The following is a 71,165-nucleotide window of genomic DNA, read 5'->3' as shown; positions in this document are numbered from 1 at the left end:
AACGTCATCACTTAAATTATTTAAAGTATTTTATTTAAAAAGCTGATAAAATTTCGATGCATTTTGTTGAGCTATTTTCTGATTTTCGTCGAAAAATAACAGAGTTATGTAGCATTGAATTATGGTTTTATTTTATTAACAAAAAATTCTAACCGAATCTAACTCAAAAAAAAAACAAATGTTAGAATCAGAAAAAAAATAAATGTGTTTTTAAAGAGTAAAAATGGATCATATTTTCAATTTTGGGTAAGATCTGAAGACTCCCGGCGCAAATTATTAGATAATAAAAAATTCCTTAACCTAAGTAACATTACTGTTTTTAATTATGTCGTTTTGATGTATTCGTAAAGTATCAATTTTGTATTTCAGTGATTCTTCAGTTCAGCACATAATATTTCACATGGAACTTCTAAGTGTGCTAGCCATTAGAAGCTTAAACAAGTGTTGGAGCTTATTACGCACGTGCATTTAAAAGCGTACTAGCAACAAATCCCACAGTAATTGACTAAGATTGTTTGTATTCGTGGGAAATTTTAGATGATATACAAATTTTATGATATGTTCTTTGCTCAGTAATTTGTGTCCACTTTCACACATGAGAGAATTTTAAAAGAGATTTCACAGTTTAGCGTTGATCAAATATACAAGAGCTGTAGGAAATACTAAAGTATAAATAATGTTTAAATTATATATATTGTAGAATATACAAACAGTTCTAGTTTGTTTTATGGAAATAGGTACTTTCATTTAAATTATTTGAGAAAAAATCAAAATAATATAGGTAATGATTAAAATGAGGTGAAAAATACCCCATCAACGGTACAAAACAGGAAAGATCTTTCTAGAGCCCAAACAAAAAATATTCAGCATCATTCTGCCCAGTTACCCACTATCTTATCACACGTGTTCGGATCGTGCCAAATAACCGACAAACAATCTGTGAGGCGCCTTTATTCACCGGGAATGATATGTGATAAAGAGAGCTTCAAGCAAATTCGATGTGGCGGCTTGTTTGGGCAGTTTGGCCGATATGTTTTGATTAGTACCTTCTAGATTGCTGACAGTATCACTTCTCGGTCAAAATGGTGGTGAGTTTTGATTTTTTTGAATATTTTTTTGTGAGACTGAATCTTATTTATAACTTCGTTCCAGTCAAATTTAAATGTCCGCCCAATATCTGAGGTATTGGAAGAAAAAGCGCGAGTCGAGTTGTCGGAAGATGAAAAGCAGATTCCCAGTGAATTGGAAACTATTCGAGCATGGCTTCAACAGTGTCAGCACATCCGGGGGCGAACCGACGATCAGTTGCTGTTGGGATTTTTGAGAGCCTGTAAACACAGTTTGGAAAAGTTTAAACAAAAAATGGACACCTACTACTCGATACGATCTGTATTACCGGAAGTTATGGCCAATAGAGATCCAATGGATCCTTTCATAAGAAAAGTCATCAAAATGGGGTAATTATCTCACCAAACCTATCTTTCAACCTGAAATAGCTCCTGATCTTTCATTTTGTGATCTAGGGTTTCAGTGCCACTACCGAAAACGGTCAATCCGAGCGATCCGAAAATTATGCTGATTCGAGCGGCTGCCTTTGACGGGGATTTCTGCGATTTTCCAGATATTCTCAAGGTCTATACTATGATAGGCGATTTGCTGTTTCGAGATGACGATCAGCTTGTCATTTGCGGAGAAGCGGCCATCATAGATCTGGGCAACTCGTCCAGTGGACACTTTTTCAACTTTAACCTATCGTTCTTGAAAAAGGCGGCAATTCTGAACCAACAAGGTTGTCCACTGAGACAGAAAGGATTCCACTTCATCAACACCCCCACAGGGTTCAATATTGTTATAAATCTGTTCAAAAGTCTCATGACCGACAAAAATCGCGAAAAAACCGTAAGTGACCCATACTAGTAAAGATGTTTCAGTGTTGTCCATTTCAGCGTGTGAATTCGAAATGTGTTGAGAATTGCTTGTTTGGCTTCGTTTTCACACTTTCAAAAGATAACGTCGAGCATGGTATTCGTGTTTTCTCGCTTTCTTTTACGTTTATTCATACATGTTTTTATCACCATCAAATGATAAAAACAGAATCGATAATTTGATATCTAATCAGCTGTGCCCTTTTTTTGCAGATCATTTCACATGGTTCCAGTCTGGAATCGTTACACAAATACTTTCCCAAGTCCATACTGCCAGAGGAATATGGAGGTGAACTTGGGCCAGTTCAACAGTACGTGAATGAATGGGAGCATAGACTGATCGATAACCGGGACTATTTGATGGAAGATCAAAGTCTCGGAGTGGATGAATCCAAGCGGAGGACAAAAAATCCCATTATGGAGGGAAACGATATGTTCGGAACGGCTGGATCGTTCCGGAAACTGGAACTAGACTGATTTTCTAGAGGATTGCGTACAACGAATTTGTGTTCATTTGATTGTAGTGTCACTAAGCTGTTGAGTATGCTTCATTAAGCAAATTGCACTTTAGATAGGTTTGATGAAGGTTTGAAGTTTTACTTAAATTTTTTTGTTTATGTTACGTCAAAGATGCATAATGTTATTATGCCGTAATTTTATACTGTTGTTACTGGATCAACAAACAATTCATGTCACGTTCAAAAATTTAATTGGACGTATGAGCAGAGTTCAAAAAATTGCACAAATAAAAAAATTCTTTATCATAAACTTGATTAGTTTTTCAATGTTGTTATCCATAGTTATAGGGTGAAATTCAACATTCTGCAGGAATACAGCAATTTTTTTAAGAGGTTTTTCACACGGTTTTTTACACGGCTTTTTTACACGGTTTTCGGGAATTAACACAGTTTTTTTTACACGGATTTCGCGAATTAACACGGTTTTTTATAGAAAATAGTCCTTTTGAACGGGAAACACTTAACCTTCCTAAGCCGTTCGCAAAATTTTGAACAAATTATTTTTCGCTTGTTTTGACTAGTAAATCGATTTCGTTTCACTGGTCATATATTTGACCGATATTTATGACTTTAGATTCATTGTTTAGGTAATTTATTCAAGATTTTAAATATATAAAACTTAAATCGATTTCACTTAGCAGATGACATGCTTTGAGAGTGCTTTGAACAGAAAACCTCCGAAAAAAGACATCATTTTAAAATTCTTATATCTGCAGTTATGTTGGTGTATTAATTTTTTTTATATGTTTTGAAATTGTGAAAAATAAATCTTTTCAAAAATATATAAAAATTTTAGGGTCCCATGAGAGTTTTGGCCACAATCTTTGAATTATCGGAAAAAATTCTTACTTTTTAAAAGAGGTAACATTTTTTCTTAGCAGCGCTGTATCTCATTTTTAATTGAACCGATTTTCAAAATTCAAATTTTAGTTTTATTTTGATAACATGATTATCATTTTCACTGACTACACATAGTATCTCAAATATAACTGTTATTCGTAATACGAGAATGAAAACAAGAAAAAAAAATCGTGATTTTCGAATCCGTCTGTTATGATGCGCACATTTCTCATTTTGTTATCGTGATTTCTTAAAACTTTTCATCAAACCTGCCTAGTTTTGATATGATGATGATAGATTTTAATCTGTAATGTAATTCTAAAAAGCTGAAAAACAATCATAATGATGAAGACAATGACTTAGCTATGAGTTATGTAAAAATATCTACACGTATCAGCACAAATCACCCTACGTAGCCATGCGGGCGATTCCTTCAGTCTGCTATAGGAAGGCAGATTTCGAGAGCACGACCGGGGCAGCCATGGATTTTGTTCGACTTAAGCTCTCCCGGGGGTGTGCTTGCTTGCTACAAAACGTTTGAAAATCTGTTCGAATTCCGACATCTTTTAGAAAATTCGGAAAACGTTGCTACAAATTTTTGAAAACCCACATAAGAAGCATATCAATCGATTTTAGAGATTAAAATCTATCATTGGGTATATAAAAAATGGGCAGGTTTCATGAAAAGTTTTAAGGAATCGCGATAACAAAATGAGAAACGCGCGCATCGTAACAGCCGGGTACGAAAACTACGATTTTTTTTCTTATTTTCATTCTCTTATTACGAATATCGGTAATATTTGAGATACTATGTGTATTCAGTGAAAATGATGTTATCAAAATGATACTAAAATTTGAATTTTGGAAATCGGTTCAGTTAAAAATGAGATACAACACTGCAAAGCAAAATTTCAAAAAAGAAGCTTTTTTCAGAAACTCCACGCTAGCGACCAAAAATTACATATGACCTTCAATTTTTCTATATGTTTAAAAAGATTTATTTTTCACAATTTCAAAACATATAAAGTAATTTCAATACGTCAAAGCAATTAGAAGATATGGGAATTCTAAGAAAACATTATTTTCGGGGGATTTTTCCATTCGGAGCAGAATCCAGACGTTCGGATAAGTTACATCTACTAAAATTTTATAGATTCAGGAATAAGAATAAATTTCCTAACTATTGAATGTGAAATCATTAAAATCGGTTAATATATATCATCAGTGGAACGCGCGCAAACTCTTGGGTCATATTGACCCGAACGGCTTATGTGTTACTTTTTTTTCGGCTTGCCAGTTGTGGCATTTCCGGTGGACACCGGAAGTTGCTTTTTCTACAGGTTATGTGTCTCGTGGTTTTAGTAATTATTCCAAATTTCATATTTTTCCGATTTTTTTTTCAAAAGAGTTATGACGATTTTGAAGTTAGCTTCGGGTCATATTGACCCGAACGGCCTGGGAAGGTTTAAGCACTGACCATACTGACTGGACAGTCGATTTCGTTTTTTGGATAATTTACGCTCTCTGGAATTGATAGTACGCAATATCGATTCCAGAGTGCGCATCGATCGATTTGAAGAATTGCTATCCCAGTTAGAAAGTGCCACCCGACTTTCGCAAAAAACAGGCAATTCAGACGGTAAAATCGTGCAAAACAGGTACATTTTTCCTACAGGGAATTTTTACCGGAAAAATTATAGGTTCGCCACCTACCGTCGGTATTGCGAACCTGCTAAATTTGACGAAAAAAATTAGCCAGAAAATGATCGAATTTTTGTTCTAAGTGATCAGTGGTTAAAGCGTGTTCTTTTTATTCATTCCGGATTTGATTCTGGATCTGTCCGAATAAAAAAACGACTTTCGATTTTCGAGTTATTCCATACGTAGGTGTGCGTGAGAACGAGCGCAATGTATCCATACAGCTGTCATTTTGTTTTTTCTTTTGGATTTCTTCACTCGGTTCTTCACATCCGGATTGTCTTTCTCGTGTCCGGATTGCACTGGACAGCAGATAGTACGATTTTGCTTGGCTGAGAGGTTCAAAATCGCGGCAATATTATTTTTTCCGTTCAATATTTCAACTGTTTTGCTTTCAGCCACAAACAGCTGTTTATTGTTTTGATAACAACATTGAGAGTATTGGTGAACTTCTCCCAAAACTGACTTTCTTCTCAGGGCGACTCCGTCCGTTTTGCGAGCGAAACTAGTTTGCCTCTAGAGCAATAAATGAGCACGATGACAGCAGTTAGAGCGAACCTAGGTTGGCTATGATGCAAAAAAAAAACACGGTATTAGAAATTTTTGAAGTTGGGAAAGTCTTAGCTCTGAGACTAAGAACGTGATGCATGAGACCAAGGACCTGATACCTGAGGCCAGAGACCTGAGGCCAGAGACCTGAGGCCAGAGACCTGAGGTTAGAGACCTGAGACATTACACCAGAGATATGAGACTTGAGATCTGAGAAATAATACCTGAGACCTGAGACCTTAGACAAGAGATATGAGTCTTGAGACCTGAGACATGACAAATAAGACATAAGACATGAGACCTGAGACATGAGACAAGAGCCATGAAACATGAGACCTGAGACCTGAGACATGAGACTTTAGACCTGAGACCTAAGACATGAGACTTGAGACCTGAGACCTGAGACCTGAGACCTGAGATCTGAGACATGAGACATAAGACATAAGACATGTGACCTGAGGCATGGGCAAGAGCCATGAAACATGAGACCTGAGACCTGAGACATGAGACTTCAGACCTAAGACCTGAGACAAGCTACTAGTGTTAGTGACGCGAGAAATTAGTTTAGCTCCTATTTCAACTTTGGACCACTCTAGTGAAATGGTTTGACTTGTAGGTGACGAAAAGTAGTGTCGCGAGTTCGCTAGTACAAGCTACTAGTGTAAGTACCGCGATAAATTAGTTTAGCTCTGATTTCAACTTTTGACCAGTCAAGTGAAAGGGTTTGACTTGTAGGTGACGAAAAATAGAATCGTGAATTCGCTAGTACAAGCTACTAGTGTTAGTACCATGAGAAATTAGTTTAGCTCCGATTTCAACTTGCAACCCCTCGAGTGAAAGGGTTTGATTTGTAGGTGACGAAAAATAGTGTCTCAAGTTACAATTCAACCTAAGCTAATTTCTCGCGGTACTAACACTAGTAGCTCGTACTAGCGAACTCGCGACGCTATTTTTTGTCACCTACAAGTGAAACCCTTTGACTTGTCAAACCCTTTCACTTGACTGGTCGACAGTTGAAATCAGAGCTAAACTAATTTCTCGCGGTACTAGCATTAGTAGCTTGTACTAGCGAACTCGCGACACTATTTTTCGTCACCTACAAGTCAAACCCTTTCACTAGAGGGGTTGCAAGGTGAAATCTGAGCTAATCTTATTTCTCGCGGTACGACACTAGTAGCTTGTCTCAGGTCTCAGGTCTAAAGTCTCATGTCTCAGGTCTCAGGTCTATCGTTTTATTTCTCAGGTCTCTACTGTCAGGTCTCTGGTCTAGTGTCCCATGCCTTAGGTCTCATGTCTCAGATCTCAGGTCTCTAGACTCAGGTCTCATGTCTCTAGACTCAGGTCTCAGGTGTCATGTCTAAAGTCTCAACCCTCAGGTCTTAGATCGCAGGTCTCATGTCTCAGGTGTCATGTCGAAAGTCTCAGGTCTCAGTTCTCAAGTCCCATATCTCAGGTCTAGATATCAGTTGTCTCAATTATCAGGTTTCAAGTCTCAGGTACCAGTTCGCAGTCTCAGATCTCAAGTCTCAAGTCTCAAGTCTCAAGTCTCAAGTCTCAAGTCTCAAGTCTCAAGTCTCAAGTCTCAAGTCTCAAGTCTCAAGTCTCAAGTCTCAAGTCTCCAGTCTCAAGTCTCAAGTCTCAAGTCTCAAGTCTCAAGTCTCAAGTCTCAAGTCTCAAGTCTCAAGTCTCAAGTCTCAAGTCTCAAGTCTCAAGTCTCAAGTCTCAAGTCTCAAGTCTCAAGTCTCAAGTCTCAAGTCTCAAATCTCAAGTCTCAAGTCTCAAATCTCATGTCTCAAGTCTCAAGTCTCAAGTTTCAAGTCTCAAGTCTCAAGGCTCAAGTCTCCGATCTGAGGTATCAGGTTTCAGGTCTCAGGTATCAGGTCTCAGGTCTTAACTGTCAGCTTACATGTCTTATTGTTTCAAGTTTCAGAGCTGCAGAATTTTAATGGTCTTTTTTTACACGGCTTTCCGCAATTAACACGGTTTTTTTACACGGTTTTTTTACACGGTTTTCGAGAATTAACACGGTATTTTTACACGGTTTCTTTAAGCGGTACGTATATCAGTGTAAAAAAACATTACTGTACTTGCTTTTTAGCAGGACCTAATTCCCGCGAAAAATCAAAGGTAAGGTAAAGAAAATGTAAAAATGCTTGAATTTAATGCAGAGAATATGAAAATTTTCATTCAAAGCTTATGTACATGCGAGAGAAATTATGAATTTTTTTTAATATTTATGCATTTTCCGGCTAATCATTTTAACAGTTCTTTAAAAAGAAGATATTCAAGAATGTAAACATATTTAAAGCTCACGGTTTAGTTCAGCTACATTTCAACTATTTGTGGGCACGTTTCAAATCATCGAGTAGAAATCACAATGATTTAACAGTTTCTTGACTAAAAAACGACATCTATGTGAATTTTCAATCAACTGTTGAAAAAGCTTATTGAAGTTTCTTTCTGGTCGAACCGATTGATAACATTATAATCATTCTTATCTAGAACTGATATCAGATAATCCAATATGTTCGCAAATGCTGACCATTGTGTGTTGTTTCGTTCGGTTGTGCAGACGTTTTTGGAAGATTTGCTGATTTTTTTGCATCTGGTGGTAATTTTTCTCATTTGATTATTTTAACCGAGTTTTTAAAACTAAATTGGTGGTTAAGTAACATATTTTCATATTATTTAAATTGAATGTATCGGTAATATCGAATCGGTAATATCAAGTAAGATTTCGTTTTTTTTTTTTTCTACTATTTTTCTTTTATAAATCGAATACAATACATCATTATTTCATCAATGAACTTCGTCCGTCTATTTTTCAAAATTATTTGATTGAAATAATTGCACTCCTCATCACAAGCACCATGCGGAATCTTCATCCAAGCGATAAGTTAAACGTTATCCTTATCGGCGTCAATAATACCAAATAAAGTAAACTGATAGATTAAGCTTCTCTGCTCTCGAATACATTAAAGGTCCGTTGCCTATTTGCGATGCCGAATATTCGACCATTGTCGCCTGAGTTGGCTAAAAAAGCCAAAGATGAGCTGCACGAGGTTCCTGAACGTCTGGACGATGACTTGGCAGCTTTACGGGCTTGGTTGGCCAAATGCCCCCACATCAGGTCCCGAACCGATGATCAATTCCTGATGATGTTCTTGCGAGGCTGCAAGCACAGCTTGGAGCGAGCCAAGGAAAAATTGGACCTGTATTACACGGTTCGAACTGCACTTCCGGAACTGATTCGGAATCGCAATCCATTCGATGGGAAACTTGGTGCCCTTATGCGGATGGGATCGGCATTTCCGCTTCCGCAAACGGCCGGTCCAGACAGTCCACGTATTATGATGATTCGGCCGGGAGTCTACGACCCTGCCAAGTACACAATTCAGGAAGTATTTAAGTTCAATTCCATGCTTGGTGATTTAATGATGATGGAAGATGACAATTTGATTATTGCTGGACAAATGGGAATACTCGATCTGTCCAACACAACTATGGCCCATTTTCTGCAATTCAACCCAACATTTGTGAAGAAAGCTACAATGTGGAGTCAGGAAGCTTCGCCACTTCGTTTGAAAGGATTCCATTACATTAACACTCCTTCAGGGTTTGAAATTGTGTACAACATGTTTAAAAATTTCCTCAACGAGAAAAACCGTTCGAGAGTAAGTTACTTGCAAACTTTTGTTTCAGAATTTAAAAAATTACCACATTTTTATCCTTCAGCTTCACGTTCACGGTAGCAACCTGGAAGAGTTGTACAAACACATCCCCAAGCGGCTGCTCCCGGAGGAATATGGAGGAGAGGCTGGACCGATTCAGGATATTGTGGACAAGTGGGTGGCGAAAATCGAGGATAACAAAGATTATTTCCTGGAGGATGAAAAGTATGGAACCGACGAGAAGAAACGTCCCGGCCGGCCGAAAAATGCCGAAAACTTGTTTGGCATTGAGGGTTCGTTCCGTAAACTGGAAGTGGATTAGGTTTTCATACAGGACAACACGGAAATATGTACAATAAATAAAAAATCATGCTTAGTTTAGATTTTTATGCATTCGAAATATCAATGACTTGCATGATTATAATTACAAAATATAAGAAATGATCGCAACCAGTAACAAAAATATTTAAAGAAAAACAATATCTTTGTTCAAAACCATTCCTATCGGTTTGATTTCGGGTATTATTATAACTTTTTACTTTTCAATCATTGTTATTGAAATTTCCGTTGGTTTATCATTTCTGAACCCTTTTCCCTCCCTATTTTGGAAAATAAAATCTATAAAAAAAACTGTAGTTGCTTAAATTGGATCTCGACTTGACAGAGTTTCTTCATTGAATTTCCACCCTTCCACCCCCACATTTCTGTCTAAGACTTGATATTCGTATTGAAACGTTTTCAACTGATCCAAAATTTTTATCATCTACTGAAGTAAATATTCTGAATTCAGCATACAATTTTCCAAATGATTATTCTCTAATTGAGGCACTTAGGATCAGAGGGGTGCAAGTGATTTTTTATCAAAACTGAGATAAACTGTTTTTTGGATAGTTAAAGTATAGATTAACATTCTGTAGAAGACACAGGTCAAAAGAAAAATTATTTAGATATTTTTAAGCTATTTATAAAAAAACGTGTCAATGAAAATCCTGCACTTGCACCCTTCTGACACCAAAGGATTACACTTTTAGGCTGATTTCATTAGAACGTATACATTTTCGTCAGTTGAAAACAACATCATCTAGCTCCGACTAGGATTTTCTACTGGTTCTGACCAGGATAATCCAAAGTCCCCAGATAGAGAAGGGATGAAAATAGATTCAGGTGTAACTTCGTCGGCATGAAAATCTCATTGTTATGTATACAAAAAATTCTAAAAAAATTTTTTTTATGGCAAATTTAGCTAATGCTAATAGGGATAAATAGCAGATACAAAATGCATTTAACAATAATTTTTTGGCAAAAAATCTTTCGGATGAAAGCTCAGAGGATTTAGAGTTTTCGACAGGCTCTGATCATGATGTCACATACTATCTCACGGAACAAAATGAAACTTCGAAACGTTCAGATGAGTCGTTGCGACAGGTAGTTTATAAAAAAATTACATTAAGTCTTTTAAGGAATATTTACATAACTTTTAAGGAAAGAGGCCTGGTATAATTAGACCAAAAAAAGATAAATTAAACATCCACGGTTCTTCTGGAGAATCAGAAGTTGCTGCTGCTGCAGTTGCTAGCGAGAATGAGTCCATTCCTGGAGAGTCAACTGGCCATTCATCAAGACCACAAAAACGCCAACGAAATCAGGCGGTCTGGAAACTCATCTTGCGAAAAAAGCTACGAAAACAAGGGGAGGAAATTAATTATCCATTAAGGAAAAAGAGGGGCTTGTGATATAGCTCAGTTGGCAAGTCTGTTGTCTCCTGAGCCGATGTCCGCGAGTTCGAGCCCAAGAGCAAACATCGAACACAGTTGTACCGGATAGTTTTTCAATAACGATCCGCCAACTGTAACGTTGATAAAGTCGCGAATGCCATAAAGATGGTAAAACGACTATAATCGAAACAAAAAAAAAAAAAATTAAGGAAAAAGAGAGAATGAAAGTTTTCAACAAATTCTGGGAATTAGGATAGTGGAACTTGCAAACCTCGTTCATTATGAGTTGCATAGAAATTTGAAGCCCGAAAAAGCAGAAAATTAAATGTGTGTACAAAAACAAAACAAATAAAACATACTCGTTACATACAGGTTCCAAAAGGATGCTATCATATTGTTTGGAGTCAGAGGGGTGCAAGAGTCATTATTGGGATCAGAACGATGCAAGTGAAAAATATCAATAAAAGTAGTTCGCCATTAACATAAATATCGCAAAAACTTTGGTTTTTCTTTCAGAATCGTTCATTTTAGACCTCATGAGACACACTCCATCGAAAATTTAGTAGAAAAATTGATTCGATAATTTTGATTTAGAAAAAAAAAATTTGAGGCCCGTTTTCTCGAAATCATTATTTCGGCACTTGCACCCCTCTGATCCTAAGCGCCTCAATTATAATAAAATCGATCTTATAGTTGAGTTGCTAATATCATTGAGCGATTTTTGTAACATGAATATGCCTATGTTTTTTTTTCAGATTCAATTAATTGAGATTTTCAACTCTTGTGTTGATTCTTCAGTTACTGAAGTTCATTTTCATATTTTTCTGAATTTTGAGAATTCAGGTTCTTTGTTCAAGGTACTAAACTCATTTGAATTCCTTATCTGACTTTTTCCACTAATAACTGATTCTGTGTTGTAAATAAACATTTAATCTTTATTGTGAATTCTTTTTCAACCGATCATTTTTGCACTTATACCCCTTTGGCTTTGAAGGCATCGAATGAAACTTTTTTTTTTTTTTTTTTAAACGAACACACACACATAGGATCTCAGTGAAACTTCTTGTTTCTTTGAAGAGATCTTCTTTCCTTAACTCCAGGCGTACATCTTTCGAAGTAATGATGGCTAGCATTTTACAAATGCTAAAACCACCATACCACGGAAAGTGTACTATGTATGCCATGACCGGGATTCGATCTCATGAACCTTTGCGTAGATGGCTTGAACTCTAACCACTACGCCAAAGCCGCTGGCTGGCTGTCATAAATGTTCATAAATATCTTATGAAAAGGTTTTTTTTGTGTTTCAAAGATATAAAATTGAAATTCTCATTTGGTACAACTTCTACTTTGGCTCTGATTGTAACTTTGAATCTCTTATTAAAAATTTAATTCATATTTTGTTCCTCAAAACTTGATTTGAAATAATGATTTAGATTTGAAACACTGAGTTTTGGTTCTGAATATAACCTGATTTAAAGTTTTGTATTCTTAAACTCCAATATCTGTACTTTATAGAATTTGATTTAATTATTTTGATTATTTTTTTATGAATTTTTTACACAATGTTTCAAATTTTCATGATACTTTCCAATGGTCATTTGGTAAATATTTCTCGATGAAGCACAAACCAGAGAATCAATGATGACATGAAAATCATATTAAATATCTACCTAATTCAGGGCCATCTGCCAAAAAAGTTGAAATTTCCAATTCATTCGATGTCCATCATAACATCGGTGATAAGGAAATATTCATATTTAATTCTGATAAGAGTACTCAGAAACCTTCTTTTTTATATTCTTAAAAACGAAAAGATTCCACCAATTACGGTCACGATTCCTGACTTCAATGATGTGAAGATTTATTTTCAGATCGGTCGAAGGAGAACTGCTCGTAAATTGGCGGAATCTTTTGAAGATTTTCAAATTTTTTTAAATTGTTTAAAAAAAATCATCAATTTTTTACATACGACACTAAAAGTGATCGTCGTTTCAAAGTTGTACTTCGTGGTCTCACCGGCGATCAGACACCGGATGAAATCACAACCGAATCGAATTTGTTAGGTTTTTCTCCGATTCAAGTAATTCAAATGAGGAAAAGAACCAACACGAATAATACCAGTAGTGTTGGTTTTGCTCCTGAGCTTTATTTGATCACTTTTAAAAAGGCTCAGGTTAAAAAGGCTCGTCTTATGTTTCATTGTCCAGTCAAATTTGAACCTTTTCGAAAATCTTCTTCTAATTTTCTTCAAAATAATACGCAATGTCGTCGTTTTCAAGCTTTTTATCATGGCACGAAAAATTGTAGAATGAATGTCTAATGCATGCTTTGCGGCTCATTCGATCATGAAAAATCTGATTTCCTTTTTGGTGGTGATAAACCACAAACAAAATTTTTCAAGTGTGCAAATTGCGCAGGTAATCATTCTTCCAATTCCATACCCAGCCAACATGAAATCGTAAAAGAAATCATCGTCGAACTCGTATACAGATGCAACTCAAATCGGAATCGTAAATATGTACACTTACCATTCGACCATATCGTTTATTCATCGTAGAAGATGCACCTTCCCAATGAAATACGACTTAGTTACGATATGTTGGATGAAGTCGTATTTATTTCCGTCGATGTCAAATGAAATCTTATAACGATCGCATAAGATTTCTTAAGAAGCATTTTATTGGTACACAAATTACTTTCGAATCGAAATCGTAAATGACTTCGAATAAATTCGTAAAGAATACAACGTAAGCATCGTCTTTCGTATCACGTTGTATGTTTACTAGAATGTCACATTAGTAGGCAAATTAACACCGTGTCTTTCCGATATAGCTACAAATATTATAACAAGTATAATTATAATCGTATAATCGGTCACTTTACCCACGATATAAATATATTTAATGCGATCAAATCAGATTCGTATTAACAGCTACTTAGCGTTCGCCCACATCTCATCATAATATTGAAACTTCATCGTGATAAATCGTGTTCAGTGGATGTGCAATTTGGCGATCGTGCTTGCAATTTTGTATAAGCATTTGAATTTTGTGAAAGTTGACGACTAAAGCAAACGGATGAAAAACATAATAAAGGTAGGTTTTGGAAAAACAACGTTGGACAGAAACCTCACATTTTCCTTTCAAAAATAACAGGATTACTCTCCCTATTTGCATGTGCATACTACGAGTATCAAGGAATGTTCACGGACAGAATTGTGGCCCCCCAAGTAACACAGATTATGCCAACTAGCATTAGGAAGTTTTATTATGGTTTAATTATGGCATTTTTTTGTGCAGCTCGTTTTATGACGTTTTATTATGGTCATGCAGAATGCTTATATTTTTTTTCGACCATATGTTTTCAGATGGTTTTGAAAACGCTAATTAAACTTTTATTAAACATACTGTTTTAGTTATTTTGAAAGAGTTATGAATGCTTTTTTTAAACTATAATAAAACACAAACTTAGAAGTTTTCTCCAAGCTTTTATTTGTATGTTCTATAATAGCACTCAGTGCCTGATTATTAAACCGCCATAAAACTTAGTGACAGTTCTCGATCAGAATGTCAAAACAGGACACGCTCAGATTAGATAGCACATATTTGAATTGGAACTCCAATTTTTACACATTTTTGGTAAGTTATGCGTGTTGGTTTTGAGTTTAAATTTAAAAAAAATACGTCTTTGAAAACTTGAAGTCACCGAAAGTGTGATGAATATCTTTACAATATAAGTATTGAGTGAAAGGGCCCAAATAGTAGGAAAAAAATGCTTGACGCCATCATTAATTCAAGATGGCGGCTTCCGCTTTTATTTTCAAAGCTGTAAATTACCAAAAATAACGTGAAACCTTCACAATATGGTTATAAGGTGAAAGTAATAAACGAGTAGAAGTCAAATTTCGTTGCCCGTCGCCATCTTAAATCCAAGATGGCGGCTACCACTCAACTTAAAAATACTGTAAATGACTGAAAATCGCATAAAACCTATATAAGTATAAGTTAAAAGAAATCAACCGGTAGAATTTGAATTACGCTATCTTACGCCACCTTGAAATCCAAGATGGCGGCTTCCGCTAAACTTTAAAATTTAGTGAATGACTTAAAATGACATGAACCCCAAATTGGTAGTGGGTGAAAGGTCTTAACGAGTAGGAGTCGAATATTGCTATCTTACGCCATCTTGAAATCCAAGATGGCAACTTTCTATAAACTTAAAAAATGCTCTAAATCATTGAATATCGCATGAAACATCCAAAATATGGGTATTTGTCAATTGGGATAAGCTATAAAAAGTTTATTTTTGCATTCTGACGCTATCTTGAAATCCAGGATGGTGGCTTCAGCTGAACTTAAAAATACTGTAAATGAATGAAAATAGCATGAAACTCCCAAATATATTGTATTGGGTACTAATGCTAAATGATAGAAGACAAATATCTCTTTTAGCGTTTCTCTAAAAATCTGTAAGAAACTGAAAATCCCACAAAAACCACCACAATACAGACCCCGCTCGTTTTTGGCAACATTCGATTTTGGCAACATCGAATTTGGCACATGTGCCAAAATCAGACGGTTAACAGAAACAACATAACCTTATAGTTTTCGCTAGAATAAGACCAATACAATTTAGACAAAATAGCATGATAGGAATAAAAGAATTACATAAATGGCAAAAAAATCGAAAACTAGAAACAAAACAAGAAAAGTTCTAAAGAATTAGAAACATAATGAAAAAATAATAAAAGTGATTAAAAATGATCTAAATTGTTTTAAAATAGTAGTTTTAATGTAGAATTACGTGAAAAAAAGTTGTGTTCAAGCGATTTTCATTGATTAACAGCATTTTAAATTCAGTGGAAGATGCAATCTTGGATTCCAAGATGGCATCGGAAAGAAAAAAATCGACATCTTCTAGCTCAGCCTTTTCATTCAATACTCTATAGTGGTGGTTTAATGCGACTTTTTGTCAGCATTAAGCATTAAAAGTTGAGCGGATGCCGCCATCTTGGATTTCAAGATGGCGTCGGATAGCGAAATTGGACTTCTACTCGTTTAGCCCTTTCACCCGATACCCATTTTGTTGGGGTTTCATGCAATTTCAAGTCATTTACACCATTTTAAAGTTCAGCGGAAGCCGCCATCTTGGATTTCAAGATGGCGTCAGACAACGAAATTTGACTTCAACTCATGATTTATTCCACGGGTCATTGAAAACCAATCCCTTTTCATTCAAAAAGTCTGTCCTCATTTACTGTACTAATGATTAACAACTCAGAAATGAGGAACTCAACCTTAGCGTGTAATTGGTTGGCTTGCGAGAGAAACGTCAAATCGTAGCTTTTTTTGGGGTCATCATTAAACCATAATAAAACTGGTTTTCTCCCGTTTCTAGTTGATATACGTGGATGGTTCAAAATGTGTTGTTTGATTTAGCTTGAAAGTGTTTTTACTGTTTTTAATGGGCAAATGGCAATAGTAATTCGGAAGTTTATGCGCAGTAATAGTTAAAAGTTTAAATAAGAATCATATGGAATTGCTTCGAAACTCGTGTCAAAGCGATAAGCCAAGTGAATATTTTTGTGGCCTTTTCTTGGGATTGTTTGATTTGGTGATTTAAGTGATGAAGATTACGTGGCAGAAGTGTAACCCAACGAGGGATTTCGATTCTTCAAAACGAAACCAGTTTGAACGTGCTTGAACATGTCTCGATCGAAGTAGGCGGTGTTGCCGTTTGTGTCAAACCCGGTGAGGAAGTTCCTTTTTGTTTCTCTTTTCTTTTGTACATTGAACGACGCTTGTGCTTTCGTCATTCAGAATGGAAATTATTCATCTAAATATATTAAAACTTAAAAATATCATCAATTCCTAAAAAAATCAATTCAATATTACAACGGTACCTTTGAAACGTTTTTTTTTTTTTAATTTCATTAATATTCAAGAGTCCTAATTGTGAACATTTGAATTGTGTTCAAATTGATTGGTTCATTGACTCCGGAGATAGTAGTAGAAATAATATTTTAGGAAGTTAATTTTTCAAAACTGCTATGTCTGTGTGAGGAGAAAAAAACTACTTTAAATCCAGCACATATAAATTTTCATAAATTTCATTCCAATATTGCCTCAACTGCTATAAATGTTTTCGATTTCAGCTTCATGAAAAAATAACAGTTACACCAAAACAATGAAACGTTTTAGATATTTACTCTTACAACTTATTCATTGTTTAATTCATACGAATATATTAATCTAGCAAAATTCCATTTCTTATCAGATAAACGAATCCGTGTGACAAATATTGTTTTCATAAGTAATCAAATATATGAGTACGCTTTCATTAAAAGTTATGAAGACAATTTTTCAAAACTTCTTCTTTTCTGTAGCTTTTTCACCGTAAAAATATACGTATCAACACATAAAAGTTTTAAGAATTTAGTATTCTATTACTCTAAAGTTACACTTTTTAACAGACGCCTTAAATTTTTACTAATTATGACTAATTGATGTTATTTTTTTTCCAAATAAAAAAAATAATGTGAACGCTAGATCAAAAACGATTTTTCATAATACTAGATGTCGATCTCTTTTTTGTAAATGTTTTGTTAGTCCAAAGTCGTTCATATTGAGTCTGCACATATCACAAATAACGGTTATGCCTACACATTTTTCAGTTGGTTCAGAAGATTTAATTATTTAAAACCATTGTTCATTTTTATTTAGTATGCATACCAAAACAGCTCTGAAGCAACACTAAAGGCTAGTGTCACTGTGAGATAGTTAGACGATAAATAGTTGTCTTCACTGCTCCGTCCCGTATCCTTTTAAATAAAATAATAATAACAGTAATATTTGTCCTTTAGGTTATTCATTTGATTATATTATATATCATATCATATATTTTCAAAATATTCCCTATATCATATTATTCCTTGCATTTCCAGATACAAATAATATTAGAAGAAATGCATCTGGGGATAACCTGAAAAAAAATATTGCAAGCGGCACGGGTAGCCGGCCATTGTAGGTTTTTGAGGGTTGGATGCCTTCCTTCGACGAACCATCGGACCGTGGAAGCCCTAGAGGAAATTCGAAGGCCAAGCCACACAGACATAGGCAGGACCTTGCTACCGATGGGGGAACCATACATACATACATACATACATCATTAAACCATAATAAAACTATGAATTGACTCACGCCATGTTGGTTGCAAAATCGAAGGGTACAAAATGACGCCATGTTGATGACTGACAATGACTAACAATGATTGGTCATGATGACGTTCCTAGGATAGGGCCAAATAGCCTGATTTAGCTTTTTATGAAGATTAATGCTATGGTCCAAACGACATTTTGCTGACCATAATAAAGCTAAAATTGTTACTTGGGCCGACAATTTCCGCTGTAAACCCGGAAGAAAGAGGCGTCAAAGATCCTGAGGGAGACATGGAGGCGGTGGCAGTTAGGAAAGTAGCGAGCGGGACAATGCCCGGCTGCGGTTTCTACGAAAATATATGTAGTGCATTTCAATGTTAGTTATGATAAAAATCAGTTAAAATCATCAATTAATTGTATTTCTTCCTAGCGTCGTATTTCAATCACAATGTTACACATAATATGCTACATAAAATGGTCCGCAAAATCGTTTTATGATACAAATCGTACATGAGTACATCCCAACTCACATAAAATATCGTTTAAAGAGTCCATCAAATGTCAAATTGCATCATATCGTACAAGCTTACAACACACATCTTATAAAATGTGACTTAAGTTGTCAATCGATGTTAAAATCTCTGATCATCGTATAAGACTGCAACACATCTCGCATAAAGGGTGACATAAACCGACATTCCATCGTCAGATTGCTTCGAGTCATACAAGAGTACACACTAAGATTGCATTTTCTCCGCTCGGGACCTTGATCCTCCGAATCACTGGGAAACTACTCAAATGTCACGAGTTTCGTTAAAAAACAAAAAATATTTCAGAAGTACAGGGAGACAGCAATCTGTATTTCGAAACACTCTAATGCTCCTGAATTTCGAAAGAACTCCTTTTCGATCGCTCAGGAACTCAAAACAGGTCTGGAAAAAAATCGCCTGTATTGACGTAACTCTCTCAACTGTCAATTTTCCCTCGTCGTATTCGCGGAAAACATCTAAAAGCTGTGCATGCATCTTTCGTGTTTTCTGTGAAAAAAAGTTTGTATCCCGTATTTGTGGTGTGAAATGGATTTTGTGAACGAGTATTTGGAAGAACACATAGAGGAGGAGGTAGCAACCCGCATAAAAAATGTTTTACGTAAGTAATTTTTATATTTCTATATTTCTAAAGCCAAAAATGCCAGAGTCCGGCGGAGAAATCGTTTGTTTTCGTTGTGGCATAAAAACTAAAGGTTATGTGAATGGCTTGCAACAACATTTGAAAGAGAAACATCCGGGCAAGCCGTTGAGCGGATTCGACTGCACTTATAAAGGGTGTAAATTACAATATGCTCACTTCTCATCTTTGAAGCGGCATATTCAACAACAACACCCAGTCCGTTCCGAGCCTCAAGAAGGTCCAACAGCTTGCACTGATTCGACTGCATACCCGTCGCATGCTAATGTTTCAACAATTCTCAATTCTCCGAATAATTCTGATAATGAAACAGTTTCGGAATTTATTACCGAAACCGGATGCCGTCAAAGGACACACCAATTGATAACCATCGACGAAATTAAGCGGACTGCATCCCTCGGAATATGCAACTTTGCTGCGGATGTCGGTTTGCCGCAAACGAAGATTTCAGATTTCATGAAAATGTGTTCAACATTGATTGATCTGGTGACCAACAGATTAAAATCAGAAACTGTTTCATTCATTAAAAAACATAAATTTGTGTGCAATGAGGAAGATAAGAATAAGTTTTTGGAAGCATTCAATTGTATAGATTATTTTAAAGAGGTTTCTACTTGTAAAAAAAGATCGATGTATATGAAAGCTATTGCCATTGACGCCCCAGAGCCTGAAGAAATAATGCTGTCATTCCGCGAAGGGTTCCGTCACATTAGCGGCGTCCAAAAGAAAATCTTTTTAAACGAAACCTTTTCCTATATATCGATAATAAGTACCCTAAAACTAATAATGAGAAACCCACAAACGCGCGAGCTATTCAATTCAGCTACTAAACCACCGATTGAGAAATATGAAACAAAGGAATATAGTTCGTTTTCAACAGGCGAAACATATTCAAGCCAACCATATTTCAGGAAATATCCTTCAGCATTGCAATTAACAATTTATCAGGATGACGTTGAGCTAGGAAATGCATTAAGCTCAAGAGCTGGTGCCAACAAAGTTTCTTGCATTTATTTTAAAATTTTGAATGCTCCAGAAAAATACAATAATACTCCGAATGCAGTATTTCCGGTTATATATACCAAAACCTCGAGTGCAAAAAAACATGGTTACAGCAAAATACTGGAGCCTTTAATATGTGACTTAAAAAAATTAGAAGAAGGAGTTGAAGTTTACTACGACACTAAAAAATTTGTTCTTCGTGCTGCACTCTGCATGGTAAGCGGTGACTCTTTAGCCGCTCATGAGGTGTTTCATCTATTGAGTCCAAGCGCCAATATGTTTTGCAGGCTCTGCACAATCACTCGGAACGATTTTAAAAATGATCCATACCAAATGTTTCCTTTGCGAACAATAAGCTGGTACAATGACTGTTTAACAGCTCTTTCGAGTGGAGTAATATCGTCCAAAGATTGTGGAATCAAGGGAGATTGCACTCTTAACCAGCTCCAAAGTTTCCATATAACAGAAAACTATTCGTTTGATATTATGCATGATCTTGCAGAGGGCATAATTCCCATGACTGTGCAGCTTGTACTAAGTTACTACGTGAAAGACAAAACGACGAACATAGACATCCAATTCATAAATCACCGAATCAACACGTTTGGATATGGCTACATAGATCGAAAAAATAAACCGTGTGGTAATTTTAAGGCTGAAATGTTAAACAAAAAATCGATAAATAAATTGAAACAAACAGCATCGCAGAATTGCTTACTTCTTCGAGCATTCCCGTTTCTATTTGGTCATCGAGTCAAACCTGAATGCCAATATATGTTGATGATTGGGCATCTTATCAACATAACGCGTATCATGCTTTCCCCGGTTATATCTGAATATCTTCTGTCCCAGCTGGATCATCACATAACGCTGTACCAGGATTTATTCTTCACATTGTTTGATCGTCGAATAAATAAAAGTCATCATCTGCAACACTACGTCGAGTGCATAAAAAAGAGTGGCAGTATGAAACTTTTCAACTGCTTTCCTTTTGAGCAAAAGAATAAGCCATGTAAGAGCCAATCTGCAACATGCCGTAATTTTAAAAATATTTGCAAGAGTTTGGCTAAACGACAGTGCACAGCTATGATCATCAACATCATTGAAAACCCATACCAAGATAAAATGATTTTAAAATCAGGAAAAACCATTCGTACTGCTGAATGTCGAAGTCAAGCTTATTTGTCCAGCATGGAAGAGACTGTTTTTGTACCCAAAACGTGTATTCTGAATGGCATTGAGTTTCGCCCAAATCTGATTGTCGGTTTGAAATTTTCCAACGATCCACTCTACCCGTTGTTCGGAATAATACTGGAGATTTTGGTTTTCACCAGCGACATTTACATACTTACCAAAAAGTGTCTTACGACTGATTATTCCGACTTCCTACAAGCGTACGAAATCAAAGTTGTTGAAGATTATAGTCTTTTCAAAATTGACGAAATTCATCAGCATGCTACTTATTCATTTTGGTCACCTTTTGAAACGGGACGTCTGTACATATCAAGACGATTTTATAATCGCGATGACTAAAGTGTAATAAAATTCGAAATAATCAAAGAAAATGTTACTTATAAATTCCTTTTATATTGCAGATCAAGAAGAGATTTCATCCCAGGAACTTTTCATGTCCTTGGATGATGCGGACTTCAAGCGATTAAACTTGACAACAAAATTGATCAAAATTATCAAACAAATCCAAAAGCACATCGACGACAACACAATTTATGTAGAGGAATATATCGATGATGAAAACGTAACATCAGCAGAATCATCGATCATTCGGTCAAACGATGACATGAAAGATTCGGAAATTGCTGACAACCAATCTGAGCAGCCAGATGCTGACCGGGATACAAATCAAAATGTAAACGTGCACCCATAGAAGAGGTTGCAAAAATCCAATGCCTATTTAGCACATCTCTGTGCCGATAATGCGCTGAAATGTGCACTGTGCCGAAGATGATATGTTTGAAAAACCGTAACCGGCATAAGGACTCGGCTCCCAACTAAAATGATGCATGACCACTACATTCAAGCGAAACAAGAAAAATATTTTATGGGATTTCCTTCCTATTGGATAATTCATCCCAGTAACAAGAAAATAAAAATATAAACCACAGCGCCCGCAGGGAGAATCGATCTCAAATCACCAACCATATGATCTTGCCAGACCGACATCTTAACCAGTGTACTATTTGAGCTTCATGCAGGAAGAGGGATATTTGTCATAGGCATTCTGCCACCGATCAATCACAAAAGAAACGCACGACAGTGGCTTCCCGGCGTTTGGCCTCCTTTCAAGGTATTCATTTGTCTTGCGATGGAAACGGGAAAGGGAACGGGAGTGAAGGCAACGGGAAACCCATTGAATGAGAACTGTGCTTTGCTTACTGCCTGCTATTACATACACACGCTACATATACACAGCTGCTAAAGCCGGGCAGCTTGGCCGGTGCTTGTTTGCCGGTGAATTGAAGGAATATATTCTTGTTGCTTTTGCTACATACACACGCACAGCTCGGCCTTGGTTGTTTGCCGGTAGATTGAAGGGATTGAATTAGAAGGATGTTTTTGTTGTTGCTTTTGCTACACACGCGTTTGCCGGCAGATTGAATTGAAGGAATATGTTTGTTGTTGCTTTTGCTACACACGCACAGTGCTCGGTTCGCTGGCTGCCTGGTGTTGCCCGGTATTTATTTCCATCCTTCTTCGTCTTGTGATGCGATAGGGAGGGACGTGAAAGCGTTTTTATTTTGTTTCTTTCAGACATACGCAATTCGGTTAACTGGGGAGATTAATGCCGGTGGGAGCAAATCGAATCAGCACCGATCGCGTTATCTTCTTGTACCAATGATGCTATGTAATTGACTACACGCCATTGGCACAGAGGCTGAATTTTGGGTGTGTATGCTGGCATCAACCTTGACCAGGTGAGAATTCTGCTGGAAAATAACGCTTTGGTAATTTGCTTGTATTCGATTGACATTTTGAAACATCCCGTGAATATCCTTGATCAAGTAATCGATTTGAACCTAAAAACCAGATTAAAATCATAAGAAGGATTTAATAACAAAGTACATATGATATTTCCTTACCTTTGTTCGAATCGTTAGTTTATGAGTAAATCCTTCTATCATGCAGTTTTGAAACATGATTTTGAGATTGACGATTCTCTATAACCAGATCTAAAATTTTTGTATAGGCTAAAGGATGATCTACGTGTTTGATTTCTAGGTGAATTTTACAATGTGCTGTCGTAGCCAGTTGTTTCAAAACTGTGATTTGAGTTGAATAAAAATAGTTGTCCGGATTTTCTCTGGGTCTCTCTCGAGAACTGTTTTCTGATTGCTTGTTGAAAAATTTTGAATCCGGGAACAAATAAGCGTATGGTTTTAAAGCAGCTAACGTTACCCGTTCCATCCTTTAAAATCGTTCCATCCAAACAGTAGTTTTTCTCCAATTGCTTACGCATACTGGAATTAGGATCTGAAACCAAACCACTGCTTAAACATAACTAACAAAAGTATTTCACAACTTACAAAATGCTAACTTACCGATTTCGACACAGTCATCCCTTGTTCAATGCAACTAAATATTCATGAATGAATTCACGGAAAATCTCAATCGAAACGATAAATGTATTCAAAACAACACTGTGACCGAATATTGAACGGTAAATCAGCTGACTAAGACCAAACCCACCGGGCGTTGCTATTTCGGTCGGTATTTTAGATGTTTTGATAGGTTGCGTTTTTATTTACTTACTAATTTTCGCACCCATTGTTGCAATCCAGGTTAGTATTATGTTGTTTATTTTCTGATAGCGACGACCGGCTGCGTTGCTACCGGGTTGCTACATAAACGCATCCTGTAACAACCTACTGCTCGAATTAAGAGTCAATAAGAGTCAATAGTACAATATTTTAACATGTCACCAGTTTCAAGAGTTTCTCTATACCTTTTCAACTGTTGTACTTAAATAAAAAATTTGATTAACAAATTTTATAGGAAATCGATGTGGATATTATTTTTTCAAAGACGAACAAAGGACGGCAGTTAATGGAATTATTGAAAGAAGCCACGAAACCAACTGACAAGCTCTTTACGCAGACAACACATATCTTATGCGATTATCTGAAGGCAGTTTATGGTTTGTAAGTTAGGAACCCTGGCATTCATTGTTCTTATTAAAATAATTTTCTACTTTTCAATTGTTCCAGGAGACCTTCGGCAAATCATAAAGATATTCTGGCAATATCATTAGTAAAATGTTATCCAATTCTAGCCTCAAGAGTGAACCCTGATTGCTTGCAGGTATTTAAATCCAATACAGATAACATATTATGTTTTTAACGAATTATCAAATCTAAACAATTACAGTCGGTTTTCTTTCACCGGAATGCTCGAGCGAATGGTGGTCACGCTGGGAAAATTCAAAACCGGATGGAAACTATGGCAAAAGCTGACTCTTCTCGCTTATTTGTCAGAAAACCCCGACAGCAATCTGAATCATCTATTGAATCCGGTTTAGCTGCTGAAAATTCTACATCCGCTGAAGAAATGCTTGCAATGGTAGTGATTGGCCTAAATTCTGTTTTATTTGTATTGTTTAATTTTATTGTCTTTATTTTAGTTAAACGAGTTAAAATTTATCGTGCCAAATTCAGACAACAAAAAACGAATTCTAGAGTTGTGGAGCTTGACATACGACCGAAGGAATCTTTGTAGGAAAAATCAGGAAATGTTCATGTTCCTTAAGGAGTATCCAGCCTCGATTTCTTTCGACGGTGAACTGGTATTTTTGCGCCTTGTTAAGTTTGAAATTGTTATGATTTAAATTTCTTCTGTATAACCAGATTTCGTACGACTACATTCGAATGTACAATATTGATGCGGCATCCATGTTTCATTCAAGCTGGCCAAACTGGATGAGCAAATCTATCAGCCGGTATCCATATCTGTACAGGGAAATTGGAAATGGTAATTCATGTTCCTAATTAGGTTAAGCAAACTGATAAAAAATTTTTTCCAAAAAATTACAGCTTTTCTTCGTGCCCTGGCTGTTATTCGACTAAAGAATCCAAACAGAGGATCCAAGCGAGCTCGACAGCTAGACGAGGCGAAAGAGAATCCGCTAAAAGGGATTATCGATTGGATACATGTAAGCATTAAAACACAAACATAGAATTCGAAAGAAAACTAAGCTAACATATTTGCAGGATGAATCTGAACTTCCAAATTGTCATGCAGTTCCGGCGCTCGTTATCCGGTCCAATTTGTTCGATAAAGGATATTGCTATCTATGTTGGAATACGTTACATGTACCGGTGGGCGAGGACATCGAATGTGCATTCATTAAACTTCTTCAATGTTTTGAAGTTTTCGGAATCAATTGCAATCCTGCAGATAAGTTATTTTTTAACTTTTTCTACGCTACTATTTTCAACACACATAAAATAACGACCACAGGTGAAAAATTTGTTATTTCTCTTTCTTAGTATTAAGATTTTTTCTAACCTTAAAAGTTAAAAGGCATTTTTGAAAACGCAAAAATAAACATAAATCTTTTAACTGTTTCTATTTAGTAGATATTACATATAGATATTATGTAGAAAATAACCGAAATCTTCTTTTTTCGGATTAAGGAAACTGTAAAATAATCATCCTTTCAATTCTTACGAAAAAATTTGAAATTTCGTATTTTTTCGGAGGATGCTATCTTTACTAAAGAAATTAGTTTTTTTCAGTTTCTTTTATTCGAAAAAATGAAGATTTCGGCAATTTTCTGCATTCACAAACATCCGAATTCCATGTAAATTTCGAAAGAAAGCCAAACCGAACCTACAGGACTGCTTCAAAACTACCTGAAAATTTCAAAAAGAAAGTGTCTGGAGTCTACAGGATAATTTCATAACTACCTGCAATCACAGGAGAAATCTGTTTCGAATGTACGGGTGAATTTGACAGTTGTTTTCCTGAGCTGTTTTTCTGTCCCGAGATCGTCCTGTAATTTCAGCTGTTGAAAATACAGGACAAAATCGATCCGACCACAGGAGAAAAGATTAAGTGTGTACAAAACATCTCGCATAAAGGGTGACTTAAATCGCCAATCCATCGACAGATTGCTTCAAGTCGTACAAGAGTTCGGCACACCTCGCATTAAGGGTGGCTTAAATCGCCAATTTATCATCATATCGCTTCAAGTCGTAAAAAGGTAAAACACACATCGCATAAAGTGTGGGTGGAACTGTCAATCCTCCCATCATCGTAAATGCGCATGAATCGAATCCTTAAATGTAACGTACAAAACGACGCCAATGCGACATAAAGTACCAAAGTATTTCTAACATCGTAAATGACATCACATATGATGTTGTCGATGTCGTAAACCAGAAAATAACGAAAACATGTACGTATATTGCCTCCACTTTTGGTAGGTATATGCTTTTTTCTAACGTCATGTACGATGATTTGTGTCGACATAGACGTACGTATATCTTTTGATATACCTACCAAATTGTTGGCTGGGTAGACTGTCCCGTTAGGGCGAAAATTGTTGCTTCAAGGAAAAATCCCAAAGTTGTCAGAAAAGTTTCTGCTCCTCCTTCCTCTTTTTCGTCTTCACACGCCAGGCTGGCAAACAATCTGCCTGTTCGCGGTCAACCTCAGCCTACTTTAGAATCACGTCTTGGTAATGCTCGAAGTGATTTTAATGTTACCTGTGCTGATTCAGCGCCACAGACTAATTGTTCAACTTTCTAAGAGGTGGTTGAAAATAAGTTGCCCTCTTCAGGTTTAACTAATAAAAATGGAAAAAAACCTCAAAAGTCTCAACGTTCATGCAAAGGCTTGTGAAAGTCCCCGAAATTCAAATTTAAATACTAGTTATTCTCCTTGATTTTCTGATCCTAACAATTTTGATGATTTGGGTGAGATTACTGAGGAGAAATTGAAATTTTTGCATCAAAATTTAATGGAATGATGCAATTTATGTTGAAAGCAAATTCAATGTTTGAAGCTTTTCAATCTTCTTTCAATTATGCTAAAAAAATTATTATGACTTTACGATTCCCTCATGGATCCAAAAAGATGATTATATATTATTAATTGGAACGCCAGATCTTTGCTGGCTAACCAAGATGAGTTCTTTTTATTTTTGAAAACCCAAAACATATATATTGCTGCCATTGTGAAACTTTTTTAAAGCCGGACCATAACTTGAAAAGCAATGTTTTCTTTAAAATTTTACGAAATGATCGACTTGATCGACATGGTGGGGGCGTAGCTATTGTCATCAATAGTCGTCTCAAATTTAGACTTCTTCCTTCTTTCAATACAAAAGTCTTAGGAACAATTGGAATTGGATTAGAAACGTCTATGGGAAAAAATATAATTATTGCCTTTTCAATGTATAGCGGTGAACAGAAAACTTTTTTGAAGGGAGAGTTACAAAATCTCGCCAGAAACAAATCTTAATTTTTTTTATTATTGGTGACTTTAATGCAAAACACCGATCTTGGAATAATATTTCATCAAATTCAAATGGGAATATTTTGTTTAATGACTGCTCTGCAGGTTATTATACTGTTGAATATCCTAATGGGCATACTTGTTTTTCTTCAATTAGAAATCCCTCCACAACTGATTTGGTTCTAACGGATTTAGGCGAGCATTGTACTCAATTGGTTACTCATGCGGACCTCGATTTAGATCACCTTCCAGTAACTTTTTCTTTATCCCAAAGTCCCATTGAAAACCCATTAAAATCAACTTTTCACTTTCAAAAAGCTGACTGGGAGCGATATAAGAATTTTATTGAACGTAATTTGGATGTAAACGTTCCACTGAATTCAATAGAAGATATTGATTTGGCTGTAGAAAATTTGACAACCTCAATAGTTATTGCTAAAGCCACTTCAATACCTAAAGTTAATCAAAAATTCAATCAAACATTCGTCGACGCCAATATCAACGTTCTAGGGATTCTTATTTGAAATTTATCTATTGCGACCTTCAAAAAGAGATCAAACGTCGTATAAATTTTATTCGTAATGAAAATTTTGCAAAAGCAGTAGAGGACAACCCTACTCAAAGCCCTTTTGGAAATTAACTAAAAAGCCCCAGAAGCCAATTCCTACTTTGAAAGATGGAGATAAACTTCTTTTAACTAACGCAGAAAGAGCTCAAAAATACGCACAACAGTTTGAGTCTGCTCATGGTTTTAATTTAAACGTTGTGAGTCCAATTAGTGCTCAAATTTCCCTTGAATTTGATGATGTTTTTTCTAAGCAAAAAGTATTTGAAAGTTCTTGTGAGACCAATATTGATGAACTTAAATTGATTTTCTAAAAATTTAAAATCATGAAAGCTCCGGGGGAAGATGGGTTTTTCTATATTCTAATTAAAAAGTTGCCTGAAAGCACTTTAGATTTTTTAGTTAAAATCTTCAATAAATGTTTTCATTTGGCTTATTTTCCCAATAAATGGAAAAACGCCAAAATAACTCCAATTTTGAAACCTGGGAAAAGTGCTTCAGAGCCTTCATGTTATCGATCAATTAGTTTGATTCCTTGTTTAAGTAAACTATTTGATAGTGTTATTTTGAATAGAACGATGATTCATATTAATCAGAATTCTTTTATCCCTAATGAACAATTTGGTTTTCATCATGGACATTCTACTACACATAAACTTTTGAGTGTAACTAATATGATTAACGCTAGCAAATCTGAAGGTTATTCAACTGGTGTTGCTCTTCTTGATATTGAAAAAGCTTTTGACAGTGTTTGGCACAAATGTTGAGTAGCTCAATTAGCTCGATTTGATTTTTCTGTATATCTCACCAAAATTATTCAAAATTACTTGACTAGCCGAACCTTACAAGTAAGCTATCAAAATTCATGCTATGAAAGGACACCCATTAGAGCTGGTGTCTCTCAGGGTAGTATACTTGGGCCAATTTTATACAGTATTTTTACTTCTGATCTTCCTGATGTACCAGAAGGAAAAGGTAGAGAATTATTTGCTGATAATACTTTGCTTTCAGCCAAAGGTCGAAATTTGCGGGTGGTACGCAGTAGATTCCAACAAAATTTAAGTTACTTTTTGAAATACTTGAAAATGTGGAAATTTTTTCCTAACGCTTCCAAAACTCAACTTATTTTATTCCCCCATAAGCCAAGAGCAAATTTTTTAAAATCTAATAAATATTATTACATTACTTTTACTTAGTCAGCATGGCTATTTGAAGACAGTAAACTGAACTCATCTCGAGTTCCTTATAAACATGGTTTTGTATTCTCTGGGATGGCATTTGAAAAAAAAAAAAGAATCATAGCGGCCCCCGAGAAAAATTTCTCCGGGCCCCCTGATGGCTTTATCCGCCCCTGGCAATAATTAAGTAGAAAAGACCCCAAAAAACTATTAGCTGTAAGTAGCCGTTCAAAGCAAACTGGCGTTCTGCGGCGCAGAAAGTGGATAAGGTGACTTCGCTTAATCTGACGGCAGGCGTCAAACGAAAGGCTAGCCAAATTGAATCACGGGAAAAACGCTGCAACACCATGTTACAGAAATGGCAAAAAATCTGTTTTAAAAAATTTGTCTAACTAATAATTCAAAATATTTTTTGAATTGTATGTGTTCAAGAAATGCAAACACTTACTTTAGACTTTTTGTATTTTTTTCTAATGCTTTTTTGTTACAGTGTTCTCAAAATTTCGAGCAGCACTGTAACCCGACCTGAGTTTCGTTGAATAATAGCCTCGAATTACGGAAACGTTATCAAAGGTAACTAGTATTGAAAATTCTTCATAATGGAATAGGTCAACATCTTCATTGACTGAACTCTATCAAACAATCAATCCTCACATTCGTACGTGTGGCAGATAACCGCTACTTATCTGCTAAGCATCAGGGTGAATTGGTTAGTTGGCTTAAGAATCGGGCATTGATTGTTGCTACAGTTCGAATTATCCGGGTGCACTCTCCAGGCAGCAATGAGTCCAATTCGTCCGATTTCCGCGGAACTCGCTAAGGTGGCCAAAGAACAACTTCACGAAGATGTTTCCCAGCTGGACAGTCATTTGCTGGTCGTGAAAAGGTGGTTGAAAGAGTTGACCTCCTTTGAAGGAACGTTGGAGGATCAAAACCTGATATCGTTTCTTCGAGGTTGCAAGTTTAGCTTGGAAAAGACCAAGGACAAGTTGCGATTGTTCTTCTGGATAAGAACAGAGTTACCAGAAGTCATTCAAAACCGGGACCCCTTGGATGACCGAGTACAGGAAATAATTCGTCTTGGGTGAGTCTGTATTAACAGTGAATTCGTTGAATTAACTTTCACCTCCACAATTTCTAGAGTAGGAACTCCTTTACCAATCACCGTGAACCCCACTGATCCGAAAATTTTCATCATTCGTGTTGCGCAATTCGACTACACTAAGTTCGTGTTTGCCGACGTGATAAAAGCGGCTACCCTCATCAATGACGTCCTAATGAGAGATGACGATCAGATGGTGATTTGTGGAATGGCGCTAATCATCGATATGGCCGATGTTACGGCAGGTCATTTGTTTCAGTTCGAGTTTAGTTTCCTGAAACAGGTGGCGATTCTGTACCAAGATGCAAGCCCACTTAGAATGCAGGGAATTCACATACTGAACCCTCCACCGGGAGTTCAATCTATGGTGGGCCTGTTCAACAGTTTGTTATCGCCGAAAAATAAAGATAGAAAGGTAAGTACTTTGTTGTAAATTTTAGATAACGAAAAATCGACAGTAAATATCTCTGCAGATTTTTGTTCATGGGACCAGTTTGGAGTCACTGCATGAATATTTCCACAAAAGCACCCTGCCACTAGAATATGGTGGAACCCTGGAACCGATTCAAACCTACGTAGATCAATGGGAGAGGAGGCTGAAAGATAACAGGGAATATCTGCTGAAGATGGCTGAATTGCGGGACCGACATTCGTATGAAAACAATCTCAAACCTCCTCAATCACCCGGTGCACCGTTATCTCCAACTAGTGGAAAGTCGCATTTTGGACTGGATGGATCCTTCAGGAAACTTGAGCTGGATTAAATAGTTTTAATTTAACCATTGATCAACTTGGTTCGTACTAAATGATAGAGGAAAGATTTTTAAAGTGGTATTTGGGGCTTAAAACTGACAAATGATATTTGATAGATGACTTTCTAAAATCAATCTTAATTCCAGTGAAACGTAGGATGTATGATGATGCTCACACATAAATATTGATAGTTCTATAGAAGTATAGCAAATAAATGATTTATTTCGTTATTTTAAAACAAATTAGTTTTCCTTAGTTTTCACCAAAAGAGCCTGCTAAAGCTGGATTTGATTAATTTGTAATCAAACAATTAAACTTGTGTAAGTTGTGTTTGTATAGCTTCATAAAGTATTAAGCGTTCAGCTCAGAAACCGCTAAATAAAAAAAATCAGTCGTATACAGCATCCCCTTATTTTATCATTCTTATTAGAATGGCCATACTTATGATTGTAATATATTGTTCAATTAATTTATGAACTACATTCGTCCATTAATTGATTTTGAGTTAGTGTTTTAAGTAGACGATCTGAAAATATAGTATACTAGCTGATTTTACCCGGCCTTGCTTGGGTTCAAATAAAATATTTATTAATCGAATCGTTTGACTTTTCGAAATTTTGTAACCTTCTTATTCGTCATTATAATAAATTTAACCATGTTTGGCCATGTAAGCTTTGTAAGTTATATTAGTCTTTTTAATGTTTTGATTGGGATAAAGTTTATCGTTTTCATATTATTGAAATACTATCAGTTATTAGGTTACTGATAGAAATTAAAAATAATTTCCCTTGAATGTTCATCTTATCACGAAAAACATTTTAAACTAAGGTTGCTATTTGTTCCGGCCTTAATCTTAAGCCTTAAGCTCTTTACAACCGCGATGAGATTCAATATCTTCCCTCCTACATTAACCAATTCTATAAATATATACTTTCCTTTTGACAAAATGTCCAGGAAAACGATTGGACTTAGTTTCAGATGCCGCACGAGCTTACGAACGGAGATATAGTGTCTTATTAACCCCTTATTACACTCTATTTTGTAAACAATTTGAAAAAAAAAACACTAATTTGGACAAGAAAATTTTGGACAAAAAAAGACTTATCTTGTCCGATTTTTTACAAGAATTCAAATGAAGGCTGTTTTACTCTCAGTTCCCCTATAATTTTTCAATTTATATAGAAAAAAAACACGTCGGACTTGAAAATTTTGAATCTAATGAGTCCTATCTTGTGTAATTTTTTTCGGAGAGTCGAATGAAGGTTGTTTGAGCCACCACACGAATCGTTAAATGAAGTTAAGGCCGTTTTGCCCTCAATTTCCCAGCATTTTTTATATAGTTCAGAAAAAGCATGGTCGGACTTGCATATTTTGAACCAAATGAGACTTATCTTATGTGATTTTTTTTTCAAGGAATCGATTGAAGCTGTTAAATGGAGTTATGGCTGTTTTTACCCTCAATTCCCCTACATCTTTCATTTAATTGAGAAAAAAGCATGTTCGAACTTGAACATTTTCCATCAAATGAGACTTATCTTATTTGGTTTTATCCGACGAGACGAATGAAGGCTGTTTGAGTCACCGCACACATTGGAAAATGGAGTTAAGGCCGTTTTACCCTAAATTTCCCAATATTATTAATATAGTTAAGAAAAAGCTTGTTAGGACTGTAAAATATTGAAAAACTTAGATCTATCTTGAGTGTTTTTTGAGCTGCCGCAAGCATTGGAAAATGGAGCTATGGATGTTTTACACACTATTTCCCTACATTGTTCAATTAATTCTGATTAAAACAAGTTTCAACTAGAAAATTCTGAAACAAATGAGACTTATTTTTTGTGATTTTTTCCCGAGGAATCAAACTAAGGCTATTTGAGCCACCGCACGCATCGCAAACGGGTTTTATGGCTTATTTTACCAATTTTCCAACGTTTTTCAATCAATTCAGAAAAAAGATTGTTCGTGCAAGACAATTTTGAAACAAATGGGTACTATCTTGTGTGATTTTTTCTGATGAATCGAATGAAGGCTGTTTGAGCCATCAAAGCCATCGAAAAATGGAATAATGGCTGCTTTTCCCTCAATTCCCCTACAGTTTTCAAATATTTCAGAGAAATGTAGAGTCTCATTTGGAAAAAATTTCCAAGTCCGAACATGCTTTTTATGAACTTTATTAAAAAAGTAGGGAAATTTAGGGTTAAAACAACCATAGTTTCCTTAAACGATGCGTGCGGTGGCTAAAACAACCTTTATTCGATTTTTCAAAAAAAAAACATATGGTAAGTCTTCTTTGGTTCAACATTTTCAAGTCTGAACATGCTTTTTATGAAATATTTGAAAAATATTGGGGAATAAAAGGGAAAGCGTGCGTGCAATGCGTGCGATGGCTCAAACAGCTTTCATTCGATTCCTCGAAAAAAAAATTACACAAGATAGGTTTCATTTGATTCACTCTGTTGTGGTATGAGCCTACTTGGTTGAATGATTCAACTGAATCAAAGCAATCGAAAGATTCCTTTTAATTCAACCACGGTATACCGTGGTTGAATTAAAAGAAATCTTTCGATTGCTTTGATTCAGTTCATTTGATTCAAAATTTTCAGGTCCGATCATGTTTTTTTTAATAAATGGAAAAATTGTGTTAACTCCATTTTCTGATACGTGCGGTGCCTTCATTTGTTTTTTCGTAAAAAATCGCACAAGATAGGTCTATTTTTGTTCAATTTTTTTTAATTCAAATAAGTTTTTTTTCTGGATTGTATACAAAATATTATTTTTTTATACTTAATATAAAGGAACTAGCTGACCCGGTGTGCTTTGCTACCCCTTTCATGGAAAAAAATTAATTTCGATAAAATTATTATAATTTAAATAATCTTTCTTTTTAATAAAATATTATCACTTTTAAAAAGCAAACTATTTTTCATGATATCCGAGCTTCTAGATTGTCATGAGTTACAATATAACTTGAAGCACAGGCAAACAGACGGGACACTCCTGTTTCATTCTTCGGAAACTGGTTTAGATTCTTTAGAAGCTAGGCAATGCAATGTCGACACCAGAGTGCACTGTATTCGAATAAAAGATTTTTGATCATGGTAACCTTCCGTTCTTGTATATCTTCATGGTTTCCAATATCATTCAGTCTGATTTAACAACAAACAAAACTAGCGTTCGGAAAAATTGCGCTCTCTCGCTGAAGGATAAGTTTTGGTTTTGTTCATTTCACGGCTATTTTAAAACCCAGAATTCCATATTTCAGGAATTTAGGAACGTTAGCCCAGGCGATGAATAGTAAGAGAAACTATTGTGTGGATAAGGTCAGAGAATTAATGCCAGGCAGGAAACATTGAAAAATGCACGCTACTTTTATGCTCAGTGGTTAAAAGGAACTTTTCCAAAGTTTAGCTATATAGGACTTTAACTTGAAATTAGATCCAACTCTCAGATTCAAAAGTCAGAAAAAGGATCGTAATCAAAAATATCATCAAACTTGAAAAAATAGAAAAATTTAACATTTAAGTAAAAAGCATGCCACCTAAAATTTCGAAACATTTAAGTATAGAGAAAAATCTGAACCAATACACCAAAATACAAAAAAAAGTTTCGTACCAGATATCCGATCACAAAAACAATCTATCAAGCACAAATGAGTTTAAGAATATAGACTCTTGAACTCGATCAACAAAAATAAAATCAAGATCATAGAAAATCATCTTTTAAATTTTCGTTCAAATATAACTGAAAATCCTGAAAACCAAATTCAGAATATGATATAAATTAACAATTAAATTCAGAATTAAATTTAACTGTTTGGATTACAGTTTTTTATATTATGATCATAAACTAAAATTTTTAATTATATTTGATTGTTTTGAATTTTTATTCCAAATACTCAAAATAGATTTGTCTTCATTCAAGGTTTCAAAAGCTAAGAGAAAGGTAATCCAAAAACATGACAGTTTAAATTCATTTTTTTAAATTTCCTAATTTATAGTGCAATTTGCCAATCCCTAACTGAAAATTTGAAAAAAGATATGATGACATATATTTTAAAGACATTTTCAAACATTATATTGATTAAAAAAGTGTTGCTGTAAAATGAGATAAATAGTGACTTTTCCTGAATTGTTAAATGTTTTTCAAACTCAGCTCTGTCAATTCACAATAAGATTCAATTAGTGTTTTTAGTACAAAGTCCGAAAAAAAGACATTTGAAATAATGAGAAAAAAATTAAAAATTAAGTTTTTTTTTCATTATTCTTTAAATGTTTTGGTTTTGTCTAATTATTTTTTTTATTTTTTTATTCTGACGATCATGCTTAAAGAAAACTTCAATGTATTTAAATACAAAGGTAAACACAAATCGAAAAAATTTTAGTTTATGACGACTCCAGCAAAAAAGATCCGTTTTCTGTTCAAATCAATCTTCAGCTATTTTTAAATACTTGATCAGATAGGAGTTTTTGAATAGGAGTGATGGCTAAACTTGAAACTTGATAGATTAAGCGTTCTTATATTACCGGAAGAAAATAAGTTCGCTAACCTTCGCTGACTAAGGAACAGTGCTAAAAAATAAAAAAAAAATCTCAAAAAAACAGGCTCAACAAAGTTTGCCGGGTCAGCTAGTAAAATATAAATTAAAATGAATTGTTTGACTTTTCGAAATTTTAGAAGCTTTATATGCATCATTATTAGAAATTGGCCCAACGGCCATGTAAGTTTTGTTGGTCTTTTTAAAGTTTTTATTGAGATTATTCACTCTGTCTATAGTTTTAAAATTTTTGAAAAAATATTCTAAAAAGAAATTTGAAATAATTTCCCTTGAATACTAATTCCTCCTATCACGAAAAACATTTTTTACATCCATCATTTTTCAGGAAGCTTCAGGAGATTTGGCCCTATATTTTTTTCTTCAAAAGATGAAACTATTTTTTTATTTTTCCTATCCCCTCCTAATGAAAATCTCTGTTGGAGATTATCCCACTTTTCAAGATGGACAATGTTCTTGTACATTGGTTTGTTTAAATTTTATTTACTCAGAAATTTCCTAAAAGACTTCCGAACTAAGTTAAACCATGATAAAAACTTACTTTGTTGTTAGTTAAACTAATATTTAACGCTACTCCAACAGTGAATTAAACAGCTATAGATATTCTCCGGGATGCACCTGCGAAAGCCGTAAGAAAGACACCCGCCCACCCGAAACAGTCGCGTCGTCCAACATCGAGTCTCACTATCGAAGTTTACCTCAGTCGTCCGTATCCTGCCATCAAAGTCATCCCGGCCCTGTTTTCGCGGAAATGGGTGGGGTCTTTCGCACTCTCCTCGCAGACAAGTATCAAAATCTATTGAGTTCAACTGTTCCTTTCCCTGATGCACTTTCGGATTGCAGCGAATGTTCATCGTCGTATCACGATGCCAGCAATGTTCATGAGAATGAAAGCACCAGCCCTACCTGCTCCGAACCTCTACCGGGATGCACCTGCGGAAGTCATAAGGAAGACCCTTACCCACCCAAAACAGCCGTGCCGTCCATCATCAACAGCCGATTTCTACATTCATTTTGTTCCAGCCTTCAGAGTCATCCCGGTCCTGTCTTTGTGGAACGGGAAGGGGTCTTCCGAATCCCACCCGCAGGCAAGTATTCAAACAATCATCCCAATCGCCAAGTATTTCCGGTTTTCAGCATGCATACCACAGACGACTTTGCTAATCCAACAACAACTGTTTCGTGCTCAACATCAGCGGGGTGCCTGCAGCCGAGTATTATGGGAGTCCCTGGACCCTCCACCGCAGTCGAGCTTGTACCCGGTCTTTTTATGAATCACGCATCTGGTTCCAGCCATCAAAGTCGCCCCGCTCCTGCGTGTGGACCTGGTCAAGGGATCTCCCAAGCTCCTTTATCAGGTGAGTTTGTTGGCTGTAGAGCGACGTTCTGCCCTGATGATTTCTCTTCTCGCAGCACTCGCGTGGAACAATTTGAGTCCATCGCTTGCATCCGAGAATCCAGCGCCGAAACAGACACCTATACCAGAACCTCAACGCAGCCTGACGGGTGTACTACCATTGTCGGACTCACATCAACTGCTCCTCCAGAACACACCGAACGCACCGTGCATCTGACTTCCACCCTTTCCCGGCGTCAATTCACAATATACTACCAGAACGTCCGAGGTATGAGAACGAAAACGAACGACTTCTATCTCAGCGCGGCTGCTTGCGATTACGACATTATCGTTTTAACGGAAACTTGGCTACGCCCTGACGTTCTTAATTCCGAGCTCACTTCGCACTATTCAGTATTTAGATGTGACCGTAACGTTCAAACTAGTTCCTTTCTTCGGGGTGGTGGTGTGCTAATTGCTGTAAAGTCGTCTTTGCATTGTTCATCGGTCACGCTGAGTGAATCCAGCCCCTTGGAACAAGTGGCTGTCACTTTGAAACTCACGGAGTCCACGATTTATCTTTGTGGTATCTACATACGGCCTTCTTCTCCTGCTGAAGTTTACTCTTTGCACGCTTCGGCTGTTCAGGAGATTTGCAATTTTTCTTCTGAAAACGACACAATCGTTGTTCTGGGGGACTATAATCTACCGGGACTTGTTTGGGTTTATGACGAGGAACTAAACTGTTATATACCCACCAATGCATCGACTGAAGCAGAGTCAACATTCACCGAAACGATGTTGGTTACTGGTCTTAGGCAAGTTAATTCTCTACGGAACGCAAATGACCGTATTCTTGATCTCGCTTTCGTTAGTGACACTTGTGACATTGAAGTGATTGAACCCCCTTCAAGTCTTTTGAGACCAGATGCACACCACAAGCCTTTCGTGCTCTGCGTTACCATCAATAATAACGGTGACGCACACTTTCCAACAAACTACGGTGAATTAGAGCTCGACTTTGCAAGGTGTGACTATACTGTGTTGAATCAAAGTCTGTCTTCGATCAACTGGCTTGAGTTACTCGGTGACAAATCAACGGATGACGCAACGGTGCTGTTTTACGGAAAGCTTTTTGATGTCATGAATAGGATCATCCCACGTAAGCGGAGACGTCTCAACACAACCAAACTTCCGTGGTGGTCTTCTGAACTTCGTCATCTTCGAAATATTGTACGCAAGTCTCGAAAGCGTTTTCTACGTTCCAAGTCCCAACAGGATAAAGAAAGTCTAAGACAACTCGAAACTCGATACAACGAGTGCCAAGCCGCATCATTTCGTAGCTACATCGACCAAATGGAATTAAACTTGAAGGACAACCCATCTAGTTTCTGCACGTTTGTGAAGAACCGCAAGTCAAGCAACTGTATACCTGAGCAAATGAAGTACCCCGAATTGTCCGCAGATTCAATTGAGGAATCGGCCAATCTGTATGCCGACTTCTTCAGCAGCGTGAACAATCCCAATTCACCTGAGCTTTCTGATGCGAGTAGACAGGGTATTCCTACGCATGACATTACGCTACCATCCTTTAACTTTACGCAACGTGATGTCCTATCCGAGCTGGAAAAGCTGAACATCAAAAAAGGTCCTGGAACTGATCTACTACCACCAGTATTCTTGAGGGAATGCGCAGAATCACTGAAGCTGCCTATCTGCCTGCTTTTCAATCGTTCTCTTCACGAACGGAAGTTTCCTACGATGTGGAAGACCGCCTCGATAACTCCGATACATAAATCCGATTGCCGTAATTCCGTGGAAAGTTACCGAGGAATTTCAATCCTGTGTTGCATAGCCAAAGTCTTTGAGAGCATGGTTCACTCGGTGCTCTATAACGCCACTCGTCACTTGATCTCTGACTATCAACACGGATTCGTTAGGAAGCGATCCACAGTGTCAAACCTGATGTGTTACACCAACTTCCTATCAACCGAAATCGAGAAGCGTCGACAAGTGGATGCAGTCTACTTTGACTTTAGTAAGGCTTTCGACAAAGTTCCTCATAGACTCGCCATTGAAAAGCTGGTTCACATGGGTCTTCCCCCTTGGATGACCGAATGGCTTCAATCGTATTTAACCGATCGAAGAGCGTTTGTCAAGATCAATACATCACGTTCGCGTATTTTTTATTTGACCTCAGGTGTCCCGCAAGGCAGTATTCTAGGCCCTTTGATTTTTGTTCTTTTTGTGAACGATCTGGCTTTCCGTTTGAAATCCTGTATGCTGCTATAGGCTGATGATCTTAAGATCTATAAAATAATCTCATCGGTTCTAGATTGCCACGCTCTTAAATCTGACATTGACGAGCTTCTCCTGTGGTGCTTGGAAAATGGGATGCAGTTGAACATAAAAAAATGCAAGTCCATAACTTTTAGTCGCCGTCAGTCCAATGTCTGTTTCGAGTACAGTATCAACGGTACCAGCATCGAACAAGTCAGCTCCATGAACGATCTGGGCGTCATCGTAGATAAAAAACCAACGTTCAGCGACCATATCAGTGCCATCACAGCGAAGGCTTTCTCTGTTCTTGGATTCGTGAGGCGCAATTCACAATCTTTTCAGGATGTATACACTCTTAAAGCTGTGTACTGTTACTTGGTGAGAAGTGTATTGGAGTACGCCGCTTGCGTGTGGGCTCCTTACCATACATCTTGGAGTCTTCGAATCGAAAGAGTGCAGCAATCTTGCATTCGTTACGCTCTCAGGTCACTTTCGTGGAGCGACCCCATCAATCTGCCGGATTATGAGAGTCGGTGCATGTTGATAAATTTAGAAACCCTCTCTTCCAGACGTGTAAAACTAAAACGGCTATTCGTGTTTGATCTGTTACCGGCAAAGTGGATTGTGCAGCTCTACTTAATGAAGTAAATATGCTTTTTTGCACCATCCAGACATCTGCGAGGAAGACAACTTTTAGCTGTTTTCAGTGTTTTAATGTTGTGAACAATTTGTTTGATTTTAATGTGTCCAAAACGATGTTTAAACATAGGATTAAGAACCTTAGATATTAAGATCAGTCTGTAGGATATTTGAATCCAAGACGGTGTGTGAAATAAATAAATAAATAAATATAGTTAATGTTAACAAAGGCAAAATTTCGTGACAGTCTGTCAAGTGGCTTTTGAACTAGGATTCAATCAAGAAGTCCTAAATTCTTGTTTCGTGACCAAAACCTGCAAAAAATCAATTATTGGACCATAGATCAGACGAACTATTTCATTATGTCAATTAAGGTTAGGAATTTAATCCAGCGTAATCAAATTCTTTTTATTTGAGAAGTGATAAAAAAGGTCAATCTTGTGGGAAAATCGTCGTAAAATTTTGCTACCAACTCGAAATGTGCTTTTTCAGGGACATCCTGTAGATCTCTTACCATTTTTTTTGTTGGTGATTCAAGCCAGGATGTTCCAGAGATTTACCAGGAAAAAAAAAGAAGACTGTGGAGCTGCTAATCAGTAAGTTGTACGAAACGATTGACACAATTAACGGCCGAAAACATGCATATAAAGAAGTTAATAATTTAGTTGGATCTAAATTCGTGCCACTATGCGAAAACTATGGAAGAATGATTAAAAACCGACAATTTTTGTGCTGAAGGTGAACAATTGCTTGGATATTTAGCTTAAAGTTCGTTTAACGGTTTAGTCAATGTTTGAATTCAATTTATTTGCTTACCAAATTAGAACCTCGACATGAATTCTGTACATTGTCACAAGCCAAAACTCCAAAATTCTAACAACTATAATTTTTAATATTATAGAACCGATAAAGTTATTGGGAAATCAATTCCAATGAAATGGTTGGTCAATGATGGGCAGATAGCTTCCTCAGTCAAACTCTAGGCTTCTAAAAGATCCTTCCACACCAAACAGAGTACTGGCCGTTTTCGGTCTTCCGGGTCGTTTCCGTTCGTCATTTCGATATTTGGCATCTTCGAGAAAGAACGACTTGTGGGCCACCAGATTGGCGGTACAGTCGTCGATGATAGCTGTCAGTTTTCCTCCACTTCCTCCATATTCTTCCGGAAGGTGAGATTTTGGAATCACCTTATGCAGCGCTTCGAACGTATCGTGGACGGCAATCCGCTCCTGTATCTTTTTGCTTAGGAAACCGTGGAACAGTTTGAAGAGAGCGTCAAATCCAGACGATGGGTTCACGAAATGTATACCCTTGGTACGGATCGGAAATGCTTCAATCACCGAAGTCATTTTCCTGGAAGAAATTTTAGTTTTTTAGGTGAGCTAAGAGGTTGCCAATTTCTCATAAGATGACTCCAGTCATAGCTGGAAATTAAAGTGTACTCACTTGATGAAAGTTGGACTGAATTGTGACAACGAGGAAAATGTTATACCGCGTAGATCCACGAGCACCATGTGTCCAGCAATTACCGAGGTATCGTCATTCAGTACTAGCAAATCGGTGATCATGTAGCACACCTTCATCACATCAACTATGCTGCGCTTGCTTGGATCGTAAGCCCCCATCCGGACTAGGATAATCCTTGGTCCGTCCACACCCATAGTGTGAGGAAGTGGGAGGTTCACACTGAAATAAATGATTGAAAAAAATTACTGAACAGGATTTGTAAACATTTGGAAAGGAACTCACCCCAATTGAGCGTACTCTTGAATTTTTTGGTCACACGGATCCCGGTCCTCGAAAAACTCCGGAAGTGCAGTTTTCACAGTGTAATAAGTGTCTAATTTTTCCTTAGTCTTCTCCAGACTAAACTTGCAGCCCCTGAGAAACCCTACCAGGAATTGATCGTCGGTTCGGGGATTCAAGTGTGGTTGTTTGGCGAGCCATGCTTTCAGAGCTTCGAGATCTTCCGGAACACGGGCAGTGACTTCGTTCAGTTCTTCCCTGGCTTTGGTTGCCAATTCTGGAGCCAACGGACGTAGCGAAGTCATGGTGAACGATATACAAGTGCAATTAGCTTCCTACGTACGTTTGAAGCGTTGCTTTCGAACCCTGAAAGACAAGAAAAGTCAAATTTATGTTTGGTTTAGATACGTTCGCGCGAGATAGCAGAACTTCGATATCTTATCAGCCCAGTTGGATTAAATTGAGCGATTGCTAAACGTAACTTCTGGTTGGCTGGGCAAACACCTGTTCTTTTCGATTTAGCTGGTGCATTAGGTATGTGTCGCCTTGAGAATTATCATCGATTTTTGGCATTCATTTGACAAAAATGCTAATTTTGTCGTAAGCTAGACAATTAAGAATGTACTTTTCACTTTTGTTTTCAAATTTGTTTTATACATGCATTTTAAACCAAAGAATTATTTCAATATAGGTTTTAAAACAATCCCACTATCGTCATCCATTGTATCTTATGTACACTCAGAAAAATATTATTATACATGCCATAAGATTCTCTCATGAAGTGGTGCCATAAGAAAAATCATTGAAATTCATAAGATTGTCTTATGACGCGAATGAATTCTGAGATGAACACTAACATCAAAGAGCGGTATTTGCTTTTCATAAGAGGATTTTATAGAAACAGGAAATGTCACGTATAATGATAAAAATTCAAGTTATTTGTTGTTTACTTTTTATATTTCGTTAAATTCGTTTGAAATAACATCATGCATGCACTATGGTCACCACTAGCAGCAAATCGACACCCGGATCCAATAAATTTGTTTGCCGCATCCGGTTCTTTGGCCTTGCGCTTTGGCCGGTTAGTATGCTGAGAAGTAAACCAAAAATGTATTTTAAGTTCGCAAGTATATTCAAAGTTTGCAAAAATAGAAACTTGAACTCAAACTAACCATTTAAAAGAACACAATCACATTTAACTATGCATTTAGGAAAACAAATAATTTAACAATGCTCCGGCTGACGATGAAAAAACTGAAGGAATGAATAAACGTGTTCATTGTATTTTCGCAATGTCGTTTTTTTTCTATTTATCAAAAGATGTTCCTAAGGTGGGTGCGATGGAAGGCAACATTTACCAGCGTGAAATCGTATGCAACGAATTTTACTTCTTGGCTCGGAGAAACTCTCTTATCAACTGGCAGCGCAAATGGGAAGAGGATGAGAAGGGTCGGGTGCTCCACTCGATTATCCCAAAGGTAAGCCTTAAACCCTGGTTTAATAGGTTAAACTTGAGTCGGGATTTTATTCGTATATTTTCCCGCCTCATGTCCAATCATTCTTCCTTGAATGCGGTACTCTATCGTATAAATATTGCTGGCAGCAATTTATGCGGTTGCGGCCTAGGTTACCATGACATCGAGCATATTGTTTGGTCGTGTGAGGACCAACTTGTCACCAGAGCTAACTTCATAGATTCCCTTCGGGCCCGAGGAAAACCACCCGACGTTCCAGTGAGAGATGTGTTACACAGCAAAAATTATTACCTGTAAAATTACGCAAATGTCCTGTAACAAAAAGAAGCAGGACATTAACCGTAATTTTACAGGTCGAAAACAACATTACGTGACGTTTAATTTTTAGTGTACAACTTTTATACAGGACATTTGCAGTAATAATAAATGAATCTTCGTTAACTTTCAAGGGAAACAGTTTAAAATTACAGGTTTTGTTAATTACAGGTAATTTATTTTAAAGGTTGCAGTTTTCAGTGACACGTTATAGTCAAAAAAAATTTCTGTGTAGCTGTGATGGACTTGGACTATATGTTCGAAATATAACTTTTCCTAAAAGCTATTGATCTTCGACTATAATTCTTTTTATTTTTATGTTTCCCTACCTATCTTCTTTTTTCTTAAAAAAGTGAACTAGATATAAGCACACAATTGTAATCAAACAAAACGAGTTTGGCTTCTCAAAGTCTAAAGGTATGAGCCGTTTCAAATAAAGAATTTACAAAAAAAAAGTTGTTCCTATGAAAATTGAAAGAATTGCATAAGACTGTTATGAAAACCAATTTTGCACTCAAAAAAGTGGTTCATAAGACGCGTCTTATGAAAATTTTAATAAAAATTTGCCTGAGTTGTAGGATAATGTACTAGAACTGGAAATAATAATAATAATAATAAATAAAAAAAATATATATAGTTAAATTTAATACAATATTTGTCCGTTGGTAACCCTATGCACTTTTGGTCTGAAACCCATAGCAACGCGAACGCGCGTTCTGGTAAGAAGAAAAGAAAGAAAAAAATCCACTCGCGTTTTCCTCTGCCCACCCGAGTATTTTAAACGTGACGCGCGGGTATCACTCGCTATAAATAAAGCAACCTGTTCGCTTAAGACGTCATTCTGAAATCGGAGCTCTTATGAGCAACAAGTAGTGCTTGTGCTTGGTGGTCCGCATCAAAGGTCCGCATCAAGGGTCCGCATCAAAGGTCCGCATCAAGGGTCCGCATCAAGGGTCCGCATCAAGGGTCCGCATCAAGGGTCCGCATCAAGGGTCCGCATCAAGGGTCTGCATCAAAGGGTCCGCATCAAAGGGTCCGCATCAAAGGGTCCGTATCAAAAGGTCCGCATCAAGGGTCCACATCAGGGGTCCGCATTAAAGGTCCGCATCAAGGGTCCGCATCAAAGGGTCCGCATCAAGGGTCAGCATCAAGGGTCCGCATCAAAAGGTCCGCATCAAGGGTCCGCATCAAGGGTCCGCATTAAAGGTCCGCATCAAAGGTCTGCATCAAGGGTCCGCATCAAGGGTCCGCATCAAAAGTCCGCATGAGTGCCAAATTAGAGAAGACGGGGAAACGGATCAGCACTAATGCTGATCTGAGACGTGTGGCAAAACAAGCCACAAATCACGACAATGGCGCAGACGGTAGCAGCTCTGGAAAAGTTAAGCCACAGGAGAAAACCAAAACTTCACTGAAAAGTTTGTTTGGTGATTCTCCCAAAAAAAGGTGAGTTTTGTATATGGAAACCAATAAGAATATAATCAATGGACATCGATAGTGAAGGCGATGTTCAGATCTTAACTTCGATTGGAATGGCGAAGTTCAAAATGATTAATAAATTGGGTTTTTTTTTGACTTCGATTGAAATGGCGAAGTTAAAAAAAAAAAATCTTGATTTAGATAGTACTCTGATAGTAAAGGCAGAGATACTTTAGGTAGACACTCTGATGGTAAAGGCAGAGATGATCAATGTAAATACTCTGATGGTAAAGGCAGAGATATTTTGAAAAAAAAGGAAGATCAAATGTGATATTTCTTTTGTGGAAAGCAGCAACTCATGTCAATCTGATTGTAAAGGCAGATTACAGAAAAAAAGAACTTTGATTGAATAGGCAAAGTGTTTGAAATATTAATCATCCGGTAACTGAAAAAAAAAATCCTAAAACCTGTGTTTCTTATAATTACAGGAAGTCAAACATAAATCCTCTGGAAGAAATCAACAAAATGAAAGCAAAAATGGAAAAACTCGAAAAGGAGAATGAGGAATTGCGCCGTGCTTTGGCCAGTTTTGTCGAGAGTAAAACGACCGCAGAGACAGATGAACGCAGAGCGATGAATCAAATGAATTTTGTAAACATTTTCGAATGTATCCCTATCAATGGCGAAACTGAAATCAATAAACGTAGCTACGAACATTGGAAAAATGTTATCAACTCGGCATTCAATATAGCCCAAACCAGCGATGAAAACATCAAAATAGATGTTTTAAAAATGAAAGCCGGTTCCTATCTTTTGGACTTACTGAAAAGCACGACAACTCAACAAGGGATGCCTGACGAGAAAATCCAACCTTATTCCAACGCAATATCTCGATTAGACAGCTACTTCAATTCAAGTGCATATTCCTTGTCGCAAAAAATGAAGCTTTCAAATATGGTGCAGAAACCCAGTGAAACAAATATGGAGTACGTCAACAGGGTGACCCAAGCATCCAAACTGTGTAACTTCAATTTGCCAAGTGAAGAGTTCGAAGCCATTTCACGCACCATCACCAGAGGATCGAAAGACAGCCGGATCAGGACACTAGCATATCGTGTGCTCACGGAAGGTGGAACACTGGGTCAGTTTATTGACCATGTAAGGAACCGTGAGGTGGAGCTGGAAAACGAAGAAGAATATCAAAGGTTACACCAACAGAAACTAGTAACAGTTGCAGCAGTTTCTTATAAAACCAGACCAAACATCTCCAATAACCGCGGTGGCCAAAATAGACGTGGATATTTTCATGGACGAGGACGTGGAAGTAACACTAAGTATCTCGAAAGAAAGAGTTACTACCCGAAAGCTTGCTGGAGATGCTTGAGCACTTATCACTCCCCGGATGATTGCGAATACAGGACAAAAGTTTGCCATATTTGCAATGAATCGGGGCATATAAAGAGGGCATGTAAGCAATCAATGGTAAACTCCAGGAAAAGATTTCGAGAAGACAACGAAGAGGAACAGCCAAAGAAAATCGCGTGTATTAAACAAAACGAAGATTTTGTAGAAGATGAGGTGATGGAAAACTGAAAATAAAATACTTTCTAAACTAACTAAATCTAAAATTACTAATTTTACAGAATGTAAAAATTACATCATGGGAAAGAAACACTTCTTTTACAAACGAAAATTCTGGATATGTATCGGGACATGTTGCAGGAACACCAGTATCCTTTTTCATTGACTCGGGTGCCCAGGTTAATACTATAACATCGTCAACATTTGACAAGCTGCTTCGGAATAGAAAAACAAAAGAACAATTATATGAATTGAGCTATGAATCTGATAAAGTCTTGCGAGCGTATGCATCAGAAGGTAACATAGACGTCATAGCAACTTTCTGTGCTGAGCTGTTTGTTTCAAATGACAGACCAGTCACTATTGAAAAATTTTATGTAGTAAGAGACTCGAGATCTCTTCTTGGATTCAATACAGCCGTGAGGTATAGTCTTTTGGCAGTTGGCATAGATGTGCCAGTACAAAGAAATGATTCGACTTGGCGATGTGAATTTCTTGCCCTTGCTGGTATCAAAGCGTCCCAGCAACAAGAGTTTCCAAAATTCAACGTGCCTCCAATAAAATTAAACTATGATACCTCGATACCACCCTCCAGAAATGTCTATACACATATTCCAGCGGCATTCAAAGAACTTACCCAAAACAAGCTAAAGGAGCTACTTGATACAGGCATAATTGAAAAAGTTAATTCCGAAATGGATAAAAGCTTTTGTTCCTCTCTGTTGGTTATCCCGAAAGGAAATAACGATATTCGACTGGTTGTCGACTTGCGAGGTCCCAACAAGTGCATACACAGAACACCATTTAAAATGCCCACTTTCGAATCAATACTGTTACAGTTACATGATGCAACATATTTTTCAACAATCGATATGAAAAACGCCTTCTTTCATATAGTACTGGACGAATCGTGTCGACATTTAACAAATTTCTTCGCTGGTGATGCTCTGTATAGGTGCTGTCGTCTACAATTTGGACTAACAAATGCACCAGACATTTTTCAAGAGGTCATGCAAACAGTAATATTAACCCAATGCAATGGAGTCGTAAATTATCTGGACGACATACTAGTATTTGGTAAAACGAAAGAGGAACATGATCTCAGATTGAAGCAAACGATGAATAAGCTACAAGAACATAACGTAGCAATTAACTTAGCAAAATGTGCATTTGGTCAGAAAAGTGTGAAGTTTCTTGGATTCACATTATCCTCAAAGGGCTGGCAAGTTGAGGACGAAAAAATCAGTGCAATAAAGAACTTCCGTCAACCGGAATCACAGTCAGAAGTCAGAAGTTTCTTAGGGCTTATCACGTTCTTGGAAAGATTTATTCCGCTAAGAGCAGATAAAACAAGACATCTAAGGGAGCTAGCGAAAGCAGATAAATTTTATTGGAATCAAGAGATTGACAGTGAATTCGAGGAATTAAGAAACTGTTCATGGAATACCATAAAAACTCTTGGATATTTTAACAGACAAGATGAAACTGAACTGTTTGTTGACGCTTCTCCTCATGGCCTTGGGGCTGTTCTAGTGCAATATGACCAGGACTGTAAGCCAAGAATAATAGCATGTGCTTCTAAAGCACTGACTCCGACGGAACAAAAATACCCCCAAACCCAAAAAGAAGCACTGGCGATGGTCTGGGGAGTAGAACGCTTTTCAACATATCTACTTAATGTTGAATTTACGATCCGCACAGATGCTGAATCAAATAAATTCATTTTTGGAGGACAACATCGAATAGGGAAAAGAGCAGTTTCACGAGCAGAGACTTGGGCACTACGACTATAGCCATTCAACTTCAAAGTAGCTCACATACCAGGAGAAATGAACATTGCCGATGCACTTTCCCGTCTGGTGAACGAAACGCAAAACAACGAGCCATTCGTTGATGCTTCCGAGAAACATCTTCTGTTTTTCCTGGATACAGGATCAATTGAACTTACTTGGGAAGAAATTGAAAAAGAATCTGAACAAGATGTGGAACTAGAGGAAATCAGATCAGCAATCAAAACAAGACGTTGGAACAGAAATCATAAAAGATATGAGTCAGAATCAAAACATTTGCGAGTGCTTGGATCATTAGTATTCCACTCAGATCGACTTGTTTTACCGATTGCACTCCGGAATAAAGCACTTCAATCAGCACATCAAGGACACATAGGGGCATCTTCGATGAAAAAAATTGTGAGAAACTATTTCTGGTGGCCAGGAATGGCGAAACAGGTGGATATATTTGTAAAAGGATGCGAAACCTGTTTTCGTCTTTCAAGGAGAAATCAACCAATTCCATTAACTAACCGTGAATTACCCAAAGGACCGTGGGAAATCCTTCAAATAGATTTTTTCAAATACAACGACTGTGGTTCAGGGGAATTTCTGGTAGTAGTAGATACATATTCGAGATATCTTCATGTGGTTGAAATGAAATTCACGGACGTCAACAGTACGAACGAAGCGCTTAATCGAATTTTCCTCACATGGGGATATCCCTTAGCACTACACAGCGATAATGGTCCACCATTCCAGAGTGAAAAGTTTTGTAAAACCTGGGAAGACAGAGGAGTGAAGATACGTAAGTCTATCCCGTTATGTGCTCAGTCCAACGGAGCAGTTGAGCGACAAAACAAGGGATTGAAAGATGCTTTGACTGCGGCAAAAATCGATAACATAAATTGGAAAGTAGCATTAGAAAAATATGTTCACGTGCACAACAAAGTGAGACCCCTTTCTCGTTTCGGCGTTACGCCTTTTGAATTATTGGTCGGATGGAAATACAGAGGAACATTTCCATTTTTATGGGAAACAAACTTAATGGAACAACTAGATCGAACAGATGTGCGAGAAAAAGATGCTTCATCAAAACTCGAGAGCAAAAGATATGCAGATGCCAAAAGGAACGCAGAACCATCAGATATTGTTGTGGGAGACAAAGTACTTTTGGCCAATAACAATAAATCGAAAGGAGACCCAACATTTTCAGAAGAACGTTACACTGTTTTGACAAGAGATGGAGCAAAAGTTGTAATACAAAGCGAAAGAGGAGTTACATATGCAAGAATAGTTGATGACATCAAAAGGGTTCCTAATACAATTCAAGAAGTGGACAGTCAAACTTATGAAAATAGCCCGGAAATTGAAATTCCGGAAAAAGATATAACGAAAATGTTAGAGCAAAGAGAACGACCAAAACGAATTACAAAAATACCATCACGTTTTCATAACATGGTTATATTCAGTGTATTTGATTAAAGAGTACAGTAGTTAAGTATTGTAGGATAATGTACTAGAACTGGAAATAATAATAATAATAATAAATAAAAAAAATATATATAGTTAAATTTAATACAATATTTGTCCGTTGGTAACCCTATGCACTTTTGGTCTGAAACCCACAGCAACGCGAACGCGCGTTCTGGTAAGAAGAAAAGAAAGAAAAAAATCCACTCGCGTTTTCCTCTGCCCACCCGAGTATTTTAAACGTGACGCGCGGGTATCACTCGCTATAAATAAAGCAACCTGTTCGCTTAAGACGTCATTCTGAAATCGGAGCTCTTATGAGCAACAAGTAGTGCTTGTGCTTGGTGGTCCGCATCAAAGGTCCGCATCAAGGGTCCGCATCAAAGGTCCGCATCAAGGGTCCGCATCAAGGGTCCGCATCAAGGGTCCGCATCAAGGGTCCGCATCAAGGGTCCGCATCAAGGGTCTGCATCAAAGGGTCCGCATCAAAGGGTCCGCATCAAAGGGTCCGTATCAAAAGGTCCGCATCAAGGGTCCACATCAGGGGTCCGCATTAAAGGTCCGCATCAAGGGTCCGCATCAAAGGGTCCGCATCAAGGGTCAGCATCAAGGGTCCGCATCAAAAGGTCCGCATCAAGGGTCCGCATCAAGGGTCCGCATTAAAGGTCCGCATCAAAGGTCTGCATCAAGGGTCCGCATCAAGGGTCCGCATCAAAAGTCCGCATGAGTGCCAAATTAGAGAAGACGGGGAAACGGATCAGCACTAATGCTGATCTGAGACGTGTGGCAAAACAAGCCACAAATCACGACATGAGTGTAGTATAGTGTATCATTTGTAGTCAAATGCATGTATCAATAAAAAAATATCCTGCAAATATTTTAAATCATACTGGTAGGATGGATAATTTCAATATAAAAAACATATAATGTGTAAATAGAACATATTATATTTTTCGAACGACAACTGTACATAAGACTGAGTCGATTTGGGGTCTTTTTTGAATTTCCTAAGCCCCGGGGTTTCAAAAGCTTCGTTTTTGCTCAAAACTCAAACATGATTTTTTACAGAATTGTTAAGTAAAGTTTTTATAAGCAAACTTGAACCTCTAAGTTTGTATAGGAAAATTGAATATTTTGTACTGAAAAATCAATATCGTTTTTATTCTTCTGTGGAACCGAGCCTCTTAATGGTTTTTGTGCCAATTTAGGGGAGAAGCGGGCTATATGCGCCTATTTTGCAGAATACTGATTGAATCAAATATTTCATCGAATATGTGAACAAAAGTTATATACACGTGAGCAGACATCTGTGGTGTCAATTGAATTAATTGTTTATCAATGTTAAAAGACAATAACTCAACTCAATGCCAGAAGCTAATAAATTTATTGTCAAATAAGACACGAAGTAATTGTCTTCGAAAAATATATTAATTGGTACAAAACCCATTAGCAGGCTCGATGGCACAGAAGAAACAAAATGATGATGATTTTTCAGTACAAAATATTCAATTTTCTCATACAAACACAAAAGTTCAAATTTACTCATGTAAACGTTACTTAACAATTTTGCACTGACTCAATCAGTGTACATATGCATTTGCTTACATGAATGTATTTCAAAATATACAATAATAATTGGATTATTCAGTAAGTTAGTTAGTTAATGTTCTCGCGTCGATCCTCCGATGCATAGGGCCGTGGTAAAAGACCTTCACTGTTGACGATCCAGAGCCAGCGTCTTCACTTGGTCCCAGTGAAGATTCTCGTCGACAGTTCGGATTTCGGCAGCTAGGTTTCGCCGGTTTCTGGGTCTGGCTTTTCTCCGATGTCCTTCTGGATTCCATTTCATTTCATTTCATTTGCGGTTATTTTGAAATTTGAATACGGATGCAACAAAGTTGTTTTTATTATTCAGATGAATTGGCTGTGTTAATTTATATCATATTGATAGCCAGTTTTTCTCAATTTTGAGTGTTAATACTTTCAAAACAGGTTATGCTATCTTAAAAAGAGGAAAAAAAGTCTAAGCGTGTATACGTTCTTCTCGATTGTCAAATCATCTGTCACTTAGTTTCATCATCCAATGTTCCGATAAAACAGTTTTTCAACATGGCTTGAACGCTAGTTTTAAAAGCGCATTGAGAGCTTTATTAAAATAGTTACCAAAGCCCTAATGAAAATAGGAAAGTATGTGTTTTATTGAATCTTTAGCAATACTTTTTACAACACTCTTAAGATAGTGTTTTATTCAAGTTTTAGCAAAACTTTCAGGGATCTTTTAAAACACACGAATAATGAAGCATTTTCTATGTTTCATTAAAGACGTTTTCAAAATTGGATGCCATGGAAAAGTTTTCATAAAACAATATTAAAATTCAAAAAAGCCAATCGATTTAATCTGTGTAACTTGGGGGAAGATGCTACTAGCCGTATAATGCAACAATCAAAAAAATCAACCATGAATGGTATGTGAAAAAAATCCCTTCGAACAGAAATCGAACTCGAGTCTACTGATTACCTCTCCGACACCTTACCAATAGGCTAAATTCGACAGATGAAACAAGTCAAGCTGTAGCTCTATTATTAAGTTGACTTCATCGAGTTAAATTCACTGCTAGATTATACGGCAGAAAACGCTAATTTTGCCTGATTGATAGTGCTCTGTTCGCCCCAAGTCAACAAATTTAAGTAAAAAAACATTTTTTAAAATTGATTAAAGTGAAAAATCAAAAATTTTATGGTAGTGAAAATTGAGAAACAGTGTGTAAATCATGTTGCAGTGCGTAATTTATACTATAGGTAGAACGAAACAAATCCTCATGAAAATTTGTTTAAGAAAATACGTACTTTTGTAGAAAAAAAGGAGTGCTTATTTCCAAAATTTTGTATTTGAAGCATAACTTCAAAAATTTGCAACTTTGCTATTTTAGTTTCAATTTTGGACTCAGCGCACGATTTTACATTAAAAATTTGAGTTAGTGAATGATTAAAAAAAAAGTGAACTAGTGTAATAATTGAATCATTCAGATAAAATTTGGGTATCAAAGTCTTACTAGGACATTAGGAACATGAATGACATTTTTTAATGGGTATACATGGGTATATATAGCAGCTACCAGGGATTGAAACGCTCTCGCCTAAGCGGCAAAACATCAAAGATCTTGCAGCTCAAAAACGAAGAAATCTGAGAGCCCATTTTCGCTCACCACTCAATGCTCAAATTGTCCTTCTGCGAGTAAATGAAGTTTGAGGTATTTTATTGAAAAATTTTATAAATTCTTCGAAAATTCAAACATTCGAAAGAGCTAAATCAAACTGTTGAAGTTAAGAATTATATCACCTTTTTGTTTGAGAGAGAAATAAATCAATTTTCGATTTTGTGAATTGTAGATTGAATAAAAAATTTTTGCTTGTAAGCTTTTGTTCAAGTTGCTCCAATTTATTGAAAGTTTGGATTATTTATAAAAGGACTCATAGCAAAAAATATAAATATCAATGTGGGTTCTAGCTCTAGTAACTTTGAGATATTAAATTGACGTCTGTTGGCAAAATTTTCGATAATATACTATTCTGTAGTAACTAGGCTTGTAACTTTTACTAGTAACTAGCACCTTAAACGTTGATTTCATTAACTATCTCGACAAGACCTTTTTTTGGCGTTTCATCCGAGTTTTTCCAAAAATTAATAGCTTCATAGCTACTAGTGCAAAAACACACAAAGATTAGAATGTACCAGGTCATCAAATTAGAATCGATTGAACCAACAAGCTCGAGCCTCTTTAAAAGCATGAGCTAACGTTCTTTCGAGCTTTCTCTCTAAACTAGTGTTTGATTTAAGTGAAGCTCGCCCAAAAGAGCTTGATTTCCAATCCCTGGCAGCTGACTATAATGCAGTAAAAAAATAACATTTTAATTCGAAAAGCATAACTAAACAGCTTTGAAACCGTTGAGTTTTTTTCTAATTTTTACAAAACTTTGTTCATTAGCTTCCGGAAGATATTTGTGATCGTGTGAAATCTAATTTTTTGAGAGTTTCAATATCTGTGGAAATAGCGACAGTTTTTTAAAATTGATTTAATTAATTAAGATTTATACATATGTCATCAAAACTAAACGTCAAACAACTAATTGAGAATTCAGTGTGAAATTTTCACTTCCTTTTATTACGGAGATTACGCCAGAGCTTCAAAACAGTGTTTCTAAATTTAAGTTCTAATGCTTTTTAGAAAAATAAACGTACATTTAGTACATTTCAGATTCAGTTGCTTGTCTAAAGTTAGCATAATTTCTTTTTTATTCATGCTGAAGTTTAGTTTAGTTACAATATGTTTTAAGACTCGTTGACGTTTGTACTTTATGAGTTTAAACATGTTTTAACGTTTTCTTGTCAAAGCTTGAAAAGAGAGATTTTTCATTTTTCAATTTCTTAAATTTGTCTGAACTGCAAATATACTCACACAAAATGTCAAAACAAAATTGTATTGTAAAATTTTGAAAGCCCCTGTGAAAATTAAGCGGAGAAGCAGGCTTATTAAGCAGAATACTTTTTTTAATCTAATATTCCATTATATTTGTGTAGAAAAACAATATCGATTTGAATAAAAAGCGAATGCGCCAACATCGATGTTTCGGTAAAATCTTGAACACAAACCATTGATTTGACATAGGAGTATGCTCAAAATGTAGGTCGACGAACGAAATTTTTCGCCTAGCTATTATCTCGATTTATTTACATTTGACGCTAACCAGGGCCGTAGGAAGAACCGCCTCATGGGGGGGGTTTTAGGCCACCCGTTTTTTTTTCTATGATATTTTTGCTCAAACAATGCATCAATTATACAAATTGAAAAGAATTGTTTTTATACTTTTTGGTTATATATTTTTAAGTTCTTTCACCTTAACAGCTTTTTGTATTACATAGAAAATTTTGAAAAAATATCACTAAATCTTTGAAATGGTAAACTATATTTATATAAGAAATCCATAAGTTACAAAAAACAAAACTTGAAAAATTTGAATTAACTCAAAAATTAGGTTAGTTAGTCTTATTTGATTTGAAATGTTTCCAAAGAAAGCCTTCAGAATGAATCAAGCTTTCAAAAGTAAAAGGAATAGATTAAAATTTTATGGTTCAAATCTGATTCTTGCTAAATCATTCCTTATTTTCAATTTTAGTTTGAAGTGTGGCTTTTGAAAAAACTAGAAAATAAACAATGTTAAACAATACACCAAAAAGATGTTAGAAAATATTTGCCATTGAAAATCAGTTCCATAATATAAATCCTGTTGATGTTTTTTTTTAATATATAGCGTGCGCTAACACGCTGTATCCGATTTACACGTTGAGTAACTCAGCTATTTTTCAATCGATTTTGACAGATGAACACAGCTTCAAATCGTAATTTACTACCATTTTAGCTTTGAGTTGATACACAGCTAAAGAACGCACTAAAATTGTAACGCTTTACATAAAAAAATATTGCTTGAATTTGAAAACTATGCATGTTTTCGTAGAAAATATGGCAGGAACTAAGCGCCTACAAACAAGACGATCCGTAGTTTGGTGACGAATTTCTTTGAGTTCGGTTCTGTAGCAAATTGCCAGGTTTCTATTCGTCAGCCTCTGTGAGAATAAATTTGAAAAGTAAAGTTTACGCCTGCTAATCGAAGAATACTTATGAACTTAAGCCCGAAATGCTGGTCAATATTAAGCAGAATGCCTGCAAAAGAGCTGCTTTTGAATATCAAATGGAAATGGACATTTTATCGATGTCGTACTCTAAATCTGGGTTGAAATAAGTGGCGTGAAATTTTCTTAAAGAATCTTGTTTGTTTTTAAAAATCAACTAAAATTGGCGGGGTTTTTTGAAGTTAATATCAGATTCATCCTAATGATGCAACCTGTAGAAATCAGTTTTTTTTTATTTAAAAATGGCTAAATAAACTCAAATTATACTTTAAAATTGTAATTTTCTGAAGAATCATGTATTCAAAATCACATGGTAAAAAATTTAAGATTTTCAAATGTAACTAATAACCTAAAATTATAATAACGCGATCTTCTGCCATTTTGAATTTCCCAACGAAATAATCATATTGATAATTTTATTTTGATTGTGAAACTCATTTAGGTACTGAATCTGAATCTGAATTTTGAATATTAATTCTGAATCTAAATTCTGCACCTGAACTCAGAATTTGATTTTCAATCTGTTACCCAATTTCAATACGATTTCTGATGTATGCAAAAAAATGAATTCAGAATTTTGAATTGCCATTTTGAGGCTTTTTTTTAACAATTCTTTATTTGAAACGGCTTAATTTTTTTTTTGAGGCTTTGTAATTTTTGAATTTTGCATAAGATCCTTTTTAAAAATGGGATTTCAGAAAATGGAGTTTAGAACTTCTAATGAATATCAAATATAAACTCAGGATGGTTTCTATTTTTTTTCATATTTGGAGAATTATTGTCTAAATATTAAAAATACAAAGGAGTTTAAAAAAAAACAAGAATCAAATTTTGAACGAAATGCAAAACCAGATTTAAACGACTGAAGAACAGCTTTTCACATCTATTTTCTAATGATGATTCGGACCGATAATCAAGAGAAAATTAAATGAATACAAAATTCGCAAAATGAAAAAAGAATGCAATTAAAAATTTTATAATATGGAATCAGAACCTCTGGAATGAGTTTAATTTCATGTAAAATCTTATGTTCAGAACAAGTTTCTATCAACAAGGAAGACAATTTCGAAAAACTGTAGCAGAATTCTGAGCTTTAGATGTGTTTTTGGCATTATCTCGGAGTCAAGATTGTTACTCTTGAATTATCTTACTCAATGATCAAAATTTAATTGAAAAATTTAAATTTTTTTATGTAGAGTAGAATACTTCGCCTGCTTTTCTGGACACTCATGGGGGGGGTTTAACCCCCAAAACCCCCCCCGTTCCTACGGCCATGACGCTAACGCCTTTTTGAAAAATCGATACCGATCCATATACACATAAACAGTTTTTATTCTGGGCATCTTTACGTATAATTCATTGAAGTCAAAATAATGCATAAAAACGTATCAAAACCTTGTACGAATTTTAAAAGATTTTGGAAGTTATAAATTCTTTAAAAAAATTCATGCTATGCTATATATTCAAAACGTATTGTCCTCAAAAAGAACACTCCCCCTACAATGTGTACTGTGCACTGTCCAACCAAAGGATTCATACATCACTGTTAATAGGGGAAAGTGTTCCTAAATGCGATAACATTTCGTATAAAAACAGTTTGTTGGCTAAACGCTTTGAACATAAAGCATGAACAAATGTTATGAATTGACAAGCTAAAAAAAAAAAAATTAAAAATTTTAACATGATTTTGATTCCCTTCGGATATAATATTTTATCTTTTAAAGATTATACGTGAAAAAAAAAACAAAACAAAACTTGAAAGGTTTTTGATTCTTATTCAAATAAACTTAAAAAACAAAACACATTTCAACTTTAAAGAAGGTTACATAATTATAAGAAAGTGAAATCCAGCCAGAATGTTGTTATCACTTGTTTTACATCCAGTTTATGATGCTTTGTCTGGATTTTGAAGAAATTTTGAAAAATTTTATTCGCAGTGATTCACAAATGAGTGTTCATATTTACCCCATAGTTTTCATCAACTTAGGAGGCCATTCACTAATTACCCAAGCATTTCCAGACCCCTTTCCCCCTCCTCCCCTTGTAAGAAATTTCTTACAAAACTAGCCCTCCCCCTTCTTCTGTAAGGTCTTAACACATTAAGGATCGTGAAGAAATCTTAGCTGGGAAACATCAACACTCGGCATTATATATCACAGAATCCACTAGATCTAATTCAACAAATTTCATATTAAAATAAGGTCCGCAATGTGTTAAGTGCTAGGTTTTGAATTTTTGAGAAATTGATTTTTTTTTCTAAAAAAGTGATTCGGATTTAGAAAAAAAGCTATACCAGTTCTGGCATAACCCTTTGAACACAATTTTATCAAAACTGAAAATAAAATTTCAAAAGTGAATAAAACTGAAATTTAAAAAAAACTCAACCTGTTATCACATTTAAACAAGTCTTAATTTTATTTAAAAAATAAGTGATAAGAACTTGCTTTTTATTGATAGAAAAAAAGCAGTCAAATGTTTTCTTAGATTAAGTGATTGGTGCGTAATAGTTTTTCTGATGATTATAATTTTAATGGCATGTGCGGCGGAATGAAAACTAAAGAGAATTTAATTTATAGAAATTTGAAAGAAAGGTGGATAGACAGGCATTAGTTTTTCCGGTAATACCAAAACCAAAAACCTGTATCCCAGGAATAGTTATCTAATACCGAATACAGGTTTTACGTCCTTCCAAAACCAGTTTTTTTTGTAGTGATAAATAACAAGGTTATAAACTAAACTTGAAGAAATGTTTGTGATGAATAAGTCCACAAAGCAAAGATCAAAAAGTTTAATTTTCCTGTATGCTTGAACAACGTGATTCTATTCAGAACATTAGAATTCCAGCAAAAAATAATTGTTTATGTGTTACACCTGGATAACAAAAATCCTAAATCTATTTTCTTGTAGTCTTATTTTTATACTTAGATACTTTTTTCTATGTTAATTTGTTCGAATATTTTTTTTTAATTTTTTTTTTAAATTGCGACCCAGAGATGGGTCTTGACTCAAACATTCAGTCAGCGAAACTTTTTTTTGTAGAGAAATGAATCCAACTTAGATGAAATTTCAGGGACTACCTAGATAAGAAAAAATCGATGTTGAAAAACATGCGAAAAAAATTCGCCTTGTCTCCCGGTGAGACTTGAACCCACATCTTGCGCCTCTCCGGGGCCCATGTATTAACATTCTACTACAGGAGACCAACCTGGCGTATGAATATTATACTGGTTGAGTGTCGATGTCTATCGGAATGAAGGGAATAGTTCTCCCATGTGATCATAATCATTTTTCTTGGTCTATTTCTATTCCCATCATTTCATCTTACGGTAGTTGGAATCAAGTTTGGACATTTTTAAGCACGGCAAGATTTGCATTGCCTTCTCATATCCTGCACGGGTTGTCAGCTATGATGAGAAATGATGCATTTTGCCGTATTTGGATATCCAGCCAATTTCGGTGTTTGGCACCGCCTAATTTCTATTTTTAAATTGCGACCCAGAGATGGGTCTTGACTCAAACATTCAGTCAAACATGATTGATTTATTAGTCAAACATGATTGAATGTTTGAGTCAAGACCCATATCTTTTGGTTGAAGATTTTCTCTTTCAGTTTGTTGACGAAAACTTCGGTAGTACTTAAAATTATTTTTTTAAAGAATAGAGCTACTTATGTGAAATTTCATACAGGTGATAAAATAAATTTATGAGAGTAAATATTTTAAAAACTGTCGATCATATAGAACTGACAAGCCTTGTAAAAAATGACTGTTCACTGATCCTATTGGATATTAATGAGTGTTTTTGTAAAACAACCATTTTAAAATATTTTCGAATTTTCTGTGTATGTATAGGTTTCAATTTCATGATACTTTGCACGTACAAGGAAAGCCTAGCCCACGACATTTTGGTAAAGACTTGATGTTTGCTGCGCAGGACATACTAAACGGATGTAAAAACTATCGAGTAGCCTAACTCGTCTAAAATTTCACACGTATGGAGATGTCCTCTCAAATAAAAATGTTCTGATTAGACATAAAGAAACGTAAAAGATACAAAAAAGACCAAATCAAAGACCAAAACGTAAAAGATACAACAAAGAAATAAAACTCTCGAAACAAAAAATAGAAAAATATCATTAAAAAAGAACACTAAATAGTTGTTTTTCTATTGTTTTACATCTTAATTTTCATGTTATTTGTATATTTTGCAAGTTTTATACATAAATTGAATTGAGTTTTTATAAAACAACTTATTTTCTTATTACTGCTAATAATTTTCATTATTTGGTGTTGAATTGAGATATTCTGACACCATATAAATCATATTGGACAAGTCTCGGGGTAAAAATGAATTTAGTCCGGGGTAATTATGAACAGAGTTTGGGGTAATTATGAACATTATTTTTTAAGTAAAAAATCACCATAAACTGTTTACTATGGATAAATATAACGTATAACTACTGTTACTTTTCAAAAATTTTATACCAAGTTCGTAATCCGTGTTCATAGTTACCCCCTAGACAGTGGGGTAAATATGAACAGACGTCTCAAGGACATGGGTTGCGACCAAAAAAAAAGTTGTTCTACAGAATGATGAAGGGCACGGAAACATTCATTGCTGGCAGCTTTTCAGAGTTTGTGATAAGAAATAAACAAATGGTGGCTGTAATTGTACCAAATGAAGAAATTTTGTTCATAATTACCCCACCTAGCCCTACGTCACATATCACGGCAGATCAGCACTAAATAGAGAAATACACTTATCACGTTCTTACGTTGACTGATTGTGAGAATGAATGAATTCAACGATTTTCAGTTGCTCCTACTAGGCTTTGACGTATCCTAGCTGTCCTATATACTATATGCAATTCATGCACTCATAGTGACGAATTTTCCAAACCACATTTGCTATCGCGAATTGAAGCAATTTTCCTAGAACCCGCCGATGAGTTGCAGCTTTTTATTTGTTGATCGAAAACCCCGACCAATAAAATCACACTTTGATGAAACGCACCGAAACGATAGCCAGACTCTTGACAACTTGTGAACGATTGAACGGTTTTCCTTTTCTCTCTCTTCTAAGCCCAGCACAGAATGTTATCGAGCACGACTCAACCGAGATCGGTTTCAACTGGTGTTATCTACATCTAGGACGTTCAAGTTGGTGCAACGCCCTAGTCATCTCCAACTGGGAAATAACAACAAAAACTGCCTAAGAATTGCTTGTGCGAGGTCGCGTGCAATAAAACAAAAAACCTAATCAGCAAAGGCTCAAACAACAATTAGGTGGATTGTATTACCGGTTTTGAGTTTACTCAGCCGTTTTGAAGGACACCTGCCTGGAAAGAAAAGCAAACGCGTGCGACGACAATGCGACGATTGACTGACGTCGAACAAACCGGGAACACGACTTCCGAAAATCGGTTACAACACAACGAATGATTCTGGTTAGGGAGGAAGCTCGATGTCTACTAAACGAAGGATAGTCCTACAACAAACTGTTTCACTGATAAAACAATACTACAAGGTACATGACATACGGTTTCTCGCATTCTCTTTTCTTCTTCTGATAAGGCAAAGCGAGCAAATTGACAAGTTTCGCCAATGTGAAGGTGTGCAGTTGTGTTGTGTGACAATAATATAACACTTATGGATAGAATACTGATTATAGCATCTTGTCTAGGTTATCTACATACATAGTTAAGGTGGACCTGTTTTTGAAAATTGATTTATTTGGTGTTTGTGAAATGATGTATTTAAAATAAATAAATGGGAAATTATTTTATAAAATTTGCAAAAACGACAATCGATAAAATGCACAAATTGGATTGATTTGATAAATTTGTCAAAAATGACGTTTCTAAAAAATTTGGCAAAGTTCATAAATATGTCAAATGATGTTTATAACAAAAATTATTTCGACAACATATCCGATAATAGAGTAAAACTTGCTTTGAACTCAACTCCCAAAAAGGTCCGATTCAAAATCAACCGATTAACAAGCGCGTACTATAACGACAATAATGATAAAACTGACCAAAATGAAGAATACCAATTACAAAAATTATCAAAATGATAGAAAAATATTAAAACAACCAAAATGAGTAATATGGCTCAAATTCCAAAAAAAAAAACAAAAATGACAAAATAGCAAGATTAACAAAAAATGGCATGTCCAAAATAACAGAAATTAAAAATCGGCCAAAGAGAACAAAACAAAAATCATATCATTTGAAGAAATTTACAAAAATGAGAAAAAACATCTAATAATTTGACCAAACTGAAAGAATTGACTTAATTCACCAAAATAACAAAATTTATTTTGTATGTTTTTCCATTTTGTCATTTGTGCCAATGTCAGTAGTGAAGGTTGTGTCATTTATTGTCAAATTTAGTCAAGCACTTTAAAAAGGCGAAAATTGCCAAAACTGACTAAATCGCCAAAACCAACTCGCGAAAATCCGAGCTACTCGCACGCAAAGCTGGCAAAATCGCTAAAAGTTGCCAAATCAACCGTAACAAATGTGATAAAAGTGTTTGGGGAAGGTCTGTCGACAGCCAGCAAGTCTGGAACGGGGGGAAATCGAAAACCGGAAGCCGCTGAGACGACTAAGAGAGTTGCCGGTAGTTTCAAGCGAAACCCTAACCTTTCTCTCCGAGATGCCGCAAATAAGCTGAGTGAATCGTCTACAACCGTGCATCGAGCCAAAAAACGAGCCGGACTATCGACTTACAAGAAGGTAGTGACTTCAAATCGCGATGATAAACAAAATACGACAAAATACGCGCGATCCCGGAGGCTGTACACGACGATGCTGACGAAGTTTGACTGCTTGGTAATGGACGACGAAACCTACGTCAAAGCCGACTGAAAGCAGCTTCCGGGACAGGAGTTTTATACAGCACAAGGAAGGAGAAAGGTAGCAGATATTTTCCAGCACATGAAACTGTCAAAGTTCGCGAAGAAATATCTGGTTTGGCAAGCCATCTGTATCTGTGGCCTGAAAAGCAGCATTTTCATAGCTTCCGGGACTGTCAACCAAGAAATTTACGTGATAGAGTGTTTGAATAAACGTCTGCTGCCTTTCCTGAAGAAACACGGTTGTCCCGTACTTATTTGGCCGGATTTGTATCTTGTCATTACGGTAAAAAGGCCATGGAGTGGTACGCCGCCAACAACGTGCAGGTAGTTCCCAATGACAAGAACCCTCCCAACACACCAGATCTCCGCCCAATTGAGAAATACTGGGCTATTGTCAAGCGGAACCTAAAGAAGACCAAAAAAACTGCTAAGGACGAACAACAGTTCAAGGCAAACTGGCTTTCTGCGGCGAAGAAGATGGACAAGATGGCTGTACAAAATCTGATGGCAGGGGTTAAGCGTAAGGCCCGGCAATTCGGATATGGAAAAGCGGAAGCCTAACTGAATATTTTTCCTGTATTTTATACTAATTAAACTTGAAAAAGAAGTTTAATTTGATTTTTTAAATAAACGATTTCATCGATTTCACCGTTTTCCCTTGACCAAATTTTGACCGTATCACCCTTTACTGTGAACTATTTTTATCAAACTTTTAATGCAGAATGTTAAATTTATTTGAAAGCTATTTAATAACTATGGAAGACATACGATTCCGACAATAGCGGATGTTCACAGCGGCTTTTTGTTAGTTTTTTTTTTATTTTTAACTATGATGTCGAGTTGAGTTACATCTTTCCAATTGCGAATTTCTCGTAAACCAGCTGTCTTCTGAGGACAAACTCTACATTGGTACAGTTTTTATATTCGAAATAACAAGTTAGAAGGAGAAACGGAAGTTGAAAAAGAAAAAAATTGTTTACAAAATAATAAAACTTTGCCTTGTATTTACCCCTTTTTTCAATTTTCTTTCCGTCATCCAATACAATTTAGCTATATTCAGCATTTGGATGCTAAAAAGTTAGTTAAAGTATTTGTTGTTCTTGAATAAGTATATATTTTCGATAACATCTGTTCTAGAGAATAATCATTGAAAGATGCCTTACTTATAGTACCATGCCTTTTTTTTATTTAAGACTGTTCGAGCAACACAATAACGTATTCAACCAATAAAACACAAGTTTGTTGAGAGTTTCCTGGGAATTCAAAGGGGAAATGTACCGCATTCACTTACCCCATAAAGCGGTATTAATGAAGACACAAGCAGTCCGTAACAATTTACGTAATAAATTTTCTCGCTTTACATCTATCAAGCACATCCTTCAGCATTTGTAAACAACATGTTCTGCACCATATTGAACGTAAGTTTAGAGTGTCCTACACGGGTTTTCCTGAATGAAATTCCCGAAGCCCGGGTAATGTTAAAAAATCCCGGGAATTCCCGAAGCCAACAAAAAGTGGAAAATTATTTACGAAAAATTTATAGGATATAAATTTTAAAAAATTGATCAGATTGAGCAAGCAAAATTATAGTTATATCTAAATGGCTTAGACTTACACTTTTTTTGTTCTAAAAACTGGTGAATGCATATAATTTGATGTTTTTTCGTTTGAAAACTTGGTGTAAAAGTGAAAATTTACGTAGAATTTATAATACTAAACAATTCTAAAAAGAATCGCTACGAAAAGAACCTTATTATTCTTTTCACAACACTTATAATTTAAAACTTCTGTTACGAAAAATGTTGAAATGAGCCAAATTATTAGCAAAGAAATGACATATTTTCAAACAGAAGGATAGTTACCTAAAAATCTACGAGATATCTAGCTAACCAACTTCTCTCGAAAGCGAAAAATCTTTCTAAATTATTTCAAATTTTTGCAGCAAGTATCAGACAAGTTTGTCGGTGAGACGATAAAGTGCTTAGTTTTTGGGTCTTGGGTTTTATAATTGCTAATTTAATTCTTGGGGCATTAAAAATGTTGAAATACTGTTACAATACTATTACCTGATAATTCCATATCAGGGCCGTAGGAAGAACCGACTCATGGGGATGGGGGGGGTTGGGGGGTTTGGTGACTGATTTTTACCTTAAATTTTTAGTCCAAAATCTCACGAATTCAAAAAATAAAACAATCAATTTACAATCAAAACCCTTATTTTCGTCCTTCAAAATACGCTGTATTATTAATATTTTAAAAAATCCGGCTCCTCTTAAGCCAAGTAATCCACGGAATATCCCAAATCACGCCTAAACGCTTTATACTCTGCTCCCTATCCAATGCCGTTTTAGGTTAGATTAAATTTCAGAATGATTTTTTTAGCAAATATTTAATGAAAAAGGGAACATCTCACCAATAACGGATTAACAATGAAGCCGTTTCAGCTCAGCAGTATCAGCATTCAAACTTTTTTCGGGAACCGCTTTATCGTTTCTTGAATATCTGATACTATGGATACTCTGGACCTTGTGTAGGGATGAATCATCCCAAAGGATGAAAATCCGTACAAAAAAAAATACTCCGAACCTTAATTTGATATCTAGTGTTAATGTAATCAATAACAAGGAAATGTCATCCCATCAACTGCCCCAACGATTAATTCCAAATGTCTTTTTATTCAGCACTTTTTTTTTATGATATTTTATAAAAACTAGTAAAAACACTCCTTACACTTAAAACAAACATATAAACTGAAAAAAAAAATACATTGCATCCTTACCCAACCGTTACCGATAGGCATCGGCTTGTGGCTGAAGTAAGACAAAGTAAAGGTACGGAAGTACGTGAAACGCCATTCGTGATCCCTCGTATAGGTGAAGATGTATGTAAGATAGATTCAGCAGCTTTGCTCCGCCACCTCGAAAGTGTTTCGTTTCTCGGGTCCTCTTTGTTAAACTAGAATGATATCTTAGATTTGTGTTTTGAATTTTTTCATTATTTTTACAATCGATCTCCATCACTGGATTAAGTGTGTTTGATACAACCATCTCGAATATGTGCTTTTGCTTTTGTCATTTAAAAATAGAGCTTAACAGGTAAACAGTACAGGTAAAAGAATAAATATTGCACAAAAGTGATTTTAAAACAAATTTTTGCAAAGCATTTCGTAAAATAATGCTCTAGTACAGCCCTGAGGGCAGATCGGTTACTTTCGAACCAAGATTGGTGTGACTGCGGCTGTTCTCTCTGATCAGAGCACCGCTACCGGGATAGTGCATTTGACTTCCGGTAGTGGATCGAAGCTTGAAATTGGCGTTTCCGGTGTGTATTTTTGCACTGTTGGCTGCTCCGTTTGCGGATGAATGTGGGATCCGAGATTTCGACTTTTGGGCCGCTCTTTGCTCACTGTTCATGACGATGTCGACCATGGAGTCAACTCCGTATGCTCCCAATCGGTCAAGGTTTTTCGTGACCTTTTTGGCTTCTAGGGCGGCCGTGATGTCCGGTTTTGGATACTTTCCGGCACTGTTCATATCGGTCATGAAGAATACACCATTGAATTGCTGTGGTGGAGGCACTTGTTGTGGGATTTCCCGTTCTAGCGATTGGGCTCTCATCATCCGGGATTCTTTGTCGCGTGCATCCATGATTACGTTTAGGATGGCCCGGTTAGAATCCTTCGTAGAGGTTCGACCTCGATGATGTGCCTGAGATTCAGTGGCCGCATGAATGACATCCGGTCGAACGGGATCTGTGGTTCTTTCAGCTTCGTTAAAGAAAGTATTGCTGTCAGTGAATGGTTTCTTGGGTGTCTTTGCGTGCTCTTGATCCTCGAAGAAATCAATTTTGCTTTCGTTATTGATCAGTAGCAAATCGTAACCCGAACCTTCCCCATCTGATGGGGATGAGATGAGATGTGCCAGAGAGCGGGATTTGCGTGGAGGATGAGGTAGCAGATTGACAGGTACGATTTCGTTCTCACTGTTTAATTCTAGACTGTAGAGAGACTTATCTGGAAGATCACTCATCTGATACAGAATTTCGTTCTGGTCCGAAATTTCTCGTTCTGCGTCGTTAACGATGTTTTGCAATTCTTCAATAACATCTTCAATGGTGGCATTGGTTTCGTCATCATTGGCGTTTACGTCGTGCGATGGAACCGTATTTTCTTGGTTCAGTGATATACTGAACTTATGAGAGTTTGAAGTGGATCCTTCCTTTGTTGGGAAAACTCGTGGAGGTTCGGGCGTTGAAGATTGTCCCGTTTCTGAGCTGCTAATACCTTCGTCATCATTCTCGGATGTGTTACGTTTGGCTTGAGGTGGAACTTGACGTGGTAGAGCAACCGGCCTCTTCTCCAGGCTAGAGCTGTTCGAGGCTTCATGGCTCTGGTTACCTTTGAGTCTGAGGATTTCCCTCTGAAGCTCGGCACAACGCTCTTGCAATCTTCTCTCCATCGTCGTCAGCACAGTTTTCTCTTCGTGCAGAATTTGTACTCGACGTTCTAAGATCACCAATCGGCTTCGAACTTGTTCAGCAGACCTGGCCTGACACTGGAGCTGGTCGATGTCTATCCTGATCGCTTCCCATCGTTTTACTTCCACCCTCAATTTCTCCAGCCAAGGAGATGTAGACGATATAACTTTGCACATCTGCGCAGGATCCAATCCTGCTTGGTGAAGTTCTGCCTGAAGGTACAGCCGAACCTGAACGCTTTCCGAGCTCTCCAAGAAAGTGTTAACAAATTTCATTCCGACAGCCTGCAACTCTCCCGATCCTCCTCCACTATTCAACATTCCAACCAATAACCGAAATCGTACCGGTTCAGCACATCTCAGACGAAGTGTGGACAATGCTTCCGATACCGCAGTGTGTCCTTGCAACTGACTTCTCTGAGTTCCATCGCCCAGTGCTTGTTTATCGCACGCAATTGTCAACAGTTGTAAAGCAACGATTCTTGATCGGATTCCTGTTCCGGTTGCTGCAGCGGCCAACGGAAGCAGCCCAATGGGAGTTGTTCCTAAGCGGGCACCAGCTTCCGGACTTCTAGTGCAGCATATACTCAAACATTGCCTAAAATTATCGAAATACCATTAGAAAATTTATAAATTTCAAAAAAGTTTATCCCAATAGCTTACAAGCAAGCTAGTTCATCCAGAAGGGCACGCCGTTGATACGACTGATTGATTCGTGGCATCGATCCGGGGGCCGGCATTGTGGTGGTTCCATTGAAAGGCATGCTCTGGCTGAGCTGGACCGCACGCAGGACCTCGAGCAGCAGACTTACGCCATCCAAAGGGCTGGAGACAAACTCTTGAACGAAACTGAAAGGAAAACAAATTTAAAATTAGTGTTTCTGTATAGAATTATTTTTAGTTTTTTCCAGTAGTTCAGTTGCTTATATTATTATCAGCTTATTTCAAAACGATTAATTCAATTAAAAAATTAGTTCATTGATGTATGTAAGTGGAGACGATAACTTTTAAAAGATGTGCTCATATTTAAAGCAGGCAATGATACTAAGGTGAATCCGTGTATTCATGGTGGATTGTTTTTATACATAAAGGGTGATACGGTCAAAATTTGGTCAAGGGAAAACTCGTGTAAATCGGTGAAATCGTTCATTTAAAAAATTAAATTAAACTTCTTTTTCAAGTTTAATTAGAATAAAATTCAGGAAAAATATTCAGTTAGGCTTCCGCTTTTCCAAATCCGAATTGCCGGGCCTTACGCTTAACCCCTGCCATCAGATTTTGTACAGCCACCTTGTCCACCTTCTTCGCCACAGAAAGCCAGTTTGCCTTGAACTGCTGCTCGTCCTTAGCAGTTTTATTGGTCTTCTTTAGGTTCCGCTTGACAATAGCCCAGTATTTTTCAATTGGGCGAAGCTCTGGCGTGTTGGGAGGGTTCTTGTCCTTAGGAACCACCTGCACGTTGTTGGCGGCGTACCACTCCATGGTCTTTTTACCGTAATGGCAAGATGCCAAATCCAGCAAAAACAGTACGGAACAACCGTGTTTCTTCAGGAAAGGCAGCAGACGTTATTCAAACACTCTTTCACGTAAATTTCTTGGTTGACAGTTCCGGAAGCTATAAAAATGCTGCATTTCAAGCCACAGATACAGATGGCTTGCCAAACCAGATATTTGTTCGCGAACTTTGACAGTTTCATGTGCTGGAAAATATCTGCTACCTTTCTCCTTCCTTTTGCCGTATAAAACTACTGTCCCGGAAGCTGCTTGTAGTCGCCTTTGACGCAGGTTTCGTCGTCCATTACCACGCAGTCAAACTTCGTCAGCATCGTCGTGTACAGCCTCCGGGATCGTGCTTTGGCCGTCGTATTTTGTTTATCATCGCGATTTGGAGTCACTACCTTCTTGTAAGTCGATAGTCCGGCTCGTTTTTTGGCTCGATGCACGGTCGTAGACGATACACCCAGCTTATTTGCGGCATATCGAAGAGAGAGGTTAGGGTTTCGCTTGAAACTACCGGCAACTCTCTTTGTCGTCTCAGTGGCTTCCGGTTTTCAATTTCCCCCCGATCCACACTTCCTGGCTGTCGACAAACGCTCCCCAAACACTTAAATTACATTTGTAACGGTTGATTTGGCAACTTTTAGTGATCTTGCCAGCTTTGCGTGTGAGTAGCTCGGAATTTCGCGATGCGCGAGCTAAATTTTGATACTGAAGAGTGAATTCCAAAATCAAAATAGCAACATTCTACACACACACACACACACCTTCAAAATGAGGGGTGTTCAGGTTTTTTTAAATGCAAAATTGAAAGAAATACGTCAAGTTGATATTGACCGAATTTTGACCGTATCACCCTTTATACATACTACCAAATTGATAGTTTATCAATTAGCAGTTTTCATATGTTTTTAAACTTCTTTTAGATGTGAGCACGATTTTGATACAACCCTACTCATTCCGGCTGCCGTTTAAACTAGTGATTTCTGCTGTGTGTTGTTGTTTACAGTTCAATTTAAAATTCTGTGTATCGTGAACTCCAGTTTTCATAACTTTCGTGAAAATAAGAAGTATTTTCCGAAAAAAGCGCATAAATATGGTGCACAAATGGTGTACTTTTCCCAACATTAGAAGAAGTTAGCATTGAAACGGTCCTAAATGCGAATCGGAAGAATAGAAAAGAAAGCAACTTTGTGGACAAAAAAGAATCTCGACGTCAACTGGGTCCGGTGGACAAAACTTTGGACCGGAAAGTCATGCGGGATTAAGCCAGTATGAAGACTGCCGTAGTTCGGGATGAGGCCAAAAAAGTGGGATATCCTCTTCGCGCAGTCTATCGTACCAAGGTAAGATTGAGTCTTAACCATCTGTTTTATACTTTGGCAAACATATTACTTTTTTTTTGTAATGAAAAGCTGAAACGTTTCAAATATTGCTGAAAATTATGGTCAAAACTACCTCCTTGTTGAACCTGATTGTACAGATTTCCATTGTGTTGAACTGCCTTTTAAACCTTTCTTATGTCACTGTAACAACATACTACTCTGCGTGATAAGTGACGTAGCTAGAACGTTTATCCGATTGTACTTATTGCCATTTTTACGATGGGACAAACTTCTTGAGGTTTTTCTCAAAGTTTTTAGAACAAAGAACCAAAAATAAAACTAAAATTTTCCACTGAAAGTACAGATCAATTTAAAGTGGTTGCAACGACAAACTCGAAAATGATAAAAGGCAAATGGGACGTACTTGCCATAAGCGGCAGTGTAAGTGTTATATAGAAGCTGTAAATTGCTATTTCCTTTTTTGTGGTACTATTAATAGAAAATCATTTTCAAGAACTTTTAAAGAAGATTATAATTTTTTTAATTTTTCAAGCAGTACTGAGAAGTTCAAACTTTATAAAATTTTTTTTTTCTTCGCTGCTTGTTTGGAGACCTGAGCCACCTTCTTTTGGATTGAGAGTTGGATACGTTAACATTGAGCTATACTCGAACCTTCAATTTTTAAACGTCAAAGTTTAAAAAGCTCAATATACCGAAATCTTGAATATTTCCAACGATTCTAAAGAATGAATTTGAAAACCAGGATAGTCAGAATAAAAAGTGAGCCCTACATAATCCAAGGTGCATTTCAATTTAGATTTTGGTGCCATGTGGAATTTTGAAGTTCATTTGATCTTTTCTTCCAAATCAAAGCACGTCGATTCGCAACGTGACGAAAGCATGAATAACTTTTAAATGCATGGATTTAAATTGATGAAATTTTCAGCGTGCGACTTCTATAATGCTTACTATGAACTTTGAACCACCTTTCTTTAATTCAAGCAAATTCAAGGCTATTTTTGATAACGTTTGCTCTTTCTTTGACCTTCCCAAAATTTCGAATTTGGTCGAAATTATAACAAATTTAACCGATTGTTCTCCTTCCGTAAAATAGCAACATATTTGACTTTTTATCACACCACTGCCGTTTTTGCGTAACGGCACGATTAAAGATCCAACGTATACAGAGTATAAACTTTGTGAAACCTATCGGAGTGCTTTGCAGAGAAAATGATCACATATACAGGTAGCCCTGTTTGTATTTTTAGTTATACGTCGTGTCAATCGTTATGAAAGACTGAGTAATTTGCAATTTCCACAGATTGTTAGTCTCTTCAAGTACTGGATATTAAATGTTTCAATTTTTTCTCTTTGTTTATCTCCGGAGAATACAGGCG

The 71,165-nt window shown here is 36.5% G+C and overlaps 6 protein-coding genes across 14 annotated transcripts in view; 4 read left to right on the top strand and 2 right to left on the bottom strand.

Moving 5' to 3' along the window:
• Positions 1-999: 999 nt before the first annotated feature.
• Positions 1,000-2,610, top strand: LOC129749253 (alpha-tocopherol transfer protein-like). The gene is made up of 4 exons (XM_055744185.1): positions 1,000-1,088; positions 1,153-1,457; positions 1,524-1,899; positions 2,139-2,610. Exons 1-4 carry the CDS (start codon positions 1,083-1,085, stop codon positions 2,400-2,402), a joined length of 951 nt encoding a protein of 316 aa, XP_055600160.1. The 5' UTR covers positions 1,000-1,082; the 3' UTR covers positions 2,403-2,610.
• A 5,462-nt stretch (positions 2,611-8,072) lies between these two features.
• On the top strand, positions 8,073-9,730 carry LOC129747530 (alpha-tocopherol transfer protein-like). Of its 2 annotated transcripts, none has more exons than XM_055741792.1 (3): positions 8,073-8,141; positions 8,512-9,204; positions 9,266-9,728. In XM_055741792.1, the coding sequence occupies exons 2-3, from the start codon at positions 8,530-8,532 to the stop codon at positions 9,521-9,523; spliced, it is 933 nt and encodes a 310-aa protein (XP_055597767.1). In that variant the 5' UTR covers positions 8,073-8,141; positions 8,512-8,529; the 3' UTR covers positions 9,524-9,728. The 2 variants fall into 2 exon arrangements, with proteins under 2 accessions (XP_055597767.1, XP_055597768.1); XM_055741793.1 differs by having other exon boundaries at positions 8,123-8,259; positions 9,266-9,730.
• Positions 9,731-18,921: 9,191 nt separating this feature from the next.
• On the top strand, positions 18,922-25,766 carry LOC129742942 (uncharacterized). The gene is made up of 9 exons (XM_055734880.1): positions 18,922-19,224; positions 21,861-22,132; positions 24,277-24,422; positions 24,489-24,582; positions 24,649-24,840; positions 24,902-25,063; positions 25,125-25,248; positions 25,311-25,429; positions 25,488-25,766. Exons 1-9 carry the CDS (start codon positions 19,152-19,154, stop codon positions 25,764-25,766), a joined length of 1,461 nt encoding a protein of 486 aa, XP_055590855.1. The 5' UTR covers positions 18,922-19,151.
• A 4,350-nt stretch (positions 25,767-30,116) lies between these two features.
• On the top strand, positions 30,117-31,428 carry LOC129749486 (retinol-binding protein pinta-like). Its single transcript, XM_055744461.1, has 3 exons — positions 30,117-30,565; positions 30,623-30,998; positions 31,057-31,428. Exons 1-3 carry the CDS (start codon positions 30,264-30,266, stop codon positions 31,345-31,347), a joined length of 969 nt encoding a protein of 322 aa, XP_055600436.1. The 5' UTR covers positions 30,117-30,263; the 3' UTR covers positions 31,348-31,428.
• A 9,520-nt stretch (positions 31,429-40,948) lies between these two features.
• On the bottom strand, positions 40,949-61,067 carry LOC129749274 (alpha-tocopherol transfer protein-like). Of its 3 annotated transcripts, none has more exons than XM_055744214.1 (4): positions 60,910-61,067; positions 41,893-42,255; positions 41,590-41,829; positions 40,949-41,496 (listed from the first exon to the last, which is right to left on the bottom strand). In XM_055744214.1, the coding sequence occupies exons 2-4, from the start codon at positions 42,192-42,194 to the stop codon at positions 41,112-41,114; spliced, it is 927 nt and encodes a 308-aa protein (XP_055600189.1). In that variant the 5' UTR covers positions 42,195-42,255; positions 60,910-61,067; the 3' UTR covers positions 40,949-41,111. The 3 variants fall into 3 exon arrangements, with proteins under 3 accessions (XP_055600189.1, XP_055600190.1, XP_055600191.1); XM_055744215.1 differs by lacking the exon at positions 60,910-61,067 and adding an exon at positions 60,624-60,762; XM_055744216.1 differs by lacking the exon at positions 60,910-61,067 and adding an exon at positions 60,385-60,406.
• Positions 61,068-65,126: 4,059 nt separating this feature from the next.
• The window catches only part of LOC129746608 (uncharacterized), a 372,164-nt gene continuing 366,125 nt past the window's right edge, over positions 65,127-71,165 (bottom strand). For all 6 annotated transcript variants that reach the window (XM_055740345.1, XM_055740346.1, XM_055740348.1 and 3 more), the window contains 2 exons: positions 67,610-67,795; positions 65,127-67,544 (listed from right to left, as the gene is read on the bottom strand). In XM_055740345.1, the coding sequence (XP_055596320.1) occupies positions 65,651-67,544; positions 67,610-67,795 (2,080 nt within the window). In that variant the 3' untranslated portion in view covers positions 65,127-65,650. The remainder of the gene's footprint in view (positions 67,545-67,609; positions 67,796-71,165) is intronic.

This window comes from Uranotaenia lowii, chromosome 2 (genome assembly GCF_029784155.1).
Source record: "Uranotaenia lowii strain MFRU-FL chromosome 2, ASM2978415v1, whole genome shotgun sequence".
In the NCBI taxonomy this organism is placed as follows: Eukaryota; Metazoa; Arthropoda; class Insecta; order Diptera; family Culicidae; genus Uranotaenia; species Uranotaenia lowii.
The sequence above is the reverse complement of the archived record's forward strand: the minus strand, read 5'-3'. Positions and strand labels throughout refer to the sequence as shown.

Coding starts and splice junctions, on each gene's coding strand:
- LOC129749253 (XM_055744185.1), top strand. Junction 1,458..1,523: donor AGAAAAGTCATCAAAATGGG/GTAATTATCTCA, acceptor TTTGTGATCTAG/GGTTTCAGTGCCACTACCGA. Junction 1,900..2,138: donor ACAAAAATCGCGAAAAAACC/GTAAGTGACCCA, acceptor CTTTTTTTGCAG/ATCATTTCACATGGTTCCAG.
- LOC129747530 (XM_055741793.1), top strand. CDS start 8,530: ATGCCGAATATTCGACCATTGTCGCCTGAGTTGGCTAAAAAAGCCAAA. Junction 9,205..9,265: donor ACGAGAAAAACCGTTCGAGA/GTAAGTTACTTG, acceptor TTTATCCTTCAG/CTTCACGTTCACGGTAGCAA.
- LOC129742942 (XM_055734880.1), top strand. CDS start 19,152: ATGGATTTTGTGAACGAGTATTTGGAAGAACACATAGAGGAGGAGGTA. Junction 22,133..24,276: donor ACCGGGATACAAATCAAAAT/GTAAACGTGCAC, acceptor CAAATTTTATAG/GAAATCGATGTGGATATTAT. Junction 24,841..24,901: donor CTGAAGAAATGCTTGCAATG/GTAGTGATTGGC, acceptor TCTTTATTTTAG/TTAAACGAGTTAAAATTTAT.
- LOC129749486 (XM_055744461.1), top strand. CDS start 30,264: ATGAGTCCAATTCGTCCGATTTCCGCGGAACTCGCTAAGGTGGCCAAA. Junction 30,566..30,622: donor CAGGAAATAATTCGTCTTGG/GTGAGTCTGTAT, acceptor CACAATTTCTAG/AGTAGGAACTCCTTTACCAA. Junction 30,999..31,056: donor CGAAAAATAAAGATAGAAAG/GTAAGTACTTTG, acceptor ATATCTCTGCAG/ATTTTTGTTCATGGGACCAG.
- LOC129749274 (XM_055744214.1), bottom strand. CDS start 42,194: ATGACTTCGCTACGTCCGTTGGCTCCAGAATTGGCAACCAAAGCCAGG. Junction 41,830..41,892: donor CAAGAGTACGCTCAATTGGG/GTGAGTTCCTTT, acceptor CATTTATTTCAG/TGTGAACCTCCCACTTCCTC. Junction 41,497..41,589: donor TTCAGTCCAACTTTCATCAA/GTGAGTACACTT, acceptor AATTTCTTCCAG/GAAAATGACTTCGGTGATTG.